The sequence below is a fragment of the Nuphar pumila genome, chromosome 9, assembly GCF_984573655.1.
Source record: "Nuphar pumila chromosome 9, dmNupPumi1.hap1.1, whole genome shotgun sequence".
Lineage (NCBI taxonomy): Eukaryota > Viridiplantae > Streptophyta > Magnoliopsida > Nymphaeales > Nymphaeaceae > Nuphar > Nuphar pumila.
Window position 1 is genome coordinate 36,496,671 of NC_143257.1, and position 72,089 is coordinate 36,568,759.

At 36.2% G+C, this 72,089-nt stretch overlaps 1 protein-coding gene across 2 annotated transcripts; it reads left to right on the plus strand.

The window, feature by feature from the left end:
- Nucleotides 1-6,076: 6,076 nt before the first annotated feature.
- On the plus strand, nt 6,077-46,329 carry LOC149828562 (uncharacterized). Of its 2 annotated transcripts, XM_090016882.1 has the most exons (10): nt 6,077-6,160; nt 24,468-24,548; nt 25,371-25,420; nt 25,744-25,821; nt 26,522-26,579; nt 26,651-26,700; nt 44,479-44,587; nt 44,661-44,722; nt 45,551-45,607; nt 46,091-46,329. In XM_090016882.1, the coding sequence occupies exons 1-9, from the start codon at nt 6,077-6,079 to the stop codon at nt 45,588-45,590; spliced, it is 612 nt and encodes a 203-aa protein (XP_089873008.1). In that variant the 3' UTR covers nt 45,591-45,607; nt 46,091-46,329. The 2 variants fall into 2 exon arrangements, with proteins under 2 accessions (XP_089873008.1, XP_089873009.1); XM_090016883.1 differs by lacking the exons at nt 45,551-45,607; nt 46,091-46,329 and having other exon boundaries at nt 44,661-44,726.
- The last annotated feature ends 25,760 nt before the right edge of the window (nt 46,330-72,089 follow it).

Consider the following 72,089-nt stretch of genomic DNA (forward strand, 5'->3'; position numbering starts at 1 on the left):
CATGTTTATGCTTGGTCATATGATTTGACCTGTTGTTACAAGCCAAGGGCTTGGGTGATGCACGTGAGGTGCTTGTGTGTGTGAGGCACATGAGAAGGGTCAAGATAGGACCTATTCTATTATGATATCTGAATTACAAAGTGCATAAATATTTTGATAAATGACATGTGAATATGTATTTGAAATAATACATACTTTAGTTATAAGTTGGATATGAGCATTTTTCTCTTAAGTATAAAAAAAATGAATGATGCCATTACATGATAGATTGCATTTTTGTTTCACTTTGGAGTATGCTATAAACTGTTAGTTTCATTCATTTATGCAAAGAATTATCATATATGAGATTGAATGTCATGAAATGAATGATAATTTATATGATTGAATATCATGTTTTTACTATGACATGGATTCCCTTGACTCTCATTTCTAAAACGATGGGAATTCCACTTGATTGCATCATTTCAACTTGAATTGCATTCTTCAAGTTTAATTTTGGTTTCCTATGGGCATGTGGTTGATGCCTTATAATATTTATAGATAACCTTGTGGAGGATTGAAGTGAAACGTGAGTTGCTGCATGGCTGAAGACTCCACTCTTACCTAGTACGATTCTTGGAGGGATTAGGCAAAAGTTTGAGTTGGTTAAAAACTTGTGTAAATTTTACTTTTTGTCTGAATCCTTCCATTTAAAGAAGTGTAATATTTTGGAATGAGAACATTTTTAAATTCTGTCATTTCATTCATATTATGTTCTTGCATATGGTTTAGAACTTTGAATTTTTATGTAACTTCTCAATTATTTTAAATCTTGATATATTTTGTCTTTTGTATTTTCTTTTTCACATGTGAGAATCCCTTAGAATAATAGTCCCAATCAAGTTGTGTCTATGGATGATTCCGTACTGGATCTGATACTGAGAGGCTAATATACACTCGTGCTTGCGCTCAGGTGGGCCGACTAGTATTTGTAACGGTTGGAATGTGGCAATAGTTTAACTTGTTGGCATATTACTTTCGGGAACCATGTGAATTGTTTATATAAATAAAAGGTTTTAAAATTTTCTCAAAATTTAGGGTTTGGGAAAGTTTTAAAAGGTTGGACTTTTGAGGGACATTACAGTTGGGGATTCCCTAAGAAACAAAGTGTATTTCCATATCAGTTTGAAGACAAGATCTGGCTTCATTTTTGTGTGATCACTTCCCAAATGTTCTTAAGGGAAACTTGATGATACGTTCCCACTAACAATTTATCTTCAACTTCAAGGTTCCAGGTATGATATCAGATGCTCCTTTCTACTATATTAGAGAGACAAAGGCCAGTGTTGCTGAATCGACATTGAAGCCATACTCTATCATCTACCAACTCATTGAATTAGATATCTCTTCAACTGTCATACATGATATTGAGGGTATTCTCAGGAAAGTGAATCACTATTAGACTCATGGATCTTTTACTTTTACTTTTTTAATGATGTCATAAAATTTACCTCTTTTCTCACAAATAAAAAGAAACCTATTTTTTTCAACTACTTATTTGCTTTTATTCCACCTCTATCATCACCATATAGACACTTCAATTTTGACCAAATTATTTTTGACAAGTGTTGTCTTCTAAAAAATGGTATTTTAGATATTTTATAAAGAAACCCTTAAAATGACATTCTCAAATTTTTTGTAAAAAAGAAAGTTTAAACTAAAGATTTTTAACAATAACGCCCTAAGATTTTTAACCTTTAAAAAATACATAAAATTTATTATTTTTTAAATAAACAACGAAAACAATTTTAAACTTCAATTTAAAACCTCAGGTAAGTTACATTCTAGGAACTACAATATAAATCAGAGCATATTTTCTTATCAATTTGTGTGAGAGAAAAGGTCTTTGTTTCGATATTTACCATCCACTTTAATACGTAAGGGACGACATTCACATTCAGACGAAACTTTCTGGAGGTATATATTCTAGTATATTTTGCCCGTATACCTGATTGAACCGAACCTCAAAGCAAGTGGTCAGTGACCAAGAAGAATCCTTGCTAAGGCCAAATAAGAGAAGGATGCATACACTAGCTGTAGTCTGTAAGGTCTATTACCTAGGACATATCGATAGCCTCAACCTCCAAACCCGAGTGACAAAAGACCCACTAGAAATCTTTTGCTCCTACAACAATATAAAAATGTCACTCATGGTTGTACCATATACCCCTTCCAAGGTAGATACAATTCAGAATGGGCTCAAAGGGTTATATTTATAGGATTTAACATTTTTTGAGGCTTGTATCTGTAGGCAAAGCCAGGGCTCAATAACTCAAATACTCATTCAGGGTAAACAGTAAGGTCATATATACCCAACCCATTCAGTGTTACTCTACAAAAATGAGCACTTGCATGTGACGACGTACTATATAAGTTTGTGTATAAATAAGACTCATTAAGTAATTGGTGCCTTATTTGCACCTCTTGGGTTTAGAAAAACCCGAGTAAATTTTTTTTGCAAGAAATAACATACTACACAATAATTGCTTTGTTTAACAACATTGAAGGTCGTTTGAACCTTGGCCATAGCTTGGATATAATATTTTATTGTATAAAAGTTTTGGACATTTTAATTCAAGGCCCATAAGGTTTAACTAACCCTTAATCTTATCATTTTAACAAGCATTCATTTATGCATGCAGATGCAAGAATTGATGTATATGAGGATAGTTTAGAGTATGTAAACACGAATAAAATTTTAATCAATTCTGCATGCATCAGGATCATGTTTAATATAAAAATTACAAGTCTTTGACAATAAAACTTACTTTGATTTTTATGTAGTAACCAGTGTATTGAGGTAGGGCAAAACGACCACCATTGGTAGTATTTCAATTTATTGTGGTAGGAATTTTTATTATATTAGATTATATTTTTCTATAAAATTTTGGGCAGTAGTTGCTCTATAATAACTCGAATATTCAAAAAGGGTCCCGAACTCGATCTCAAGTTATTTTGACATGACTTTTTGTTATAAAAATTTTAATAAAGGATTTTCTAAAAAATAGATCGAATGTCTGAAAAGGGTTTTAAACATTTTTAACAAAATCCTCTTTATAGAAATTCAATTTTTTTGAAATATTTATAAAATTTACAATATTACTATTAAAATAGTTCAAAATTTCTGAAATGTTTATAAATTTTTTGCTAGAACTCTGGTTATAATAATTCAAAATTTCAAAAATATTTATAATTTTTTTCCAGAACTACTGCTATAATAGTTTAAAATTAAAAAAATGTTTATCAAAATTTTGTGAGAACTATTGCTATAATAGTTCTTAATGTTTAAAAATATTTATAACAATTTTAATAGAACCTCACTTGTGCAGAGGAGAAATTGGATTAAATTTTGGCAAAATTTTCGCAAATTAAATACAGAAAGAAATCCTAAGGGTTTAGGGAAGAATTAAATGGTTCTAAAAAATATAACTTTTTGTCATAAAATTTTTAACAAAGGTTTTTTTGAAATATTGCTTGAATGTCTGAAAAGGGTTTTCAAAATTTTTGACAGAAATTTTCTTTATAGAAATTTGAATTTTTATAAAATATTTACAATTTTTTTGACATAGGTACTACTAAAATAGTTCAAAATTTCTGAATTGTTTATAAATTTTTTGCCGAAACTCTAGTTATAATAGTTTAAAATTTTAAAAATATTTATAAAAAATTTTGCCAGAACTACTCCTATAATAGTTCTAAATTTAAAAAATGTTCATAAAATTTTTGTCAGAACTACTGCTATAATAGTTATGAATGTTTAAAAATGTTTATAATTTTTTTTACAGAACCTCCCTTGTGTAAAGGAGAAATTGGATTAATTTTTGGCAAAATTGCAGCAATTTAAATCCAAAAAGAAATCTTAAGGGTTTAGGAGAGAATAGGTAGTTCCAAAAATATAAATTAGGGTTTAAAGGTTTTTACCTAATTTTAGGAGGATTTCAGCAGCGCTTCCACAGTGGTAACTCGAATCTACCACTGAATTGGGCATAAGACTTGTTGGTGATGCTTTAGGGGCCAAATTTGTTTGGGTTGTATTTTTCCCAAAAAAATCGAAGCTATCAAACAATAGAGGCAAGGGGCTAGGAGTGTTTTGGCAGAAGAAACTAGAAAATCGATAGAGGTTTGGGTTAAAATTTTTAGAGAGAATGGGCCAAAGTTATAGAGAGAAGGAGGGAATTCAGGAGAGATAAAGCTAGAGAGAGACAATGGTCGAGGGATTTGGTTTAGAGAGAAGGGGGTGGGGGATATTTATAAGCCTCAGAGGAGGCGACCATCGAATTTGATGGTTTTGGATTATTTTAATATTATTTGTTTTTATTTTATTTATTAAATCTATTTAATCATATTTATTTTGATTAAATTAGCCCCAGTCTGATTGCACCTAATTAGATTGCCCCTTGGGTTCTGAAAAATACCTTTTTACCCTTTTATGGTTTAAGAATTTACCTAAACATGTCATTAGGGTGGCAAATCACCATTTTACCCCTAATAATTTAATTAATTTTTTGAAAATACTCCTAATAAGAAAATTACCTTTTTACCCCTTTATAGTTAGAGAATTTACATGAATATGCCACTAGAGTGAAAATTATTATTTTGCCCTTGAAAATTTAATTAATTACTAATATGTCCCTAAAGTATGTACTTTGAAAACTCTTTGTTTTGATAATATCCGGATCTAATTAACATTGAAAATTTCAAATATTATATCATGGTTGGGGAGGAGCAACCTTCTGTGCTAAAAAACAATATCCATGAAGTCAATATATACCACTTACCTTCTCCTTATAAGCATCAATAGTTTAGTGCCACATGGTTAACCTTTTTAATTCATTAAGTCCATACAACTCACTATACAAATCTAATTAAATATTCAGCCCCCCCTTCCGAGCTCATGGATGCACAATTGTAAATGCCAATCAATGGCCATCTAATAGTACATTCTAATATTTCAAATTTAAACATTAATTCATTAATATGCATTGTCCATATACAAGTAGATGTATTCATACATATTCGCATGCAATGCATGTTTCATTCAATTCAATCATAACTTGCATTAATCTGACAATGCCATTTTCCCATCTACATGGGATAATAGATCACATGTTTGACTTGTTATTAGGGTTGTCAATGGGTCGGGTTTGGTTCAGACCCAGGTGAAACCAGACTTGGCCCTAATTTTTGGGTATGGTATTGGGTCCAGACTCGGGTATAATCAGACCCACCATAAGAGAAACCATACTCGAACATAATAAGAACTACATGAACTCGGCTGGATAAAATAATATTTTTTATCATTTTTAAATTAAAAAATTGTGGGTCTCAATTGGAACTCGGGTTGGGCCCGGGTCTGGTATAAAATTTCACAAACTATAACCGATTCCATGTATTATTAATTACACCTTCGGGTCCAGATCCAAGTGTTATTGTTTAGCACCATACCCGGACCCTATAGGGTTTAGTATGTGTTGGGTCCGGGTAAACCCACCGGTTGACAACCCTATTTGTTGCTATATTATCCATTTTCAATTTCATATAAAAATGAATCGGCTTCCCACTATCCAACGGCCTTATGACTTCCAGATTCTAGAGTAGCCTGCTTATGAAGCGACCCCAGAGTAGGAGTGTCAATGGGTCAGGTTTGGTTCGGATTACTTGGACTAGATTTTTGAGTACGGTATCGGGTCCAAACTTGGGATTAATTGGGTCTACTGTAAGAAAAAACATACTTGGATACATGAACCAAACCTGATAAAACCATATCTTTTATCATTAAAAAGTTGTGGCTCTTAATCGGAACTCGGGTGGGTCTGGTATAAAATTTCACAAACTGTAATGGGTCCATCTATTAATCGGACCTTCCGGTCCGGACCTGAGTCTTAATCGGGTCTTCTTATTCATCACCATACCCGGACCCTAAAGGGTTTGGTTCGGTTCGGTTCGGGTCCGGGTAAACCAGGCCCGTTGACACCCCTACCCCAGAGGGCTCTCTAAGGTTTTGGCCTCTCGTTCTCTTGCCGAAATCCGACGGAGAATGGCATGCCTTCACGACCATAGCTGCGAAGAGCACGACTGCGGATCGGAATGGTCTCTCTACAAGCATATCGACTTGCCCAAGGTGCCTCCCTCCTCGAATTTTCTGCATATTCTATTTTTTCTTGGAAAATTCTCCTTCTATGTGAACGCCATGCTTCGTTTTTCTTGTTCCGTTATGTGGGTGCGCACTTAATCGGACAAAACCGATGATTAGTTTCGATTTCTGACGCACCCTTCTCGATTTTTTATGTGTAATACATCTTCAAGTTTTTTCTGTGTTCTTTTCCCCACTTGGGTGTTCGCAAGTGGTGATGAATGCTATTTGTTAATTTTCTTGCTTTCGTATTCAGACGCGGTTAATCTAGCTGAATGTATTTCTTTCTTTGAATTTCTTTGGTACCCACATCGTTTCTTTTTTTGAATGATTCGTCTGCTCGTTTTCCTTTTTATTTTTATTGTCGGAATGTATCTGTCATTTTCCTTTTCGTCCCATGTTTCCACAAATGCTACTAAAATGTATTGATGTAGAATTTCTTCTTGTGCACACCTTAAAACTCGCTTAATCAAGGAAGATTTGTGATTAAAGTTGTTTTATTAGGTACCCATTTCATCTTCTTTCGAACCTATTCGGGGAATTTGACTCTGTTCTTGTAACGCTCCCCCCATCGTGGGGGTCGGGGGGGGGGGTTACGGAAGGAGAAGGGGGTGACGCCCCTTCCTCTCCCACGAATCAGATCGTGGGAGAGGAAGCGGGCTGCCCCCATTTAATTCAGAAGGTGGGAGGGGGTAACCGAGCAACCCCCATGGCTATAAAAGCCATGGGGGGGGCTCCTCTCATTTCCCCATTCGATCACCAGAGGAGCAGAGAAGGAGCGTGTAGGGAGAATCAGGAAGAGGTGGAAGAGGTGCTGCAGCCATCGCCGGTCGCCGTCAGGTGAGTCTCCTTCTCTCGTGGTTTGTCTGAATGCAGGGGGGTCACCGGCAACCTCTCAGTTGCCGGTGAGTTGCAGCAAAATAGGGACAGAGAGCCCTGTCGCTGCCTTGCGATAGAAGAGAACGACAGAGGAGATTCCCCTATGTTGTTGCTCTTGTTCGTTGTCTAAACACGGGGGTCGCCGACAACCTCACAGTTGCCAGCGAGTTACAACAAAACAGGGACAGGGAGAACCCTGTCCCTGCATTTCAATAGAAGAAAGAGAGTAATCGATGGATTTTCCCTCTGCTGCTGTCACCACTGAGGACGAAAATGGGGAAGGGAGGACCGCCTGCTGCAAGGAGGCAGGAGGTCTGGCCGCTGCCCTCATCATCGCAGGCATCGAACCATCGGCAGAGGTTGCAACAGTTCGACAACAATGATGTTGTCAGAACTGTTGCAGAGAAAAAAAAAATGATGAAGTGGATAGGTGCATTGTGACAGCAGACCGTATTAATATATAACGGACCGAGTCGGGTCCGAAGTAGTTAGCAGACCGAGTCAGGTTTGTAATGGTGGACCGTTTCGGCCCAGACCGAAGGTGGACCCAATATGGGTCAGACCGACTAAGTCTAGACCGAGACAAACCGGATGCGGGTGCGATTGATTTATCGAGTGCGATGGAAAAATCGAAGTAGCAAAGACTCGATTTTTCCATTACAAATTAGATTCGGGTTTGGATCTTAGTTTGGACCCAAAACTCAAGTTGGATTCAATTAGACGACCTGATTTAGATCCAGACAAACCCTTTTCAAGCAGGTTTGGATCAAGAATACCGAATCCATGATCCAAATCATAGTTGAGTTGATGACGTAAGTGGTCAAATTCTATTATGAGTGTGGATCTTAAAGTAACATGAAGTAAAGATGACATAGAGATCATTGAAAGAGCAAAAAGACAATTTTGCCCTTGATATGCCTACAAAATATACAAGGCATAACTAAGTGCCCGAAGTCAGATCTATGTGATTCTTGAATCCATGGATTCTACTGCTTGGGTAGAATCTATTAGTAGGGGATTTGTGAACAAAATGGAGTCAGAGTCTGACAATTAAGTTTAAGGGTGTTTTGGTAATTTTGATAATATGAGGTATTCATTGTTTTCAGATCAAGGGTTACAATTGGAATTTAAGCATTCTAGGTAAGTGAACATTTGCAAATTCCTCTTTAGTTGATTAAAACACATGCTAATTAGTTTAGGCATCTTTATATATGATTCCATGTGCTTCAAATATGTTAGTTTTGTTTATTATAAAGAGACACTTTTTTGCATGCCTAGGAATCTATAAAGTTCAAGCGTGATGCTTAAACCTGATCATGTATAATTTCTGAATTATGAAATAAAAGTGGCATGACATGATTGCATGTATGAGATTGATGCGTTATGTGAAAATTGAGGGCAGAGTTCCAGAGTCTCAAGGTAGGTATTACCTTGGGAAATGTTACGCTTATGCCTTAGGAGAGGCATTGTAAGTGTCGTGAATAAATCTGTGGTGGGTTGCCATCCTTAACAGCTCAGACATGTAAACACGTGTTAAAAGTAATTAGTGGATATACATTAAGGATTGTATAACGCATTAAATTCAAGATGAGAATGTTGAGTAAAAAAAAAATTGTCTATAGGATGACCACCCAGTGTGTGATGGGAACTCTACTAGGAGGCATGGTCTAGGGTAATGTTGAGGTGTGTACCTCATGAGTAACCTGGGAATATCTCAGACGTTTCTAGGTGACCCTTAGGGGTTAAAACATTGCCCACTAGACACATGTAGGACGTAGCATGAACCACAAAACCTTGGGGGCAGGTATAGCTCCTTGAGACACCTTGGGGGCAGGTATAGCCACCCTGGCTCTTCGGCTAGCTACCGTTTGAGTCCCTTTGCTTCCGGCTTACAACCGGCGAGCTGCTGTAGCACCTGTGTCCGTAGTCTGGGCCGGTTTGGACTACGTTGTTTGTGAGTGGTTCATAAGTCTGGCCAACATTGTAGACTCAGAGTTGTCTACATGGGTTGCTACGCCCGAGGTGGCTATGTCCGGAATAACCGATTAGAGTAGAAGAGTTGTTTGAAATGATAATAGAGATGCGGTAAAGGGGGTAAAACTCATAACTAACATGTGTGCATAAGTAGCAAACTAAACTAAGACTAGGAGCTTAGAGCTCACTACAGTTGCAATGGTCGTGTCTATTTGTAAATGGAATCTTACTGGGTTGTAGACTCACCCCCTTCTTTTGGTTGCAACTGTAGGTGCAGAGACTGCTGCCACCACTCACAGGACTTAGTACGACTCAACCACATCAGAAGTATGATTTTCCTTTACTTTTTATTCTGCTTTTGTCTTTGGATGGTTATGATATTGTAAATGGATGTATGGACCTTCAAGTATTGAATAAAAGAAAAAAAAAATTCTGGCACGATTTTGAGCTGTTTTTGAGATTATTGAGAAATTTCCCTCTGGGAACTAACGTCCACGAACCTGGGCTCGAGAGGCCCCGGATCGGGTCGTTACAAGTGGTATCAGAGCCAGGTTTTCAATAAGAAAAAAAATTGGATTGTAGATGAAGAATTTTGTTAGAATTTGAATTAAGTTGAAGGTCCTAAGAGAACGATAATTACAACAATCCAAAGAAATATGTGGCAAAAGAGTCATAGGAAGGTCCTGAACTTATGAGTGCCTCTTGTTAGCAGGAATGAATACTAACAACGATAGTGCCAACGAGAGCGACCGTAGATGCAGTATGAACTCTGGGAGGCAGAGGCATCCTGAAGTGATCCAAACGGATCAGATGGTTGCCGTTCTTTCGCTCTTCGTGACAGCCATGATGGACGTCACCAGGGCAATGGGGAGTATGACACCTCCCGTTCTTTCTCCAGCCCCAGTTTCAGTCATAATCAACAACTGGGGGTTCAATGATCGAGAGGAAGAGGTAGCACCACCCCAACCATCCGTTGGAGAATCGCCAGGGTCACGAGGACGTCCTCCATATAGGCACGTCCGGAGAGGTTCACTGGCAAATCGAGGTGGTAGGGGAGCTGCAGCATGTTGCTCGGGCTGCGACAGGTCTCGTTTTGGCCAATATAGGGCAGGACCGAGCAATACTACCAGTAGCGGGAGAAGTCAGGAGCAACCCGGTGCATCCGGTCATGAGGGTGTTTAAGGGTCGATGGCGCAACAAGGTAGGGGCACTAATGTCATGGAGAATGAACAAATAAGAGAATCAGTGCAACATCTTCGAGGAATGGCCTTACTGAGAAGAGGCAGGGGACATATGAATAGGTACACATACTTACATGCTCTTAGCAACATGGCAGTGCCAGCACCAGTTAGGGTTCCTTCAGACTCCGAGGAAGAAGAAGAACCTACTTACACCCCTCGTACCCCGACACTTTAGTGTTTGTTTTGTTTAAATCATGTAATAAGGGCCTATGGTTGCCTAGTGAGTGTAGTAAGTAACGGGTTGTATTACGGAAGAACCCGTGAAAAGTTGTAAAAACGTTGTTTTTATTAATAAATAGTAAGTTCTTATGTCAAATGTGCAAACCTGTGTGAAAGCAAACGTAAATTTTAGTAATCACTTTATCCATATTGCAGTATGAGGACTCGTCAGGGAACATCGTACTAGTCAAGAGGTTCTCAAGTAAGCAAGAGACAAACAGGCCCTTCTCAAGCAAGGCATGTGAGTGAGGGCTCTGCAAGGAGAAGTGTGGCAAGCCCCATTGGTCCTGTGTCTCCACACGCATCCGATAGTCTACCTCTAAGGAGCATGGGAGCAGAAGGTGGAGGTGCTTCACCAGTTTCACCTCGGCACGAACGTGCTACAGTTGATAGTGGTGTGCATCCCGGCTATACCACAGAAAGAATTTTGTATGAGCTATTACAAAATTCACTGCATCAAAGTTAAAATCAAGTAGCGTCAGGAAGCAATTCTTGGGCCGAGAAGTTCAAGAATATGAGAGTGCCCATATTCGACGGAACTCCTGGAGGAGTAGCAACAGAGAAATGGATGATGCAAGCGGAGAAAGCACTGGATGCGATACAGTGCCCAGAGGACCAGAAAGCATGGGTCGCAGCATCAAACTTAATTGGGGATGCTGAGTACTGGTGGCGATCCATCAGAGATGTCCTGGGAAGTGGAGAGTTTGTTTCCTGGATTACCTTTAGGAACAAGTTCTACAAACAATTCTTTCCCAGGATCGAGAGGATGGAGAAAGAAGAAGAATTTAGAAAGCTCAAACAGGGAAGTATGAGTGTAGCAGCCTACATTGCAAAGTTCAATTCATTATCCAGATTTGCAAAGGCTTTAGTATCTACTGAGAAGCAAAAATGCAAGCTATATGAGCGCGGATTAAAACCTGAAGTTCTGAGGATGGTGGGACCTCTGCAAATTCGGAGGTTCGACAGGTTGGTGGAGATGGCATCTCGGTACGAGTTTTGGGATGCTCGAACAACAAAATCGGAGATACAAGAGAAACCAAAGCAAGTACAACAAGGACAAACTAGTTCGTCGTCCCAAAGGTTTTTCAAGAAGAGGCAAGGCAACGACAGATCTTCGAAGCCACAGGAGGGAAGCAATGCAGAAAACAACAATAAGCAGCAGAGAAAGAAGCCTGAACAACCAGAAGCTAAGAAACCTCGATACCGATGAGCGCCTTCCAAGGGCAACAACTGTAGGACTTGCGGCTTCAAGCATGAAGGTCGTTGTGAAGAAAAGAATATTAAATGCTACAATTGCGGTCAAATGAGACACATTGCAAGGAAATGTCCCCAGCCCGGACAGGGAGAAGGAGCAAAACTTAGGGAGAAACCAGTTGCTCTAGGACGAGTTTATGCAGCAACTCTGTAGGAAGCTTTGACTAGCCCTGACGTGGTGGAAGGTACACTCCAAATTTCTGGTGTTAGTGCACATGTTCTAATTGATTCAGGTGCTACACATAGTTTCATCACCCCTATTTTTGCTACACTATTACCTGTTTCACTAGTACCTCTAAAAATAAAGTATCAAGTGGAGACATCAGTAGGAAAGTCAGTGTATATAGATGAAGTCATCCAAGGATGCATGGTACAAGTCGAAGAACGTCTATTGTCGGTAGACCTTCTAATACTGGACTTTAAGGGAGTGGACGTTATCTTGGGCATGAATTGGTTATCTAACCATCATGCAACAATCAATTGTCGAGGAAAAAGTGTCAGTTTTCAACACCCTGGAACTTCAACTATCACCTTTCAAGGCGTTAGAAAACTTGCAAAACCGACAATCATATCATGTCTTCAAGCCAACCGGTATCTACAGAAGGGCTGGATTGGATACTTGGCTTATATGAAGACTGAGGATGATGATAAACTTTCAGTCACAGAAGTAGAGATTGTACGAGAATTCGTGGATGTTTTTCCGGAAGAACTTCCAGGACTTCCACCGGATAAGGAAGTCGAATTCCAGATAGATCTAGCTCCAGGTACAACGCCCATTTCTATTCCTCCATATAGGATGGGACCTGCTGAACTCAAAGAACTCAAGGATCAATTGCAGGAGTTGTTGGATATCGGATTTATCCGACCATCGGTATCACCTTGGGGCGCACCGATCTTGTTCGTGAAAAAGAAAGATGGGTCATTGCGTATGTGTATCGACTACAGGAAATTAAATGCGGTGACAATAAAGAACAAGTATCCTCTGCCAAGGATAGATGATCTATTTGATCAACTTCAAGGTGCAGCCTGTTTTTCTAAGTTGGATCTACGTTCTGGATATCATCAGCTAAAGATTCGGGAAGAAGATGTTGCCAAGACAACGTTCCGTTCAAGATATGGTCATTATGAATTCCTAGTCATGCCTTTTGGACCGACGAATGCACCAGCTGCATTCATGGATTTAATGAACCGAGTATTCAAACCATTCTTGGATAAGTTCGTGGTGGTGTTCGTGGATGACATCCTCATATATTCGGCCAGTAAGGAACAACACACAGAACATTTGAGAATCGTTTTGCAAATACTTAGAGATCAGAAGTTATATGCTAAGTTCTCTAAGTGTGCGTTCTGGCTTGATCAAGTGTCATTTTTGGGACATATTATCAGTAAAGAGGGAGTGATGGTGGACCCAACAAAAGTTGAAGCGGTAACCAACTGGCCTACACCCAAGAATGCCACAGAAATTCGAAGTTTTCTTGGGTTAGCTGGTTACTACAGACGCTTTGTAGAAGGATTTTCTATATTGGCAGCTCCCATGACTAAGCTGACAAAGAAAAAAATGAAGTTCGAGTGGAATGAGAAGTGCGAGAAAAGCTTTCAAGAAATCAAGAAGCGATTGACCACTGCACCAGTGTTAGTTTTGCCTTCTGGCACTGGAGGTTTTACCGTTTATAGCGATGCATCACATAAAGGATTGAGTTGCGTTCTGATGCAACATGGCAGGGTTATCGCATATGCTTCAAGACAACTAAAGGTGCATGAGATAAATTATCCAACTCATGACCTAGAATTGACTACAATAGTATTCACACTCAAAATATGGCGACATTACTTATATGGAGAACAATTTGAGGTATTCACTGATTATCAAAGTTTAAAATATTTGTTCTTTCAAAAGGAACTGAATATGAGGCAACGACGATGGCTAGAATTATTAAAAGATTATGATTTTGAGTTGAAGTATCACCCAGGGAAAGCTAATGTAGTAGCCGACGCACTCAGTCGAAAAGCAGAATCAGTCACAAGACTATCCATATCAAGTCTGCTGGTGAGCATTGTTGAACAAAAAACAGAAGTACAATGTCTTCCGGGTCGACTGATGTTTGTCCAGACAACCTTAGGGTCAGAAATTTGGGACAAAATCAAAGAAAATCAACTCCTAGATCAAGAGTTAGAAAGAATCAGGTCAACAACAAACGATGGTGAAAATCCAAATTTCAAAGTAGACGACCAAGATATGCTAAGATTTCGGGATCGGATATGTATTCCTAAGGATGAGAAACTTAGGAAACAATTGCTTGCAGAGGCACATCATTCAAAGTATTCCATTCACCCTGGAAGTACAAAGATGTACAGGGATTTGAAGAATAATTTCTGGTGGAATGGAATGAAGAGAGATATTGCTGAGTATGTTAGTAAGTGTCTAATATGTCAACAAGTAAAGATTGAACATCAGAGGCCGGGTGGCCTATTGCAACCACTACCTATTCCTGTATGGAAGTGGGCAGATATAACAATGGATTTTGTTATAGGATTTCCTAAGACCAGAGAGGGAATGAATGCGATTTGGGTAATTGTTGATAGACTGACAAAGTCTGCACATTTTCTCGCATGTAAGACAACATGTTCCTTTGAAAAATTAGCTCGTCTTTTCCTAAAAGAGATAGTGAGATTGCACGGAGTGCCAGACTCCATTGTTTCTGATAGAGATTCGAAATTTACCTCCAAGTTTTGGCAAAGCTTTCAAGAAGCAATGGGAACTCAGTTGAAAATGAACACAGCTTTCCACCCGCCGACGGATGGGCAGTCAGAAAGAACCATCCAAACGCTGGAGGATATGTTGAGAGCCTGTACACTAGAGTATCACAACTCATGGCACGATATTCTGTCGCTAATTGAATTTGCCTATAATAATAGCTTCCAAGCTAGTATTGGGATGACTCCCTATGAAGCCTTATATGGGAGACGTTGTAGGACGCCGCTATGCTGGGACCAAGTTGGTGAAAGAAAAACCTTAGGACCGAAATTGGTTCAGCAAATGGAAGAGCAAATCAGATTCATTCGTGAAAGACTTCATGCAGCCCAAAGTCGTCAGAAAAGTTATGCAGATAAAAGGCGACGAGAATTGGAGTTCGAGATAGGTGATCATGTCTTTTTGAGGATATCACCATTTAAAGGGGTAATGAGGTTCGGGAAGAAAGGCAAATTAAGTCCTAGATTTATCGGGCCGTTTGAAATTTTGAAAAGGATAGGATTTACAACCTATCAATTGGCACTACCTCCATCGCTTTCCAGAATACATAACGTATTTCATGTATCCATGTTAAGAAAGTACGTGCCAGATCCTTCACATATACTGGATACACTAGAGTCGGTGTTAGACATCCAAAAAGATTTAAGCATTCGGGAAGAACCAATTGAGGTAATTGAATTTAAGAAGTACAAGCTCAGAAACAAGGTTGTCCCAATGGTCCTAGTGAGATGAAAGCATCATAGTAAAGATGAAGCTACATGGGAGAATGAGGCAGATATGCACGCACAATTTCCCCAATTATTTTCGAGAAAGATTCGGGACGAATCTTTTTGTAAGGAGGGTGGAATTGTAACGCTCCCCCCATCGTGGGGGGTTACGGAAGGAGAAGGGGGTGACGCCCCTTCCTATCCCACGAATCAGATCGTGGGAGAGGAAGGGGGCTGCCCCCATTTAATTCAGAAGGTGGGAGGGGGTAACCGAGCAACCCCCATGGCTATAAAAGCCATGGGGGGGCCTCCTCTCATTTCCCCATTCGATCACCAGAGGAGCAGAGAAGAAGCGTGTAGGGAGAATCAGGAAGAGGTGCTGCAGCCATCGCCGGTCGCCGTCAGGTGAGTCTCCCTCTCTCGTGGTTTGTCTGAATGCAGGGGGGGGGCACCGGCAACCTCTCAGTTGCCGGTGAGTTGCAGCAAAATAGGGATAGGGAGAACCCTGTCCCTGCCTTGCGATAGAAGAGAACGACAAAGGGGATTCCCCTATGTTGTTGCTCTTGTTCGTTGTCTAAACACGAGGGTCGCCGGCAATTGTTAAAACATATGTATTAATATACATCTATATATATATATATAAATATAGATGTATATTCACCATAATACCCGATAGGGGTATTATGGTCATTTCACAAGTACCCAATAGGGGTACTTGTTTTATTTCTTTTATTTTGCTGTTTTTTATTTTTTATTTTTTTATTTTTTAAAATACTTTTTGGATACCGAAAAGGGGCCCCACAATGGAGTCGTTGGGGCCCCCAACGGTCACAATTGTGACCGTTGGGTGCTCCCAACGACTCTATTGGGAGCCCCTTTGGTCTCCTTTTCTTATAAATAGGGGGAACCTTCCTTGTATGTTGCATTGCTCTTGAGAGCTCCTCTTCAATAATAGTGATATTATTTTTCATGTGTGTAGCCTTTTTATAAGGCCTTTCGTATATCCCTTAGTGGATTTCCTCTCTTATGCTTGTTGCATTTGTCCGTGTGGGACATAGTGAATGCTTTAGCATTCTTGGATTCTTCCGCATATTTCATTACATGGTATCAAAGCCATACGATCTTCTAAGGTAAAATCGTGTATCTCTCTACTTCTTTTTTTTTCTTTTCTCTCTCACCTCCATTTTGTAGCAATGGAAGTCAAGATCGATCTATCATTCAAGCTCAATGGGAAAAATTACATGATGTGGGCATCCGCAATGGAGAATAATCTCAAAGGGAAGAAGCTTTGGGGTTATGTAATGGGGACCATTCTGGAACCCCAACTTAAGCTCACAAAGATGGAAGAAGATCAAGAGAAAGCACTTGAAGGCGATGCTCGTCTCAAGGCTATTGAAGATTATCATCATCAAATGGAAGATTGGGAGAGTAACCATGCAAAAATCCTAGCATGGTTTATGAATAATGTTGAACTTAAGGTATGTGCAAATATTGCAAAATTCCGCCGGGCAAATGAAGCTTGGTTTTTTATGAAGGGTATGTTTACCCAAAAGGATCTTGCAAGAGCTTATTTTTTGCAAGAAAAAGTGAGAACCACAAAACAAGGTGACATGAGCATACAAGACTATTATAGTGCTCTAAATCCTTTGTGGGATGAATTGGCTCTTTTAGAGCCTAAATGGGTGTCTATGGAGGATGTGGTACTAAGACAAAAACAAATGGAACAAGATAGATTGTTTCAATTTTTATTTGGGCTTCGTCCCGAATTTGAACAAGTTAGATCCTCACTTCTCCATAGATCCACGTTTCCTCCCTTAGAAGAGGCTATTACCGAGATTACTCAAGAAGAGACTAGGCATAATATGGGTAAAAGCATTGATGAAGTTCTTGCCGTATCTAAACCCGGCAATCATGTCAAAACATACAAACCACCTCATTTTGGTAAGCAAGGGAGTGGTGGAAGAAAAATGATTATATGTCATCATTGTTATGAGCTGGGACATATTAAAATCGTTTGCCCAAAGCTAAATGGAGCATTCAAGCCAAAGGTGGCTTCCGTTGAAGAATCATCCACTAAAGAAGATGATGGCAAGAACGGGGATCTCAAAGATACTCTTGGACAAATTTTCTTGGCTCTCCAACAAATTCTAAAGGCTACTTCTTCTACCTCCGGTGCCGCAATTGCCTCATCATCACCTCCCGGTACGTACTCTTGGATTTTAGATTCCGGAGCTTCTTTTCACATGACCCCTCATGAAAATGCATTAACCAATGTGCACACCAATTCAAAAATGTCTTGTGTCTCTACGGTCGATGAAACTTTTCTCAAAATAAATGGTGTTGGAACTCTTGATTCTAAAAATGTTCAAAATTTCCTTGTTCCAAAAGTTAGAATAGTTCCAAAATTAAATCTTAACCTCTTTTCCGTTTCTCAAATAGCCGACCATGGATGTGAAATATCTTTCTCATCTCAAGGGTGCTTTGTGCAGAATCTCCGGTCCGGGAAGCGGATTGGGCAAGGCCATAGGAAGGGAGACCTTTATTTTATGGATAATTTAATGCTTCCAAATACCTCATTTTGTACTTATGTCCAAGACAAAAATATTGAAACTTGGCATAAAAGGCTTGGACATCCAAGTTACTCTAAAATGTATCTTTTTCCTTTTGGACACAAGTTTTGTAAAGAAAAAGATATCAATTGCAAAGATTGTATTTTTGGCAAAATGAAGTCTACTCCTTTTCCTATTAGATCCTTTGTGACAACAAGACCTTTTGAATTGGTGCATTCCGATGTTTGGGGGCCATCTCCGGTTCTATCTAAAGGTGGTTATTCATATTATGTTACTTTTATTGATGATTATACTAGATATGTATGGATTTATTTTCTTAACTTTAAATCGGAAGTTTTTAACTTCTTTAAAGAATTCCATGCAAAAGTTCAAAATCAATTTCAAAGTCAAATATCCATTCTTAGATCCGATTCGGGTGGAGAGTACTTATCAAATGATTTTCAATCATATCTAAAACAACATGGCATTTGTCATAAAAAATCTTGCCCAAGAACTCCTCAACAAAACGGTTTAGCGGAAAGAAAACATAGGCATATTTTGGAAACCACTAGATCCTTACTCATTTCTAAAAATATTCCTAAAAATTTTTGGGCCGAAGCCGTGTTAACATCCACCTATTTAATCAATAGGATGCCATCTTCAAAATTGAACAATATCTCTCCTTATGAAAAACTTTTTAATATGACACCCGACTACAATCGTCTTCGAATTTTTGGGTGTAAATGCTTTGTTCTTTTACATAAAAGAGATAAATTGTCACCTAAAGCAATAGAATGTGTATTTTTAGGATATGGTGAAAATAAAAAAGGCTATAGATGCTTTGATCATAAAAACAATAAGTTATTTGTCTCCAAAGATGTAACCTTTTTAGAAGATGAAAATGGATTTGACATATTGGAAAAATCAAATGAAATTGATTATTTGTTTATCAATGATCTTTTAGAAGATTCAAATGATGACTCTTTGAGTCATCCGGAAGTTTTAGAAAATACTCATGATTCTCATGATAATGATGTATCACCAACTAATGGTGACAATCTCCAAGTATACACTCGGCGTGAGGAAGCCCAACCTATTAGTGCTTTAGAAAAATTCTTGCGGCTTAATGAACCCCTAGAAGAGACCTCCCTTAGGCGTTCTTCTAGATAATCAATTCCACCTAATAGGTTTGTCTCATATGAAACTCTCTCACCTAAATATAGAGCTTGTCTAATAGCCTTGCATTCTTACTATGAACCCTCCCATTATAATCAAGCAAAAAGTATACCTCATTGGGTTGAAGCAATGAAAGTTGAACTAGATGCTTTAAATAAAGCTAAAACTTGGGAAATAGTTCACCTTCCTCCAACTAAGAAAGCTATAGGATGTCGATGGGTCTACAAAGTCAAAACAAAAAGTGATGGTTCCTTAGAGCGTTATAAAGCTAGATTAGTTGCTAAGGGATACTCACAAGAATATGGCATCGATTATGAGGAGACTTTTGCTCCCGTGGCTCGCATGACAAGCGTTAGAACTTTAATTGCGGTAGCATCATCTAAGAAATGACCTATATTCCAATTAGATGTTAAAAATGCCTTTCTTAATGGTCAGTTGAATGAAGAAGTATATATGGACCCTCCGCCGGGAATCAGTGTTAACCAAGGTCAAACCCTTCGGTTATTAAAAGCTTTATATGGTCTTAAACAAGCCCCTAAGGCTTGGTATGATAGATTTAGTGCTATCATGTTACAATTGGGATTTCGCTCATGTTATACTGACACTGCTCTTTTTGTTAAACGTGCAGGTAATAGTATCATCATCCTTCTGCTTTATGTTGATGATATGATCATCACTGACAATGATGAAAGTGGTATTCTTAAAGTTAAAAATATGTTAAAACATAATTTTGATATGTCTGATCTGGGTTTTCTCAGGTACTTTCTTGGTATAGAAGTTGCATACTCTCCTCGATGGTATATATTGTCACAGATGAAGCTTGCTGCAGACATATGTTCCAAATCTGGGATTTTAGATGATAAAAAGGTGGAGACTCCCGAGGTTATCAATGCTAAACTACGACTGGAGGATGGAGTTCTGCTGGATGATCCTACGCCCTACAGGCAACTCATAGGCTCCCTCACCTATCTGACTATCACTAGGCCGGATATTACTCATGCTGTGCACTCTGCAAGCCAATTTCAGCATGCTCCTACATCTGTGCATATGAGTGCTGTGCTCCGGATCATTCGATATATTAAAAATACTTTGACTAAAGGGCTATTCCTATCCTCAATCTCTTCCTTAGATTTACTAGCTTATACTGATGCTTACTGGGGAGGAAACCCAAATGATCGAATCTCAACTACTGGCTTTTGTGTTTTCCTAGGAGATTCGCTAATTGCTTGGAGGTGCAAGAAACAGCAGAAAGTCTCATTGTCTTCTACTGAAGCAGAATACAGGGCTATGGCAACTACTACAATGGAGCTGGTGTGGCTTCGAAGTCTTCTTCAAGATATGGGAGTCGAAATTACCGGGACTTCGAAGCTTTGTTGCGACAACAAAAGTGCCATTTACATTGCCAGCAACCACACTTTCCATGAGAGGACTAAACATATTGAAATGGACTGTCATTATGTACGTGATGAATATCTTCGTGGGACAGTTACACTGCCATATGTCACTTCAGAATATCAACTTGCAGATTTCTTCACCAAAGCCCTGCCTGCTCCTCGCTTCTTGTTCCTCTTTGGCAAACTTTCGGTCATTCCCCCGTAAAGTTTGAGGGGGGTGTTAAAACATATGTATTAATATACATCTATATATATATATATAAATATATATGTATATTCACCATAATACCCGATAGGGGTATTATGGTCATTTCACAAGTACCCAATAGGGGTACTTGTTTTATTTCTTTTATTTTGCTGTTTTTTATTTTTTATTTTTTTATTTTTTAAAATACTTTTTGGATACCGAAAAGGGGCCCCACAATGGAGTTGTTGGGGCCCCAACGGTCACAATTGTGACCGTTGGGGGCTCCCAACGACTCTATTGGGAGCCCCTTTGGTCTCCTTTTCTTATAAATAGGGGGAACCCCCCTTGTATGTTGCATTGCTCTTGAGAGCTCCTCTTCAATAATAGTGATATTATTTTTCATGTGAGTAGCCTTTTTATAAGGCCTTTCGTATATCCCTTAGTGGATTTCCTCTCTTATGCTTGTTGCATTTGTCCGTGTGGGACATAGTGAATGCTTTATCATTCTTGGATTCTTCCGCATATTTCATTACAGCAACCTCACAGTTGCCGGCGAGTTACAGCAAAACAGGGACAGGGAGAACCCTGTCCCTGCATTTCAATAGAAGAAAGAGAGTAATCGAAGGATTTCCCTCTGCTGCTGTCACCACTGAGGACGAAAATGGGGAAGGGAGGACCGCCTGCTGCAAGAAGGCAGGAGGTCTGGCCGCTGCCCTCATCATCGCAGGCATCGAACCATCGGCAGAGGTTGCAACAGTTCGACAACAATGATGTTGTCGGAACTGTTGCAGAGAAGAAAAATGATGAAGTGGATAGGTGCGTTGTGACAGCAGACCGTATTAATATATAACGGACTGAGTCGGGTCCGAAGTAGTTAGCAGACCGAGTCGGGTTTGTAATGGTGGACCGTTTCGGCCCAGACCGAAGGTGGACCCAATATGGGTCAGACCGACTAAGTCTAGACCGAGACAAACCGGATGCGGGTGCGATTGATTTATCGAGTGCGATGGAAAAATCGAAGTAGCAAAGACTCGATTTTTCCATTACAAATTGGATTCGGGTTTGGATCTTAGTTTGAACCCAAAACTCAAGTTGGATTCAATTAGACGACCTGATTTAGATCCAGACAAACCCTTTTCAAGCAGGTTTGGATCAAGAATACCGAATCCATGATCCAAATCATAGTTGAGTTGATGACCTAAGTGGTCAAATTCTATTATGAGTGTGGATCTTTAAGTAACATGAAGTAAAGATGACATAGAGATCATTGAAAGAGCAAAAAAACAATTTTGCCCTTGATATGCCTACAAAATATACAAGGCATAGCTAAGTTCTCGAAGTCAGATCTATGTGATTCTTGAATCCATGGATTCTACTGCTTGGGTAGAATCTATTAGTAGGAGATTTGTGAACAAAATGGAGTCAGAGTCTGACAATTAAGTTTAAGGGTGTTTTGGTAATTTTGATAATATAAGGTATTCGTTGTTTTCAGATCAAGGGTTACAATTGGAATTTAAGCATTCTAGGTAAGTGAACATTTGCAAATTCCTCTTTAGTTGATTAAAACACATGCTAATTAGTTTAGGCATCTTTATATATGATTCCATGTGCTTCAAATATGTTAGTTTTGTTTATTATAAAGAGACACTGTTTTGCATGCCTAGGAATCTATAAAGTTCAAGTGTGATGCTTAAACCTGATCATGTATAATTTCTGAATTATGAAATAAAAGTGGCATGACATGATTGCATGTATGAGATTGATGCGTTATGTGAAAATTGAGGGGAGAGTTCCAGAGTCTCAAGGTAGGTATTACCTTGGGAAATGTCACGCTTATGCCTTATGAGGGGCATTGTAAGTGTCGTGAATAAATCTGTGGTGGGTTGCCATCCTTAACAGCTCAGACATGTAAACACGTGTTAAAAGTAATTAGTGGATATACATTGAGGATTGTATAACGCATTAAATTCAAGATGAGAATGTTGAGTAAAAAAAAAATTGTCTATAGGATGACCACCCAGTGTGTGATGGGAACTCTACTAGGAGGCATGGTCTAGGGTAATGTTGAGGTGTGTACCTCATAAGTAACCTGGGAATATCTCAGACGTTTCTAGGTGACCCTTAGGGGTTAAAACATTGCCCACTAGACACATGTAGGACGTAGCATGAACCACAAAACCTTGGGGGCAGGTATAGCTCCTTGAAACATCTTGGGGGCAGGTATAGCCACCCTGGCTGTTCGGCTAGCTACCGTTTGAGTCCCTTTGCTCCCAGCTTACAACCGGCGAGCTGCTGTAGCACCTGTGTCCGTAGTCTGGGCCGGTTTGGACTACGTTGTTTGTGAGTGGTTCATAAGTCTGGCCAACATTGTAGACTCTGAGTTGTCTACATGGGTTGCTACGCCCGAGGTGGCTATGTCCGGAATAGCCGATTAGAGTAGAAGAGTTGTTTGAAATGATAATAGAGATGCGGTAAAGGGGGTAAAACTCATAACTAACATGTGTGCATAAGTAGCAAACTAAACTAAGACTAGGAGCTTAAAGCTCACTACAGTTGCAACAGTCGTGTCTATTTGTAAATGAAATCTTACTGGGTTGTAGACTCACCCCCTTCTTTTGGTTGCAACTGTAGGTGCAGAGACTGCTGCCACCACTCACAGGACTTAGTACGACTCAGCCACATCAGAAGTATGATTTTCCTTTACTTTTTATTTTGCTTTTGTCTTTGAATGGTTATGATATTGTAAATGGCTGTATGAACCTTCAAGTTAGTTATGAGTTTATTATGGATGTATAAATCTTACTTTTTATTTTGTTTTTGAGATTATTGAGAAATTTCCCTCTGAAAACTAACGTCCACGAACCTGGGCTCGAGAGGCCCCGGATCGGGTCGTTACAGTTCTACCTTATCACTTTTGCATTTTCACTGATGTTGATAAATGCTACGGGTTAGCATTTTCATTAATGATGATAAAAGCTAATGTCTAGAGTTCTTCGTGCTTGGCAACAAATCGTAATGTGAATATATCTGAATATATGATTAATATCTATTTTTTTTGTTTTTGTTTTGAAAGGAAAAATCCTGTGCATTGCTTTGTTCTTCCATTTCTCATGTTTTCAGTCATGGTGCTAAGTGATTATTTCTTGCACTATTTGATACTTGATATGCAGTACGGTTTGCCGAATCTGTGTGCTCTGGACAGATCTAGATTAGTAATTCCCTTCAATCTTTTGAGTGCCCTTAGTGTTTGCAGGATCTATTTTGGTTTTCTTGTTCTTTTCTCCTTGTTGTCTACTCAGAATCCAAAATAGTAATAGTTATCATTTGCTTTCTTGTTGCTGAATTACCATCACCGCTAGAGTGTCCACCATTGATTTAACGTGATTTTGCAATTTCATTGTGAAATTTTGTTCTTCTTTGTATTGCACAGTGTAGAAGAAAATTCAGTCACTATAGGCACATATTATTAACTTTCTCGCTTAGCATGAGAAATAATTTGGAAGAAAATATAAATCTCTTCAATAGTTGATTAAGTATTACAGGAAGATATAAGCTCCAAAAATGCTGATTTGGCTTTTAAAGTTGGACTTCATCACCTGTTTCTTTTATTTAGATATATTGAAAGCAAGTCTCATCATCATCATCGTCTTCTTTTTTTTATATTTTTTCTCAGTTCTCATCATTTTTGTTGCATGAAATATATGATAATTTGACATTGGATAGAAATGATTGGAGGAGAAGGATTCATGTGGAGGACCCAAAATGATTTTCTTTTTGGTTCATATCGCCGACCCCAATTGTTTGGGATGAAGGCGTTGTTGTTGTTGTTGAAATATATGATAATTCACTGTAGGAAACTTTCAGAAAGATGTGGCTTTTCGTGGTTATGTTACCTTTCTTGTTTTCTAACCACATGATTATATTCGTGATGATTGTGACACAGTTTAATTTTGGGTTTACAAGGTGTCAGCATTAAATGAAGCAGTTGCAGGAAGTGTAAAGTCTGTATTTAAAGCTTGGGAATCCCGTTTGGATTCATCAGCGGTATTACATCTTTAGTACGAAATTCCATTTTTTCTGTATTCTTAGCATAAGACTGTAGCAACACATGAATTTAATGCAGCATGAAAATAGTTGATAAAGTTCATGAAATGTGATCTTGTTTGTTTCACATGCTCTTATTTTGTCTTCACAACATATGTTTATGTTTGCATACATCTGTTATCATACTTGAGGAAAACAAATTTTATACTTAAATTTCTCTACATCTTCTCTGTTTCTATAATCCATGATGCAATGGGGGAGAGGAGGAAGGGGCTTGGGAGGGTGGGAGCAGTGAGGTAGTGGGAGAGTGCAGGGGATCAGATGGACCACAACCGTGTACACACATTCACATGGGTGATGGGTTCGCATCGCGCAGACCCATTGCCCCCACCCATGTACCCATCTTTTTAAAAATCTTTGTGTCATCCACTGTACCTGTGATGTGACATAGTTATTATATTTGTAGCTAACCATTTTTCTTTGTTCATCTATTTCTTTTGATGAAATATGTATATAAGTTTATAATTTTGCTAGTTTTTTAAAGAAATGAAACAAGTGATAAGAACTTTGCTATTTTTGTACATCGTGCTCAATGTGAGTTTGCATTTGATCATTCATCATAACTTGTGCACTTTGGACTCCATTAATGGGCTAATTGTGTCTTTCCATTATCTAGTTAGCTTAATTGGCAAAGAATTGTTATACAGGTCTAAATACTTATATTTCATTTGCTGTAAGGTTTTTAGATAGTTTACACGTTGAGTGGTGTCATCTTCTGATTTTATTCTATTTGAAAACATCCTAATTGTTTCATTCAAGCAGGTTTTTTTGGAAAGCAATGAGGGTGATCCAGAGTTACTTGTGTTCATCCCGTAAGTGCTCCTTATGAATTTATCATGTGAATTTTGTACTTAAGTAGATTGGATTTGTAATAATAAGATTGGACTCTTTTTTATAGTAAATACATTTATGTCTTAAACTCAAGATTCACAATGTGGCAATTTTCCTTTTTCATGTATTGTTCTGCTCTCTCTTTCTTTCTTCCTCACTATGCATCTTCTGTCTCGTTATCTGATATTACCTCTTTTATTTTGTTTCAAATGTGGATAGATTGTTTACTGTTATCTTACTGTGCCATAAAAGTATTGTTATTTATTTGCTTACTCTTATACTTTTACTGCTTGTTACATTGTAGATTTACGTCTGATGTTAAAATAAAGAGCATCTCAGTTGTTGGTGGCGCCAATGGAACAATCCCTTCAAAAATGAGAGCGTATGTCAAAATCTACTGTGCTTATCATATGTTTATTTTTCCACTTTTGCAAAAGATTTTATATATATATATATATATATATATATATATGTATGCATCTATGCTTGTATATTTTTTAGAAATGGTGAAAAGGACAGTTTCTTTTATGCATAAAATTATGACATATCACAACCTAGAAATCCATAGATGCGGTTTTTAATTTTTGTCAACCTAGGTTGATCAGTTATCTGGTCATGGTAAAAGTGTCTTGTTTTTATCTCGACAACTTGGTTCTCTTTTTTTTTTTCACAAGCTAAATCTTCATCCTCCATCTGACTGGATGTGGAAATATGGAGAAAATGCTGGAGGCATGGGACAGATTTATAACAAGTCTTACACTCTTACTCTGTATCCATGCGATCCTGACCTATAATGAGGGGAAAACTTCCTTGTCTTCCCTTAAATGACAAAGAGTTGTAAAGTAATACATCAAAGAATAGGACCATTAATATTTTCTAGATCATTATAATTGCACAAATACACTTGAATACTGCCATGGGTATATTTGAACTTTTTCCTTTTTTCAAGGAAAACACATTCTAGTCATCGATGTAGATAAAAAGTTTGCAGATTTTGTTTTATCCGTTCTTGTGCATTAATTTTCTCTTCCTACTGTTTATTCCTAATTTTCTGAATTCTTACATCTCACGTTCACCTTTAGGTTCATAAATCGAGATGGCATTGATTTTTCTGATGCACAGACTATGCAATCAGTTCAGGTGATCGTGCTTCCCAGTGAACACTATTGTTACTGTTGTAGCTCTGTTTGTAACTTTATTTACTTGTGAAGGAGTGGGAGTTGGCGGAAAATGTGCACGGAGTGCTGGAATACCAGACTAGGTTATATGGAGACTCTCCTATATTTGACTTCCTAATTGGCTGTTCATGTCATTTTCTTTTCTAGTGGGGTTATAATTAAGATCGTAACAATATTCTCTTTGTGAAATTTGATATTCTTTGTTTAATCGCAAATGTGATATGATGATTTTTGAGGGTCTTATTGTTTAATATTGTTTTTAAAGGTACTTATGTCTTCCATCTCTTTTTGCATTTTTGTTATGATGTAATTCTATATCAAGATGATAAAATCAGTGTTACCCTAGAACCCCATTATTAGGGTGATGGCAAATCCATTTTAGACAATTGTCATTTACATTATTACTAGTAATGTGCACGTGCGATGCATGAGCGTGTGCACAAGTGCAAACAGGAATGGCTAACATTTTAAATTAAAAAGGGCAAGGTGTGGTGAAAATCTGTAGAATTCTAAAATTATTAATTGAAGGATGTGCTTCATAAATATTCCCTCATAATGAAATTGTGAGGGCAAAACATGTTCTACACATTTAACTAAAATTACAGAAATATAAAGAAATAAATAAAACCTTTTGTTTAAAGCAAGCTTAGTACCTATCAGGTATCTTAATGTGCAATGCTTCATAAACTATGTTTTGCAGGGATTTGCAAAAATCATGGAACTGTATGCAAAGGTTTTATACACTCATGAACCTATTAATTTGGCTATTAAGTTAACTTGCTCAAAGTTAGTTGCTAATGGATTTATCAATTTGACATTAGGAAGTTCTTTCACTAAGGATTCTAAGACATTTTTGCATATTTTGTGTTTTACAATGAATTTGAGGCTTGTAGTTCCTCCTAAAAATCTCATTTTCCGTATTCAGGATTACTAAAACATGCCTTCCAGATCAATGAGAAGGCTCGTTCTCAATCCAAATTTTTTGCCAAATAACTCAAAGCCAGCCAAAATCCATAAGATAAATGCAAGAACAGAGGTTAGTCAAGCGGGCAGAGCAAATTGAAGAACCAACAAAATTTGACTCGACTATTCAAGAATTGCCAGAGTTTGCTCACATTCAGAAACAGGATGAACCATCATCTTTGGTATAGGATTCAACCAAGAATGCTAATATTGGCTCAGAAGATGATCCAAAAATCCTTAGAATTGGTTCTAGCCTGAATGAAGATGAGAAGGCCAGACTCATCCATTTTCTCAGAAAGCATCAAGAAGTCTTTGCATGGACTTATGAGGATATGTCAGGCTTGGATCAAAAACTGGTTGAACATCGTCTCATGTTAAATCCAGATTCTAAACCAATCAAGCAGAAGTTGAGGAAATTGGATCTCTGAATTGAGCAGCAAGTCAAGGAAGGACTGGAAGATTTATTAAAAGCAGGGTTCATTTGAACCATTGATTATTCAGACTGGTTGGCAAACATTGTGACGATTTCTAAAAAGAATGGCAAAGTTCTGATCTGCATTGATTTCAGAGACCTTAATAAGGCTACTCCAAAAGATGATTATCTACTTCCCAACATTGATCTTCTGATCGACAGTACGACAAGTTATGCCATGTTTTCTTTTATGGATGGATACTCTGATTGCAATCAGATCAAGCTAGCAGCTCGTGATCAAGCGAAAACTTCTTTCACCACACCGTGGGGCACCTTTTGTTACACAATCATGCCCTTTGGGCTTAAAAATGCTCGGACAACTTATCAAAGGGCAATGATAGCCATTTTTCATGACAAGATGCACAAGATCATAGATGCTTATGTTGATGACATCCTGATTAAACCCAAAGAAAAAGAGGATCATATTGATATTCTTGATCAAGTTTTCAAGCGACTCATCCTCTACAAGTTAAGACTCAATCCTCAGAAATGTGTCTTCGGAGTAGAGTCAGGCAAACTGTTTGGTTTTATAATCAGCAAGAGAGGAATAGAGGTGGATCCTGCCAAGGCAAAAGTCATTATTGATATGCCACCACCGACCAATCTTAAACAATTGCGCAACCTTCAAGGACGTATTCAGTCTATTGGTCGGTTCATCTCTAATTTGGCAATGAGATGCGAACCATTTAATCATCTACTAAGGAAAATAGTGAAATTTGAATGGGGGCCAGAATGTCAACAGTCATTCGAGAGCATCAAGAAATATCTCCTTAATCCACCCGTTTTAAAGCCACCAGAACTTGGAAAACCGCTCCTCTTATACATTTCTGTCAATCAAAATGCCTATGGTGGATTCTTGGCGCAATACAAAGAAGACAGCCTGATAGAGCACGCCATCTACTATGTGAGCAAAACCTTCGTGGATTATGAAAAGAAATACTCTCAGATGGAGAAGACATGTCTGACTCTAGTATGAATGTGCTAAAAATTAAGACACTACCTATTGGCATCTGAAGTCAAGCTTCTATCTAAGCTCAATCCCCTCAAGTACATTCTTGAAAAACCATTTCTTAATGGGCGAATTACTAAGTGACAAGTTCTTCTAATGTAATACGATTTAGAGTCTGTTTCACAGAAGTCGATCAAAGGCCAGACCATCGCATATCAGTTGGCAGATTTCCCCCTGACAGAAGAGATTAAAGCAGAAGATGATTTTCCTGATGAGCGCATCTACAATATCCAACAATTTTCAGTTTAAAATTTATTTTTTGATGGCTCTAAAAACATGGATGGCATAGGGATCAAAATCTTACTGGTCACTCCTGAGAAGGAAATGATCCCTTACTCTCTCAAGCTCAACTTTCAATGTACTCATAACATGGCCGAGTATGAAGCTCTAATACAAGGCCTAAGAATTTTGCAAAATTTCAATGTCAAAAGAGTGCATGCTTTTGACGACTCGTTGTCAGTCATGTCAAGGCTGAGATGCGAGTAAAGGATCAGAAATTAATTCTCTATCAAAAAATTGCTTCAGCCCTTATTAATAACTTTGAAGAATTTCAACTCATTCATATCAAAAGGGAATACAACCAAATAGCCGACGACTTGGCCAGTCTGGGCTCTATCATGTCTTTCAAAGGAGGTGAATCCTGTCATTCGTTTGAGGTCGACAGACTTGATCAACCTGCCTTCATTTCAGTCATTCAGATAAATCAGGCCGAGTAAAGGAAGAAACCTTGGTATCAAGACATCAAAGATTTCATTGAGATTGGTGATTTTCCACCAGAGATGCCAAAAAGGGAGAAACAAGCAATCCAACGCATGTCTGCCCGATATTTCATACTCGCCAATGTCCTTTACCGTCGTGGATTCAACTCTGAGTATGCCAGATGCTTAGACAAAGTTGAAGCTATGGAAGTTGTCCAAGAGGCACATAAAGGTATTTGCGGTGGTCACGTTGGTTACCAAACTCTCGTCAAGCAGATCATTCGAGCACGGTATTACTGGAAGACCATGCAACAAGACTGCTATCACTTTGTGAAGAAGTGCGTCAAATGTCAGATGCACGCACCTTCCATTCATGCGCCAGCCACATATTTGCAGTCTGTTGTTTCTCCATGGCCATTTTCTATGTGGGCTTTTGATGTCGTGGCCCGATCACTCCTTCTGCCAATGGTCATAAATATTTTCTTGCCGTAATAGAGTATTTTACCAAATGGGTTGAAGCTGTTACCTTGCGTACAATGGAAGGGTGCCATGTAGTCTCTTTCATTCACAAAAACATTCTTTATCGTTTCGGCATACCGCATGACATTGTTTCAGACAATGGTAGCCACTTCAAGAATGAGATGATGAAGATTTTCTGTCCAAAGTTCAGAATTCATCATCATTTTTCAGCTCCCTATTATCCTCAAGGGAATGGTCAGGCAGATGCCACTAATAAAATCTTGATCTGCATTTTGGAAAGAACCGTAGAAACAGGTCGTGATTGGCACGATGCACTTTGGGCATACCGAACCACCATTCAGACTCCAACCAAGGCTACTTCTTCAAAACTTGTTTATGGGACTGATGTAGTGTTGCCTCTCCACGTTCAGAAGCCTGCTCTCAAATTTGCGCCGCTCTTGGAATTGTCGCTTGATCAGTATCAGCAACAGAGGTTGATACTCTGCTAGATGAAAGAAGGCTCAAGGCAGCTGAACATGCTCAATCTTATCGTCAGAGAATAGCCCGACATTATGCTAAATCTGTAATCGAGAGAAGATTTCGAGTTAATGATCTGATCCTCAGGTCGACGGCTCATCTCAAGCACCGTCTGCGCGACAACTGGTCGCCAAATTGGGAAGACCCTTACGTGGTTAAGGAAGCGTTACCCCGCAATTCATATCGTCTGATAAACGCAGATGGAGTGGAGTTGTCAGATCCTATCAATGCCTTACATTTAAAGAAATTTTACACCTAAGATGTTCATTCTATTCTTTATATCCTTCAAAGAGTGTTCTTCAATAAACAATGCTCTTTTATTTTCAACCTTCTTCTCTTCTATACTGGGGCATCTTTCATGGAAGTTCATTTCTTTCTTCAAAATTTCTATATGCATGAAATTCTTCATCAATTTCCTCTTCTACCCCATTCAGGATAAGGGAGAATCCTGAAACATTGCTTTCGCCCATAATATCCTGTGGTGATACGGGATTGAGAGGGCTTTTCACCATTAATTTTCTTCATCTCTTGATTAGTTTCTTCTACCCCTTCAGGATAAGGAGTAATCCTGAGACCATATCACCATGAACAATACTACTTTGCTCGAATCATAAACTATCTTGGGTCAAGAATCTCAGTAAATGTCCCATCACCAAGAATCCTCATAAGATTCGTAATCTCTAAATTCAGTTTATAATACCAATTTTCCTTAAAGTTTTCGATCTCAGATTGAATCCTCTTCTAAAGACCAACCATCGCACTGGTTATTTTTAAAATCTTTGATCTTAAGATCGGACCATTTTCAAGACTTAGTCCTCAAACTGGTCATTTTTAAAAATTTTGAACTTAGATCGAACCATTTTTCAAGACCTAGTCCTCGTACTGGTTGTTTTTAAAATTTCCGATCTTAGATCGAACCATTTCCAAAGACCTAGTCCTTGTACTGGTCACTTTAAAAAAATTTCGGTCTTAAGATCAAACCATTTTCAAGACCTAGTCCTCGAACTGGTCATTTTTACAATTTTTGATCTTAGATCAAACCATTTTTCAAGACATAGTCCTCGTACTGGTCATTTTTAAAATTTTCGATCTTAGATCGAACCATTTTCAAAGACCTAGTCCTCGTACTGGTCACTTTAAAAAATTTTCGGTCTTAAGATCAAACCATTTTCAAGACCTAGTCCTCGTACTGGTTATTTTCAAAAATTTTGATCCCAGATCGAGCCATTTTCAAAGTATTCGATCCTAGATCGAACCAATTTCGAAACCTAGTCCTTGAACTGGTCATTTTCAAAATTTTCGATCATGGATTGAATCATTTTCTAAACCCAGTCCCAACATTGGTCATTTTCAAAATTTCCGATCTTAGATCAAACCCCATTTTTCTAAAAACCCAGTCCCCACACTGGCAAATTTTGAGGATTCGATCATCAGATGAAACACTTTTTTTAAAAAATCCAGCCTTCGAGTTGGTCGATCTCCCAAATTCCATTTCATGCTTCACAATCAGACCTTCGGGACATCAATTCTATCATTTTCTATCATTTTTCCAACCTTCGGTTTGCAATTTCTCAATTCTATCATTTCCTAACCTTCGGGTTGCAGTTTCTCAAATTCTAGCATTTCCTAACCTTCGGGTTGCAATTTCTCAAAATATATCATTTTCTCAATCTGCGTGTTGCAAATTCTCAATTTCAATCATTTCCTTCCAACCTCCAGGTTACGATCCTGCCAATGATGATCTTTCAACCTTTCGAGTTGAAACCATTTTCAAGTTGGCCCAATATCTCAATCAACCAATTTCGCTTCAGAGGACCCTTTCTGACAAGGAGAGTTCGAGGGAGTTCGTTCATCTCAAGCAACCCATTTCTTTCTTTCGTTCGCAAGAATCCTGTTCTCCAGGGAGAGTTTGAAGGGACTCGTTTCTTTGTGAACTGTTTGCAAAACAACAATTTCTTACTGTATACAAAGAAACCCTTTCTTGCAGGAAGAGCTTCGATGGAAGCTCGTTTTCTTTTGTAGCCCCCCCATTTTTTCATTTTGGCTTCCCCATCATAGAGGATCCTTTTCCAAGAAGAGTGTGATGAACTCGCTCCTCTATGATATATTTTCTGACTCGTTTTTGATCGCCTTTACATAAGAGAAGCCTAAGATTATGAAGTTTTGACGAAAACTTAATTTCTCTTCGAAAGTTCTGTTTTGCAAACACCTTCTCTTTAGGGAAAAAAAAGTATTTTCTTGCCGCCCCATTCAGGTCAAGGGTTAAACCTAAACTTCTTTTGGGAAAAAAAGTAATTTCCAGCCATGGATTTATCAATTTGGCATCAAGCAGTTCTTTCACTAAGGATTCTAAGACATGTATGCAGCTAAAGGTTTTATACACTCATGAACCTATTAATTTGGCTATTAAGTTCAACTTGCTCAAAGTTAGTTGCTAATCAAATATTTGCTTGTAAAACCCATAATTTTTAAGGATTATTAATAAATAAATAACTCATTTTTTATCTCCAAATTAGAAATGTGTTTCTAGCTTTTGAATTTCATTTATTGATATATTACATATTCATTTGTTCATTTCTGGCCAATCAAGACATAATTTGTATTTATAGAACTATTTTGGGCTAATAATCATTATATAAGCAACAACAACAACTATGCAATATGAACCAAAAAAAGAAAATCATTCTGGGTCTTCTACATGAATCCTTCTCCTCTAATCATTTCCATCCAATGCCATGTCCTCGGTGAGGTTCAAAACATTCATATCCTTTCCTATCATCTCCATCCAAGTCTTCTTAGGCCTACTCCGACCTCTTTTAACTAATATATTTTCCCATTTCTCCATCCTTCTAACTGGAGCATCATTAGGCCTTCGCCGAACATGTCCAAACCACTGTAAACGATTCTCTCTCATCTTATTTTCAATGGATGCAACGCCTACTTTCTTACGTATCTCCTCGTTTCAAATCATTATATATATTATATTTAAATATATTTTTGATGGAGTTTGTAAATTATTGAAGTGTATTTGTGTGTTATGTGGCTCTTGGTAATGGTTTATAGGGTAATTTGCCATTTTTGGTTAATCTTGGTATAATTGACATTTTGGAGTTTTTGGCATTTGCGATCACACACAAAGAGTTTGTTGTATTGCTTGGGTAAGCGGTCTTTGCGGACTTCAAAACCCCTCGATCTTTTGGGTTTCTATTAATTGTTCTTCACATTATTAAGGTAAGATACCTTAACAGAACTTGTAGAGAGCATGTTTAGGCACTAATTATGTAAGCATGATGTTGTTACGATGAATATTTAAATGAATTGCAAATGCAAGTTATACACATATACCGTACTTAGTTGTGGATATCTAGGGTTGTTATGTATGCCTAAGTTGCCCTATATGTTTAACTCATTTGAGCGCAGGATATACAAAAAATGTGATACTTATGCTAAGTATCAAAATGGCTATAAGCCAGTGAACATTGAACGCAATGCAATGCGAAATGCAAATCGGGTAAATGCCCGTGGTATGTACGTAGTGCAAATGCATCTTACAATAATTTATTTTATTGTATGCAACACCTTCATGCTCACACACTTCACTTAGCTGTGGATATCTAGGACTCTTGTGATTGTAGTTCGGAGATCATGCTTGCCATAATTGTAGTTAGTGGAATATGGAGTGTGTTTGCTGATGGTACACTTGTGTGTGGGTTTGACTTCCCGTGCACTTATGAATATATAATATATACGTAATGTGTGTCATCGTACTTTGGTTTGCGCATACTATGTTGTTTTGTGTGATTATATGAATTTGATACATGGTACACATATAACTACTATGAATACATGTAAGTCGTGTTCGATGCATACTATGAATGTTATATATTGTCTTGTCATATGTTGGACTCGTTTATTCTTGTATGGAAGAATGCATGCACATGTTATAGATTGTTTTGAACATATATTGTCTTGTTTGCTGGAGGAACATGTGTGCATGATGTACGGTGGTGGTCAATGAGATTTTGACCTACCCTTACGCAATTATATCTAAGGTGATATTTTGATTCATGTGATAAAAAATGCATATGACTTTAATCTTGTGTGCAAATCTCGAACTACGTAGGAGTTATGTGTGTTGATGTTTAATTGCTTCGTATTATGAAATATGCATGTTCACATATTCATGCATTGAACTCATGTTTGTTTACGGATGCTTTGAGGTTCAATTTATGAAATGTAATGTTCCTTATGGCGATGATACGATACATAGGATAATATTCTTCTATATGCTATGATTTAAATGCTACGCGATGTGAAATTCTGAATGCATGCGATAAATGTTTAAGTTCAATAGTGAACTATGGTTCATGGAACCTTATTTGGTTAAGAATGTGATTTTATGATTTAAGTACCATATGAAGTGATGTATGATATGATGCATATTGATTTTATACATGCTTGTGCCTGTGTTTGTGGCTATCGACCTTGAGAGTAGTTAATTGTATTGATGCATGTATCACAATAGTTTTCATTGGATATGAGACCCATTGAGGAACTGTTCTCAAAGGATTCTCTATGAGGGTGTGTACGACCAGATCAGGTAATCCTTTTAGAGCGGTAAGTCTCTGTGAGGAAGTGCATTGTCGAAGAACGGATAGCCTGCGAAGACGGTATATTCCTGTGAGGAAGTGCATTGTCCAAGACTAGGTTGGCCGTTCGTCTAGGGTGGTAACTTTTTGTGAGGTTGTACATATCTCAGACCAGGTGATTCAACATAGATCTTGTAAATACTCATATGATTTAATGAAATGTTGTGATGAATGGTGATGATCTTATGAGTTGATTGAGATAACCACTTATGAATCTATAGATTTTGCTTTTCTATTTTAGCATGATTATATATTGAAGTCATATCTGAGAATCAGATCCTTCTTGATTTTAGATCTTGATATGAGGTTATGATTGTGATGCTAATGTTAGCGTATAGGTGAATGACACATCACACCTACAAATGACTAGGTCGACTTATTAGGTAAATGACACTTCACGCCTACATAGTTTCATTGCAAATGATTGCATTATGTTTGTCTGAGTGAATATATCACACCTATGTATCATGATTGATGTATATTATGAATATCTTACTAAATTACTTAGAAAGTATGTGCGTGTGTTTCACGCTGGATGGTCAAATATGATTTGACTTATTGTTTATAAGAATTATGAATGCATATGAAAATGATGCAATGACTTGAATAACTTATGCGATGTTGTTCTCTTGTCTATTACTTGATGATTAATGAATAATCTATCATGTCTTTACCTTTGAATGCTTGATATATTTTCTTTAAGTTTGAGTTTGAGTTGCTTTACTAGACTTTAGCGAGTCTGACCCTATTTTATGGGGGACAGGTAATGCAGGTAAACTATGATGGGTAGTTGAAGCAAAGGACTGGTCAAGCTGCATCCTCGATAGTCTACTCTTACCTTACGATCTTGGTAGACATGATTTTTTTGTTTTAAGTACTTGATCACGTAGAGATTGAACTATTGTTTTTATACTCTGATTTGAAATAAAATTAACAACAACAATAACAACAACTACGCCTTCATCCCAAAACAATTAGGGTCGGCGATATGAACCAAAAAAGAAAAGCATTCTGTGTCTTCCACATGAATCCTTCTCCTCATCATTTCTATCCAATGCCATGTCCTCGGTGAGGTTCAAAGCATTCATATCCTTTCCTATCATCTCCATCCAAGTCTTCTTAGGCCTACCCGACCTCTTTTAACTAATATATTTTTTCATTTCTCCATCCTTCTAACTAGAGCATCATTAGGCCTTCGCCGAATATGTCCAAACCACCGTAAACGATTCTCTCTCATCTTATTTTCAATGGATGCAACGCCTACCTTCTTACGTCTCTCCTCGTTTCGAATCTTATCTTTTATTGTATTTTCACACATCCATCTAAGCATACACATCTCAGCTACACTCATTTTTTGAATATGATGTCTCTTGGCAGCCCAACATTCCGTACCATATAGTAAAGCGGACCTAATTGTCGTCCTATAAAATTTTCCCTTCAACTGCAATAGCATTCTACGATCGCACAACACTCTAGTTGCACTTTTCCATTTCATCCACCCAACCTTTATCCTATGATTTACATCTCCATCAATTTCTCTATACTTTTGAATGATAGATCCCAAATATTTGAAACAGTCATCCACCGGTATTTCTTACTCACCAAGCTTCACTACACTCCCATAACTACTTCGTTGCTTACTAAACCGACATTCCATATATTCTGTCTTACTCTTACTCAACTTACAACCTCTTACTTCTAATGTCTGTCATAATTCTAACTTAGCATTAACCCCAGCTCTAGACTCATCAATCAAAACAATATCATCAGCAAACAACATACACCACGACACATTTTCTTGAATTGATCTCGTAAGCTCATCCATCACTATAGCAAATAGGAAAGGGTTTAATGCAGATCCTTGATGTAACCCAACCGTTATAGGAAAATTGGTTGTCACCCCTCCACAAGTGCGGACATTGGTTACTACTCCTTCGTACATATCTTTAATTATACTAATGTACTTGAGAGAAACACTTTTCTTCATCATTGTCCACCAGAGAACATCCCTAGGTACTCTATTGTATGCCTTCTCCAAATCAATAAAAATCATATGCAAATCTTTGTTCCTCTCTCTATATCTCTCAATAAGTTGTCTAAGAAGATGTATAGCTTCCATAGTTGATCTTCCTGGCATAAAACCAAATTGATTCTCCGATATCATGACAACCTTCTTCAACCTATACTCAATCACCCTCTCCCAAAATTTCATAGTATGACTCATGAATTTTATACCACAATAGTTTGTGCAATCTTGTATATCACCCTTATTCTTATATAGAGGCACCAAAGTACTCTTCCTCCACTCATTAGGCATCTTATTTGTTCGTCAAATCTTGTTAAAAAGATTTGTCAACCGTTCTAAACCTTTCTCACCCAAGCATTTTCAAGCTTCGATAGGTATACCATCTGGGCCAACTGCCCTTCTTGATTTCATTTTCTTCAAAGCCTCTGCAATTTCTTTCTTTTGAATCTTGCGCATGAAGTCACGATTCATCTCATGAAAAGGAATGGAGAAGTCTCCAAGATCCTGAGCATGACTTTCATTAAATAGATTATCAAAATAATTTTTCCATCTCTCCTTAATCTCCTCATCTTTGACTAAAACCCTTTGCGTTTCATCTTTGATACATCTAACCATACCCAGATCCCTCGATTTTCTATCTCTCATCTTTGCAGGCCTATAAATATCCTTCTCGCCCTCTTTGGTATCCAACTTGTTATAAACCTTCTTATATACCTTATCCCTCGCATTTCAAACTACTTTTTTAGCTTCCTTCTTTGCTATCATATACTTCTCCAAATTCTCATTATCACGACTCTTACTTAGATTTCTATAACATTCTCTTTTAACCTTAATAGCTAATTTGATATCCTCGTTCCACCATGATGTATCCTTACCTAGCGGTGCACCGCCTTTAGACTCACCCAATACCTCCTTAGCCACCTTTCTCATGCTACCCGCTATCTTATTCCATATTGATTCTGAATCCTCCTCGAGACACCAATCAACTTCCTTAACTACCTACTCTACAAACATTCCTTATTTAGCTCCTTTCACTGCCCACCACTTAATTCTAGGATCTATCATATGTCTATCCCTTTTGCGGCATTTTCTAATTCTAAGATCTAAAATTAAGACTCTATGTTGTGTAGCTACATTTTCTCCCGATATAACTTTACAATCGATGCAACAACCCCTATCTCTCTTTCTAAGTAGGAAACAATCTATCTGACTCGTATTAACCCCATTTTTAAATGTTACTAGGTGAGACTCCCTCTTCCTAAACCAAGTGGTAGCTAAGATCATATCATAGGACAAACCAAAATCTAAAATCCTTTCTCCACTTTTGTTTCTTTCTTTTATACCATTAGCCTCCATGGATACTCTCAAATCCATCCCTACTAATGCCTACATGTCCATTAAGGTTATCGCCGATGAAAAACTTTTCTCCATAAGATATCCCTTGTACTACTCCATCTAAATCTTCTCAAAATTGACGCTTAATGGAATTATCTAAACCTACTTGAGGTGCATAAACACTAATAATATTAATAATATCCGTACCTAATACTAATTTAATAAGTAAAATCCTATCACCCTTCCTACGGACCTCAACTACATTATCTATAAACTCACGACTAATAACAATCCCTACTCTATTTCTATTCCTATTTATTCCTGTATACCAAAGCTTATATCCCCAAGGTTCTATCACTTTTGCTTTCTCACCTACCCATTTGGTCTCTTGTAGACTTAAAATATCCATCTTTCTCCTACACATAACATCTAGTAACTCTACCAACTTACTAGTTAAAGACCCTATGTTCCAAGTGACTAACCTAATTTTATGGTTTTGAACCATCTTCTTTACCCCCACCCGTCCAACAAAGTGAGGGAACCCTTGCCTATTTGACACCACACCCGGGCGCCGGTGTAACGTGTCACTTCTGGGCGAGGACCCAACAACCCTTGCCCATTTATCACTGCCTCTGGGCCTAAAGAGTCGCGTCGCTCAGTAAAGAACGCCCCAACAAAATTCTCATATTGGTTCATATTCATAGGTTGTGACTAAGTTTTTATGCTGGCTGTCACTGGCCTACCGCAACCCTCCTCTGATTTTAAATAAAATTAAAACTCTTTATATTTCAGTCTTATATATTGTACATGGTTTGAAATGTGTATATCCCGTACATTTTGATTTGATTGTTATCTTTAGTGTAACCCCACCCAAAGTCTTAACCGTTTTTTAAAATTGTTTCCACATTATAAGATCTGATTTACTTATACTTATAAAAAAAAAAAATTGGTCTGAAAATTTCAATATTTGAATAATAATTAAGGTTAAAATTTTGGAGGCATTACAAATGGTATAAGAGCAACTTTGTAACAGTCACCATGAGATGCGAGTAAGATGACTGTCACAGGTAATGTGATATCATGTATTTTATACTTAGTCAAATTTAGAGGCTCTTGAAAAATTGTCTAAGTGTTGAAGAAAAATCGACAAACTTTCGATATTAGGAATGTGATATTTGAGTCTGAGCTTGACCCAGGTCTCATCAACAAGACCTAAACGAGCCAATTAAAATGTAATAAAAAGTTTTATTTTCAACATTTAAATTCAAGCGAAATTCGAGCAAAAATAAGGTTAAATTCAGGCAAATTTCGGAGGCGAAATTCAAATGATATATCGTTAGATGCGCTTTGGAATTCTGAGCTCAATGATATTTTATTTTTCTGAATTTGGGCTACGGTTGACCTGTAAATAGCAATTTTTCAAAAAAGGCCTGCCTCAACGGGTCGGGTTCGGATTTGGATCTGACTGGATTCAATCCATATGATCCGAATTAATATGGATCTGGACTCAGTCCAAGACCCATATTAATTAGGAATTGATCCAGCTTAGGATCCAAATAGATTTTAGATATGGATTTGGATCTTAGATCCAGATCCAAATCCAAAATCTAGATCTAACTAAAACACAACTTTAAATTTAAAATAAAAGGTTAAATTAAAGAATTTTAAAGTTAAAAAGACTCTCAGAAGGATAAGGTACCCTCTGGATATTTATTTATTTATTAGTAAGTATTTAATAATTAATTAAATTATTATTAGATAATAATTAATTCCGAATTTCAAAAGTTGCTAAATAGTGGGTCTCTAGAAGAGTCACACTTTGCCAAAAGACAAGAATAAAAGAAGCAAAAAAAAAAGGGAAAAGGAAAGGTTTGAAAAAAAAATCAATAAGGAATTTTTAGTAATAAGAAAGTGTGTTAGAGATGGACTCCCACATGGGAAGTCCCATCTACAACACACAATAGAAAGGGCAGGAAAAGGGGGGCGGGGGCATCACCCCCTATAGAGTCTATTATATAAACCAAAAAAAAAAGAAAGAAAGGGAAAGAAAGAAAGAAAGGGAGGAAAAGAGAGAGAGAGAAGAAGGGTTCACCTTCTTCTCCATAGGTACGCCGTTTACGAGCTCCGACCGTCTTTCGCCTGACAGGAAGGTAAAGTCAGGGAAGTTTCTTAATCTCCGTAGCTCGAATCGTGCTGCAATATCTTTTTTAGACTAGAAGATCTGTTTTATCGTTTAAGCTTCTTTTTGTCTGTTAGCGCTCCACGTATATACAAGTGCTCTCCAATGATGTCAGATCAACATACCGGCAATGATTGGGTAGACGTGTTCTTGCAGGGCCATCACATAGGTATCTAGTCTCTAGATTTGTTAATAATTTCTAGATTATTTCCGGATGTTCAAGGTATAGGGGTGAACCCCTATTTATAGAGTTTTAGGAGAGTTTTCCCTCGGAAGGAATATTCGATCATGAGTCCTCCCGCCATAGAAGATGTACAAAGTGATTGGATGAGATAGGGATAAGCAACGACTTATCCACGCGTTCGGTGCAGCAGACAACGTTCTGCTTTGCCATCCTATAGCGGACAACACTTTGCTCTACCGTCCTGTAGCAAACAACATTACGTTCTGTCGTCCAGTAGTGGACGACATTACGTTCCGTCGTCCAGTAATGAATGGCAGTCCATTTTGCCGTCCAAGTGTGAGTGGTGTCCAATTCTTGTTGGGTACGTGTAAACACTTGTCTTCAAAAGATATTAGTAATTGTGCATTATAAAATTTTGGTGTCTACGATACCACTAAGTCCATTCTTTCGAAACTTAGTCATGTGTTGAATATAATCAAGCAAGATGTGTCATAACCTGAGGTGTTGGAAGGTCAAACTTTGATTTTCTAGGTAATCGGGTTCACCATAACCAATGAAGAAGCATACACGACAAACAAATACTTAATTTCCAAAAAACAAACCAGTACCCAACTTTGACATTCACTCATTTAAACAAACAATCAAATGGTCAGTATGCATCAAAATAGAAGTCGGACAGGATGACCATCACGGCAGCCTTATGTGACCATCCGAACACCCCTATCATCTTCAATTTGATGGAGAAGAATACACAACCTCTGTAGTAGGTCTTCTGCAGTCAACAGCCAACAGGGTAGAGTACCAACATGTGTTACATGTAGGACCTTCAATGTTCATGGTCATAGTTATTGGAATCTCTTCTTTCGCCATGGCCCCTAATCTGCAACCATTGGACTTGGAAAATGTGATCATGATTCATTTTGTATATAGGTATTAACTAAATCTGATTTCATCAGGGTTCAAATCAAATCCACAGAACATTAACCATATCAGAATCTGGTTAGCTGCCTGCCCTTGGATCTAAATTTACTTGGTTTTTTGATCCAACTAAACAGTATTTAATGAATCTAATTTTGGGATCCAAACCATCTCCACTATCCCTGCTATATGTCTGTGCACATGCATGCATGGTTCTATGTATGCATTGTTGGATGAATTTTGTGACCCAATTCAAAAACTGACCAGTCATATCCAGCTTGATTTATAGATGAACCTGTTAGTCTCTGTTTGGGAGCCGGTATTGGAGAGATGAGAGGAGTGATGGGAGAGGAGAAGAAAATGGATTATGAGGCTGGAATTGACAACTACATCCTTGTGAGGATGTAGTTAAAAATCACCCATCTCCACTCTCTTCTCCACTGTCACCATTCTCATCTCCCGAATTGGGGTTCCCGAACACCAGTGAGGGTAGGTGGTATTAATTAAACCCTCAATAAATCTTCCTCTCTCCTCCCATCTCTGGCTCCCAAAGTGCCTTAACTGCATCATGATCTGATAATAAATGTGTATATTTATTATTTTTTTCTCTTGCCTAGTATCATTATATTTCAATATTAAAATTTTATTTTTTACAGTTGTATATTTAAAGTTTCTTATTAGCACCCATCACTTGGATGAACCGTCTTACTAGTCAATCATGAAAGCATATGTCTGTGACATAACCTATGTCACATGGGTGCGGGTGCGGGTGCGGGTGCGTGCGCGGGTGCGGGGATTCGGCACTTCCAAAAAACCCGGGTGCGGGGGTGCGGCAGAGGCAAAAATGTAAATATATATATATATATATATATATATATATATATATATATATATATATATATATATATATATATATATATATATATATATATATATAAAGGGGTCGGGGGGCGAGTTTTTTCAAATTTCATTTTATATACATCTACACGATTGCACAAGCAAGGCTACCACCATCATTGCAGGAGCTGACAGCAGCTGTCAGCAAATTTTTTTTTTATATATAACTGCACGATAGCACAAGCAAGGCTACCACCATCATTGAAAAGTCAGGAGCTGACAGCTGCTGTCAGCAGATTTTTTTTTTTATATACAGCTGCACGATAGCACAAGCAAGGCTACCACCATCATTGAAAAGTCAGGAGCTGACAGCTGCTGTCAGCAGATTTTTTTTTTATATACAACTGCACGATAGCGCAAGCAAGGCTACCACCATCATTGAAAAGTCAGGAGCTGACAGCAGATTTTTTTTTAAAAAAAATTTCGCAGCCCATTTCATAGGGCAATTTTTTTTTAATAAAAAAAATCCAAAAAAAGGACATAAATGATCCTGGGTGTGGTCAACGCACCCAGGATCGGGTTAACCGCACCCGGTGCCGCACCCGCACCCGCGTCGACGCGGGTGCGACACCCTGCTAGCCGAATCCCTGTGACATAGGACATAACACTTCACTAGCTTGTCACAGTTTCATCTAACCAGCACAAATTCTACTAGTGATCTGTTGTTAGAAGTGACCATCTTATCATATAGTAGAGCTTAATTATCAAAACTTTTAGCATTGTTGTATTACAAGGTTTTGTATGTTTCCTCAATAACAAGTGTCAACCCCATGGTTGCCAGTTGAGGAAGCGGGAAGCGATACGGGAAGCGGAAGCGGGAAGCGAGGTACTTTCAAAATTTTAGGAAGCGGGAAGCGTGGGACGACTTAGGAGCGAATCAGGAATCGTCTCGGAAGCAACCTAGAAAGCGAGGGGGAAACGATGGGGAAGCAAAAAAAGAGAAAAAAAATAAAAAATTGAAAAAATGGGGGAAGCGAGGAGGAAGCGCCGGGGAAGTGTGATTCCCCAAAAAAATGGCGATTCCCTCGCTGCATCCGAAGCGTGCTTCCCCACTTACCTAGGCGTTTCTCGTAACTCTGGTCAACCCCATATATGTCATAATAAGCTTGCATATCTTGGTAGAAGACTTGACCTCTCCAGAGTACATGGTCCCTTCATATAGAAGAAAATGAGATGAGGCTGCTTGTTAAGTACCAAGTAGGAAAAGTTGATGCATTCTATGATTTTGTTTGTCTGTAGTTTCTTTGATAGACTACAAAATGCAGATGGGTCTCATTCATTGATCTGAAAGAGATTAGAGTGCTCTTTTTCAAATAGCTCTCATAGGAGGGTTCACATGAATGCTAATTTTCATTTATTTCTTGATAATAGACAAATGATGCTACTACAACTGTTTATAATCATTTTAGGCATGGTAGTTTTAACTACATATTTTTTCGTTCATTTTTATTTGAATCATGCTTTACAATATGTACCTGACCCTTGTGAGTCATGTAATCTAGCAATGCATCTCATACTTTTTTATTATGGCTCAGGTATTCTAGATTCCAAAGTGTGGGAAATCTCACTTTACATTTTCCTGAAAACTTTGGAGGTGAAACAACTCAAATATTTTATATTGGTTTACGAGGTGAAGCCACCCAGGTGCTGCATGGTTTGAAGATTCTTAGTACAAGCAAAGTTTCTATCTTCATTTTTTTCCTTGTCCAATATGCAGTTGAAAAGAGATGCTGTTGCAAAAGTTGTTTATGAATTGGTGCCTAATCCATCTGATCACAAGTAAGTTTTGTATTCAGATCAGTCATTTCATATGATATAATTGTTCCTATAACTGAAATGCTTGTTCAATGTCATTAAATTTCTTTCTATCTCTCTCTCTCTCTTGTCAGTAGCAAGGGAAAGATTCGACCTTACCTTAGGAGCCTTCATTTGATGTAGCGTTTCTAATCCTGGCCCCATTATGCTCTTTCATCCTTAGAAGTTCATAGTTGTGCCATATGGATACCTTATTGCTAATTCATTCATTACTAACTCTTTTTTTTTTCACTTTGTTAATCCATCCCGAGTTAGTATTTCACCTCTCTTGGTTGTTGGTTGGCTAGAAGGCTCTCAAAATCTTGGAGCACATCCCATCCTTCACAAGATGACCAAAATTTTCTAATTCCATCCATCCCAACTTCACTACTTTGGGATTCATCAGTCATTTGATGAAGCCTTTTGAGTGCTGAATGGCCCTTGTGGTTAGAAAACTCTTATATCTTTATACTTTAGTTACAGTTGGAACCCAAGTTGTATAATCATATATAATTTTCAAGAAAAGTTTTAAACACCTCTGTTTATGATTTTTTTTTTGGGTTTGGCCAAAATGATAAGCCGTCGGTTACCTTTGTTGCCTAGGTTCCCTCCACGTTATGTTGTCTTAGGGGACTGGTAGCTGTATGTTTTTTTTATGCAACAACTTTATTTACCCCATCTCTTGCTATTTAAAGGACACTCGTAGTTCACTTCTTTATTTTTATCTGGTTTGACAAAGGTTCAAAAAATACTAGTAATAAGTGGGCAGTACTATTATGCTAGTTTCCATCTCATTTTTTATGTTATTTGCAGAGTAAAAAATGAGGCAGGTGGTGGTATTTCAAAAGTTTAATGATCAATCTGAAAGAGGTAATTGTGCTCTCTCTCTCTCTCATATATATATATATATATATATATATATAGTAATGGGTACGTGCTAAATGAAACATGCTAAATGGATTTTTCTGCTCTTCTGATGTTTTTTTCGCAGTTGTGACCCCATAAATGTGTTGGGCATGGTCGATTTACGAGGAATCTACACCTGGATCATGTGTTTTCGATGAAAAAAATGATATTTGGAGCCTAAAAAATTTACAAATATTTTAGACCGTTGATTTTTCGAACGTTATAAAAACCCACCCATGTGTCGGAATCAAACACTTCAAGAGCTGATCCCCATAAAATCAAGTACATAGATCACATCTGCACGGTCAGAATTAAAAAAAAAACAAAAAAAAACCCTGAAAAACTCACTTAGCATATTTCATTTAGCATGTACCCATTACTCTCTCCCTGTATATATGTGTGTGTGTGTGTCAATGAATTCATCCTACAACTAATTGTTTGTAGCAGGATTCTTGATACAACATGGAACTATCACTTCGCTTGCGGGTTCTTCCTGTAGAGTTTCCAAGTGATGGTTGTATTCCAGGATTCTAATCATTTATCGTCTCACTAAACAATGCTATTCTCTGCGTAAGGATTTTGTTTTTCTTTTGTTTTTGTTTGGTCCTGAGAAGTACCAAAGCATCAAGCACACAGCTGTTTGTAAATTCTACTGATCCAATAAATGTTCATCACGATTACCCTTCTATTGTTTGATTACTCTCCAGGCATTTTGATTACCACATGACCTAATTATTTTATGTGCAGTCCATGAGTTGTTTTATCAAGTATCCAGAATCAGGTCGCATTTTCTTAGCGCTGTCAATGGGTTGGGTTTGTCTTGGGTGCCCGACCCAACTCAAACCCAGATATCTACATATGGGCAAAACTGCTGACCTGAATGTTATTCCAATTGATGCAAACCCGTCCCTAGTAACATGTTTATCAGGTTTTCCGCTACCATTTTCGCTGGATATGGCTGACCGTAACATTTTCTTTTATATTTTTTGTGCGTAAAAAAGTATATTCTAAACACCCTCTAAATTACGTGGGTTGTTTGACAGTTCCATTACATGCCCAACATGGTGATGTGTACATGCTCAGACGGGACATGGTGGGTTTGTTTTTGCTCTTGCTAGCTGCAACATTTCCTTCCAAGTATTTCTGCCTATGATCCGAACTTTAAAGGCAATTTTTCCATCTTCGATCATTTAAGCAATGACTAAGGCAATTTTTGATAAATTTATTCCCTCGCAGAGTCATGAAATGTGAATGCAAGTCAACATGCATGTTCATTTTTATTGACCCTTGTTGTATAAGGCTTCCCAGCACATAAAAATTAAGCTGTATGGGCATCCTTTGGATAGTAACCAAGTTTGGAGCATGTCCAACTTTAGTGAATTCCTTCATGAACTTGTTCACAAGGTGTAACTAACAGCCTACACGCAAGGAATATCTCCATATGGGAACTATCAGCCTGAGGGACCGATTGTGCTGGTGCATCAAATGAAGGTGTCAAATGAGAGTGGATGGATGAAAAACAGTAGCTAGTCAAGAAAGGACCTGTCCAAAAAATGGCCTAGAAATTCATTTTTCCCCAACATGCTAGCTCCTCCCTTGGTTTCGAAGGCTCAAAAGCAATCGGGCTTACACTTAGCCATCTTGCTATTTGCGTGTTTTTTCATAATCTTATAAAGGCTGGGAAGGTTATGTACTGTATACAAAGTACCGGATTGGCTACCTATAGAAGGATATCGTAGTAACTTGTTTTGGAAGGGAAACATAATCCTCCAGCATTTCTTATCAAAAGTGAAAAAGCAAAGTTGTGCTCCATTATTTATCCAACTGATGTAAGCGTAGGTGATGCATAATCACTTTCCATTGGATGGACTGTTAAAAAACAAGAACATTTTTTTGTTAACCATTGTTGAACTACTTTGTTATGACTTCACTCCGATCACTAGCCCTACATACGACATCTCCATTTTTGTGGCTAAGGTAGTGACTTCAGGCATGACCAGCTCCCATAGTGTGACAGGGTGTGTGTACAAGGGCTGCTAACAAATTTAGCGTTGTATGACTCATTGGCTCTTACTAACAATTTCAGGTTCATGCATGAGAGTTGCAACCTGCAATCTTAACGATGGACAAGTTAAAGGAATTTGACTCACCCTCACAAGATTATGACATATAGACGATCCCAGGATGTACCATACCACCTTATTTTTCTTAGTTATAAGCCTTATTTTTATTCTAAATATAGCGAATTATATACGAGTCAAATCTAGGTATGCCTACAATAAGAAAATATTTTTAATGACTGAATTATGAAAGAATTTCTCCGCACTTTTAACACAAAGTAATATGTAAAGATAGAATTTTTAAAAATATAAGACCAAAGAAATACTAAAGATAGAATTTTTAAAAATATAAGACCAAAGAAATACTAAAGATTTTAAAAGGCACAATTTTTGACCCAACTACAAAATTCTAAAATTTGTATTAGAACAATGAAGTTGACTTTTTATTCTTTCGGAATTTGAATTTTTAAATATTTTTAATGGATTCAAATAAAAGGTATTTGCTTATTTACATGTAATATCTCCAGTAAGTGGAGACTTAAATAATATTACATGTAAATAAAAAAGGGCAGGGGCTTACATGTAAATAAAAAAGAAGATTAAGAGTGAAATGGTCATTTCATCTCCCTTAGAAACTGGCCTACGTACTCCTTTGATGCCATAGCCTTTATATAAATATCCCTGGGGGTTCTGAAAAAGAAGAAAATAAGGGTGAAGGATGGGGCTAAGGAGCAGAGGCATGAGGATGCTAGGATCACTTGGGAAGCTCGTGATTTTTAAGTAAGTGATTAATTATGATTTTATAATTAGTTTTTTATTAAATTAATTTTGTAACTAATTAGAATTTTGAAAATTAGGTTAGGTTGCTTTAAGTTAATTTTATGCATCGTTAGTTATAGCTTTTACCTTTAAAGTCAATTAAGTAAACAATTAGTTATATATATATATATATATATATTTGTAATTAAATTTTGACTTTTTGAATTAGTTTCTTGATAATGAGATTATAGTTTTGTTGAATTAGTTATTGTGAGCAATTGAATTAAGTAGTTTATGATTTTTGTTTGAAATATTCAAAAGTTAATTTTTTCTTTTAATTACGTAATTTGAAAATAAAATCTCATAAACCAAATACTTGATTACAACTTTTGTGTGTTTTCTAAAGTTATTGATTTTTCAAAAGTTACAAGGTTTTATAACCTCTTTCAAGTTAAACTAGTTTCTTAAATCATTTTTTGAAAAACCATCAGATTTCTTAAATTGCTTGAAAAGTGATTAGCTATATATTTATGAATTTAATTATTGTTTTAAGTATTACTTTTTGTTGTATGTCATCTTTGAGTTGATTCAAAACCGTAATATTTAGAAAATCAGATCGGCATTGAAAATCAAATGAAAGTTCAATTTCAAATGCTTTTAAAGTCCTCTATTAAGAAAACCTATTATTCTTATTGATTTTAAGTGTTGGATTTAAACGTCTGTTCACATAATTGTAAGTGGACTGCTGACTGGATAGTATGTGGATGCCTGACAACCTTATCAGGGTTACACACATATTTTTGAATAAGGCTATTCGGCACATTTGGTTTATTATTAGGATTTTTCGGCCTAGTCGACTTAGTCATGGAAAATGAAGTGGCCCTTCGGCGTAGCCAATGAGAAAGATGGAATCCCCCACCAGTCGTCTGACTCATTGGAGTTTATGAGAGGGATTGAGATATTTGGCCCAATTGGATATCCAATGTGTGGTGAAACCCTCCACCACTTGTTTTATCGGCCCATTTGAAGTATGAAATATTTTATTGGTCAATTAAAAATTGATATTTATTGGCCCTTTAGACCTTTGATGGGATTGTGAATAAGATATTTTAAAAGTATTTTCTAAAATTTTAACAAAATGAGAAATGCTGACTTTTTGAGAAAAAAGTTTCATGAGTTTGCAAAGTAGTTTACAAAGTGTTTTAAAATCAGTTTTGTGGCCTATATATATCTACCACATTTTGAAAAATGGTTTTGCTATTTGATAATGAAAATACACCTCTGAAATAATATACCATACACATATCCATGCTTGGTGCATGTACAAAGCATAAACTATACTCACTGGAATTGTCATTCTTTGGATCCCCAAATTTTAAAAGAAAAATAAAAATAAATTTGAAAACATGTTTCAATTTAAAAAAAACTGAGTTTGATCTTAAACACAAAGAGTATGGGGTTCACTCTTCAAGGCACACATTTTTCTTCCTCTGATGAACAGGAGTCAATCACTCCAAAAACTTTAGGATCTTTGACTTCGGATTTTAGCTTGCAATGGTCATATATTTCAAACATAAAATCCTATAAAAAATGAGGTTGATAGTATAAGGCACCACCAACACTTGAAAACATGAGACAAAAAAGGATATGAAAATTAAAAATAAACACACTCTAATTTTCTTTGATAAGCGCTCAACTGGAAGCACCTTTACAAAGCACATGCTTAGGGTGGTTTGGATCCAACAAATTGGATCCTAGGACTAGACCTAGAACTAGGCTAGATGGGCTAGTGGGTTCAACAAATTGATGACGCTCAGGTTGGGTTAGGTTCTCAATGTTCTAAAGCTCTATTACTATAATTCTAAATGTTGAAATAAGGGAGCCCCTATTTATAGATTTTCTACTCGATTCTGGATATAATCTTATTGGTTTGGATTTGACTATCCAGATTTGGCTACTGCAAAACAATCAACATCTGATTTGTTAAATTGTCCGCATGGCTTCTTCTTTGTTCTTGTTTAAGGTTGAATCCTAATGGTTGGAGTTTCTTAGCTTAAAAACCAAGAAATTTAAGATTATTTAAGTTTATAGAATGACTTCTAGGATAGGAATGGCAAGTTGATATGAGGCTTTATCTTAGTTTACCATGTTCATGGACCAATTGGCTGCAAAACCATGATAATGACAATTGGTTGATTATAATGACAAGTGGATTCCTCCAAAAGTTGTTTCTTGCAACCCTCCCCCTACCATCTGATTCTTCCATTCATTTGTTGATTGTTCTCTAATGACAAGTGTACTTTGGGTTAAAATGTTAATGACAAGCAGAACGAAAAGTGTACCTCTGTGATCAGGTGATAATAACAATTAGGTTCGGTATAACAACAATAGAATTTTTAACAACAAAAATATTTTGTCGTTAGAAACAAACCTCGACTCTAAAAACAAGTTGACTTATCATGGTCATATATTCTTAACTGGATGACATATCGAGATGTATTTTGGTGCGTTGAAAAGCTATCCCCAACTTTAATTTATTTTTAAGTAAAAACAAAATTCAATGTATATAAATTTCAAAATCTTACATAAAATGAATCCTACTTAAAAAACAAGTTTTTTATTAAACAAGTCTCCTTATTTTGGTCATAACTTTGAATCCCATGTTTTATATGAAATTCCACTAGAGGGGGGGGGGGGGGGGGTGAATAGTGAAATTTGATATAGATCGAAAAAATTAAAGACAATGAGGCACAACACAATAAACACATGATTTATACTAGTTCAGTCGAGTTACTGACCTACATCTAGTCCCCAAGTAAAACACTTAAGCCTTTCACTATAAAATCCGTGTTACGTGATAAATAATACAACACCCTCTTCCTTAGAGGTCTACTTCTCTCAACAAAGAAGGAAAACACCTTCTTTCCCAGAGGTCTACTTCTCTCAACAGAGAAGGAAAACACCCTCTTTTATAGAGGTCTACTTCTCTCAACAAAGAAGGGATACAGTGGATAACAGAAAGTTACAACACTTTCCTAAAGAACCTTCAGAATGATATGCAGAGTATGAATGCACGTATGAAGATTCTGAGAATGTTCTCTCTTTGAAAAATGGATAGAATAATCTCATAGAGGAACAAAATGTTCTTTTCTTTTCACACACAGTTGATTCTTTTGTCACAAAGCTTTTCTTGTCTTTTTCTCTTTCATTTCTTTTTCTTTTTCTAAGCTCTTTTTTCAGAATATCGAATAAGAGTTTTTCTCTTTGAAAGCTCACATGTGTCTTGTGAAATACTATTTTGTTTGTATATATATAGTCTTAAGAAAATAGTCGTTGCTTTTTGAAATAATTGTCCTTTTAAGATATGAGGTGTCAGGTCATTTCAAAAACAACTTTGTGTGAAATGATATGTGTACTATATTGCTTTTTCAAAAAGTCGTCATTCATAAATTAATTATTTGAGGTACACTATACGTTGTTGTAATGTAAAAATGATATTTAATTTGTAATGAGTCTTTTCTCAAAATAAATGCTTTGTAGTACATTGAACGTTAAAGTGTAATTTTGTCTTTACTCAATTTAATGATTTGTAGTATCTTAATAGTTTTCTTACAAATCGTCACTTCTTTGGTTAAATGTATGTAAGTACAATAAATGCTTGTTAAGTACTTTATTTATAAATGATCATTTCTTAAATGCTTTTTGAGATGACATTTAATGTTTACAGAAAGAATGATGGCTTTAAATATAAGTCGACATTCTTGAGTGTGGATTTTATTATTAAATAAATAAATGGTCATTTCTCAAATGCTTTTTGAGGTGGCATTTAATGTTTACAGAAAGAATGACAACTTTAAATATAAGTCGACATTCTTGAGTGTGGATTTTATTATTAAATAAATAAATGGTCATTTCTTAAATGCTTTTTGAGGTGACATTTAATGTTTACAGAAAGAATGATGGCTTTAAATATAAGTCGACATTCTTGAGTGTGGATTTTATTATTAAATAAATAAATGGTCTTTTCCAAACTTAATTGTCTTATTTAAACAATAAGTAGTTTTGTATATAAAATAATATTTGTCAATTCAAGATAAACGATTGTGTATTATGAGTTAATTCATTTTGTCTTTTTCTTTCATATTTGAAATCATTAGCTTTTATATCTTTTCAAGTTGTCTTTTTCATAAATGCTTGTTAGAAGGTACAATTAATGCTTTTGAAATCATGAGCTATTATATCTTGTCAAAATGTCTTTTTCATAAATGCTTGTAAGAAGGTACAATGATTTGTTTCAAAGAAGGTGTTTTTGAAATTTCGTATCCTTTTATGAAAAGCTTAGCTTTTTGTAAATAGATGACTTGTATGATATTTAAAGCATATGAAATACGAAATATGCATGCTTCTGAAGGTTCTGTTACATTTGACTCTAAAGAAGAAAAAAGTCTTCATCTTGAAGTAGCCGATCTTCTTGGATAAACTTTGTGAATGTATGGCCCATCAATCTTTTTCTTCATAGAAGTATGATAGCATCAAATAGTTATACTTTATCAGGTTGTCTCCATTCTTCTTGTGTGAAATAACCTTGCATCAAATACTCATTAAATGCATGACATATCATATCCAGTGATAATATAACATATTCATGAAGGCATATCATATCGCATGAAAGCATATCATATATTTATCATGTATGATAGCATATCATATTATGTATCATCAAAACATAGTTTCTCAACATTCTCCCCCTTTTTGATGATGACAATATATGCTCCCCCTATCAATAAGCCACATGCATAATGATAATTTAAATATGATATCATAAAAAATGCATTAAAAAATATGAGTAAAAGTCAAGTTCAAGAAATCTCATTTCTCCTACATAGGAGAAGAGATAGGTTTTTCTTCCCTTTTGTCATAGACAAAAAGGAGAGATCAGAGTAGGAAAGTATTATTACAGACCAAAAAAAAATTATAGTTCATTCAGAATCAGACGAGGGATGAAATTTCTGAAGGAGAGCATCTTGGCCAATCTTCAATGATTGAAAGGCTTGGTGCAGAGAGGCTTGATTCTTTAGTAGGAGATCCTGTGTGTTCTGGACATCGACAAGAGCTGAGAATATGTCTAGGTCAGATGTCGGCGCCGGATCTGCCTCACCAGGGCCTTCGTCATCAGAATGTTGTGGGGGTGACCCTTCTTCGGGGAAGTAGGTGTCATCAAATGCATGAGTAGAATAAGAGACGACATCATTGTGAAGTGGCACATTGAAGTACTTAAGAATATGAGTGATAAAATATACAAATGAAAGTGAACGAAATGCACAAAAATTAATCATGTTATTGAATATGATGCTCGACTAGTTGATTGAGAAGGAACAAAAGATTGCATAGATTAAAAGAGAGATTTCATTTGGCACGAATCCCTTGGACGGTTGTTTGGGGAAGACATTGTGGGAGAGGATTTGTGACAAAAGCATAGCATGAGGTTTCAGATTGCTCATATGCCACGGAAAGTGGGTGGATCGTGTGGAGTGAAGTACCTTTTTAAACACAATACGATCAATAGGTACTATGTTTGGTAGTTCAATTCCATAGGATGAAAGGTTCAGAATGCTGCCTAACGAATGAATGTCAAAGGAAATTATTTTACCATGGACCATGGTGGTGAGAGTCGTTTGATCATGGTTTACATGAGAGGTTAATATAAAAAATCTTGATGAGATGGGGAAAATAAGACATAGTGTTAGATGATCCTAAGATTTGAACAAAGTCATGTAGGGAAGTTTCAAGATCAAAGGAGGTAAAGTCTTGAAAGTGGACTAACTTACTTGTTTGGATTGGAAGAGAGCTAACGTAGTGCAAGTTATGAATGAGATCAGGATATCTCAGTTCTGCAGACTCAATCATGTTGACATCATCCGAGAAAGATTTTGAAGAGGAGGCCATGGCAAGTAACTTGAGAGACTAAGAAATGAACTTGGAGAGAATGTAAGTTGATAGAAGTTTTCGAATGGGTGATGAATTCGTGAAGAGTGAATCATTTTATTAAATAGAAGTATGAAATTTATTATAATAACAAGTAAATGACAATTGAAGTGAATGAAGTTTGGATTTTAGTTGAGTGAATTACTCGTGAATATCAATTTGTATCTCAAGGCACATGTGAATGAGAGATCAAATCACTCTTTGGAAGAGTGTGAGGATAAAATTTATTATATTATGTTAGATGACAAAAGGAACATAGTTTCTAAAATTATTTTTCATTATAAGGAAACCTTGATAGAGGAGAGTCCATCGTATTGTGAGAGTAATCATGGTTTGAGTATGGAGTGCTCTTTGGAATTATTATGTGTGATTGAAAACGGATGGACAAAAGAGGAGAGATGAATAGAGACAAGAAAGTGTGTTGGACGATGTAAATAATGACCCACGGATTTTGAAGATTTCCATTAAAGAGGTGATGAGATATGAAGAGCCTTGGAATAAGGGAAAATAAAAGATATTGTGAAAAGGGATGTGTGTAAGAATGTTATAAAGTAATACCATGTGAGATAGAAGATGAATAATGGCTTAATAAGACAAACAACAAGTTGATATAAAAAATGATTTTTACTTAAAGATGATAGATTCAATATTCGTAAGGGATGCATTGAGAAAGAGACAAGAGAGACTTATGAGAGAAGAGTCATGATTGCTTATGTAAAAGTGGTTTTTATGGATAGGCGTGAAAGGAGATAGGTCATTATGTGATGTGTACTTTGAAAGATATGACATTTTGAAAGAAAAGAGTGACATAAAGCATTTGTTTTGTAAAAAAAAACTTGTGGTTTTTGTGAATGTACGTGAATGTGTGAATTACTCTTTTTGACTTTGAAAGGAGGTAAAAGAGATGATGAGACACGAAAAGTAAAAATAAGAATCTATAAGAAGGAATTGGATTCAAACAAAACTTAAAATATATAAATGATACACTAGAAAATCATAAGATGTTGTAAAGTTTTATCTAATTAAAACTACAAATAAGTGTGATTAATTAATTATAAGTCACTTAGTTTACAGATTCCTAATTCTCTTCTAATTCGTATAAAGTCTTCATTTTTTAAAGGTTTAGTGAAAATATCTGCTAATTGTTTATTAGTGGATATAAATTCAAGTTTGATTATGTTGTTTAAGACTTGTTCTCTTAAAAAGTGTCGAATTTGAATGTGCTTTGTACATGAGTGAAGAATAGGATTTTTAGACAAATTTATAGCACTTGTATTATCACACAAAATAGTTGTATTTTCAAATTTTAAACCAAAATCTTTTAATGTCTGTTTCATCCAGATGACTTGTGTACATGCTAGGCTTGCAACTATATATTCAGCTTCAGTAGTTGATAATGATACGCAATTTTGTTTCTTACTGAACCATGAAACTAGTGAGTGCCCTAGCATATGACATGTTCCACTTGTGCTTTTTCTGTCAGATTTACTACCAGTAAAATCATCATCACTGTATGAGATTAAATCAAATGTAGATGATTTTGAATAAAATAACCCAAAATCAACTGTTCCTTTTAGATATCTCATTATTTTTTTTACAACTTTAAGATGTGATTCCTTTGGATTTGATTAATATCTAGCACACAAGCAAACACTGAACATGATATATGGACGGCTAGCAGTTAAATAAAGTAGTGATCCTATCATACCTCTGAATAACTTTGTATCCACAGTCTTACCATCTTCATCTTTGTCCAATACAATAGTTGTACTCATAGGGGTATTCTTTGAAGTAGTTGAGTTCATGTTGAACCTCTTCAGAAGTTTATGAGTATATTTAGACTGATTGATGAAGACTCCATCCTTGGTTTGCTTAATATGCAGTCCAAGAAAGTAGGTGAGTTCTCCCATCATACTCATTTCGAATTCTTTCTGCATGGACTTAGAAAAGTCTTCACAAAGACTATTGTTAGTAGATCCAAAGATGATATCGTCCACATATATTTGAACGATTAAGGTATGATCATCCACTATTTTTACAAATAAAGTTGAATCTGCTTTGCCTACAGAAAATCCAGTTTTTAATAAGAAAGTTTTAAGTCTATCATACCAAGCACGAGGTACTTGTTTTATACCATATAAAACATGTTTTAGTTTAAAGACATGATCCAGAAATTGTTCATTTTCAAAACCTGGAGGTTGTTTTACATAGACTTCTTCATTTATAAAACTATTTAGAAAAGCACTTTTAACATCCATTTGGTATAGTTTGAAATCCATATAGCTTGCATATGCCAAAAACATTCTTATAGATTCAAGTCTAGCAACAAGAGCAAATGTTTCATCAAAATCAATACCTTCCTCCTGATTGTATCCTTGAGCCACTAGCCTTGCCTTGTTTCTTATAACATTACCTGTTTCATCCAGCTTGTTTCTGAAGATCCATCTTGTCCCAATGATTTGATGATCTTTTGGTATTGGTACAAGATCCTACATATCATTTCTTTGGAACTAATTCAGTTCTTCAGTCATGGCTAGCATCCAGAACTCGTCAATAATGGCTTCATCAATCTTCTTTGGTTCAAGTTGAGAAATGAATGCCATATTTGCAATACGTTCCAACTGAGCTCTAGTTTGAACCCCCTTAGTCAGGTCTCCCAAAATCTGCTTTTGAGGATGATCTCTGATTTCAACAAATGTTCTTTGAAGATCATATTCATTTGGTTTAGCTGTGTTATCTAAGAAAAAAATTGTACTTTCAAGATCATCATCGTTAGTCTGCTTATAAACAAATTGATCAATAGATTCACAAAAACTAACATGCATAGATTCTTTAATAGTATTTGTACTCTTATTAAAAACTCTGTATGCTTTACTATGACTTGAATATCCTAAGAATATGCCTTCAACAGATTTAGCATCAAATTTATCAAGGCTATCTTTTGTGCTAAGGATAAAACATTTACACCCAAAGACTTTGAAGTAGTCTATTCTTGGAGTTCTGTCATAGAATAGTTAATAGGGAGTTTTATTCAATAAGGGCCTAATAAGAACTCTATTTGAGATATAACATGCAATGTTAACAACTTCAGCCCAAAAATATTTAGCAAGATTATTATGTTGGAGCATAGTTCTGGCTGATTCTTGAAGGGTTCTATTCTTTCTTTCTACTACACCATTTTGAGGTGCAGCTCTAGGAAAGGCAAAGTTATGAGAGATACCATGCAAGTTACAAAAATTTACAAAAGATCATTATCAAATTCTCCTCCATGGTCACTACGAATTTTGATAATTGTAGAAGATTTTTTATTTTGCAACTTTTTACAAAAAAATTTAAATTCACAAAACGTATCACTTTTATTTTTCAAAAATATTACCCAAGTAAATCTTGAGTAATCATCTACAATGACAAAGACATATCTATTATGATTAAGACTAGCTACCCTAGAAGGACCAAAAAGATCTAGGAGGAGAAGCTCTAAAGGTCTTTTACTTAACACAATATTTTTTTATTTGAAAGATGATTTTGACAATTTTCCTAATTGACAAGCATCACAAAAATAGTCATTTTTAAATGAAATTTTAGGTAACCCACGTACGAAGTTGTTCTTAGCTAATTTAGACATATATTTAGAGTTAACATGTCTCATTCTCATATGCCATAAATTTTGAGAGTCATTATTAGCTATAAGACAATGTTCAGTAATATTCTTTAGGTATAATTCATATATATTATTTTTTCTTATACCTTTTAAAATAATATTTTCGTTGGTGTCTGCTATGAGGCATGCATCATGTTTGAAGCTAACGTTATAACCAATGTTGCCAATCCCAATTATTAATCCTTTGTTGTTATCTCCAAAGGTGACAGTTCCTCTTTCTTTATGATGAAGAACAACAAAAAGATCTGGATGTCTTGTCATATGCTTTGAACATCCACTGTCTAATATCCACCTGTTCTTCTTTTTTAGAGCCTGCAAAAGATCAAGTAAAACTTCTCTTTGGTACCCGATCGGGTCCCTTTTGTTAGACTTTGGAACCCATATCCATTTTGATTTGGGTTTGTCTACAGATTTAGAGGAGTACATGGTATTACAATTGAAGTTGAAATACTCCTGCTTAGGCTCAGTAGAACCTTTGACACATGTAGTCCTTTGATTCATACAAGGTCTATTTAGATGAGAGTAACCAATACCATTCTTGTAAAAAGAGAATTTTTGAGAGGATAGGAGTTTGTCCAGGTTCCCTTTCCCTTTGGTAAACTTGAAAACCGTTTTCATAAGGTTTTCAGTTTTGCTTTTTAATTCTGAAATTTCTACTTGAAGATTTTTAGTCTTGGAACTAGTAGAACTGATTTCAGAAGTAAGAACAAAATTTTTCTTTTTCAACTCAGAATTTTCAATACTGAGTTTTTTATTTTTCTGGGAAAGCTCTAAATTTTCTGATTTTAAAATTTTGTTTTTGAGAATCGTTTTCCTAGATTCTTCAAAGAGTTCTTGAAATGCATTTAGAAGTTCATCAAAAGAGAAATCAGAAGATTCACTTACAGAGCTTTCTTCTGCCATAAAGCACATATTTGCAGTTTCGGCTTCATCATCACTTGACTCTTCACTAGTGGATGGTTCTGAATCATCCCATGGAGCATGTAGAGCCTTTTTCTTGAAGAACCTTTTCTTTGGTTCCTTGATTTTGAACTTTTTTTTCAGAAGAGGACAGTCACGTCTTACGTGACCTGACTTATTGCATTGATAGCACATGGTATCTTCCTTAGAGTCTTTCTTTTCCTTGTGCTTATTTGATAGCATGTTGCACTGAAATTTTCGAGTAAGCAACGCAATTTCAGATTCCTTTTATAAGTCCTCATTCTCAGAAATGGCTGGGAAGGCTAGATTTTTCTTCGTAGGTTGTTCCTCTTCTCTTCTTTCCTTCATATGAACTTCATAGGCCATAAGATTGCCTATTAAGTCATCCAGAGTAAGCTTGGATAAATCTTGAGCTTCTTCAATAGCTGTGATTTTTTTCTCCCAATCAGTTGTAAGATATCTCAAGATCTTCTTCACCTTATCGGTCTAGGAATAGGTTTCTCCCAGAGATTTAAGATCGTTGGTGATGTTGGTGAATCTGATAAACATATCTGTGATGGGCTCATCTTTATTCATTTTGAATAGCTCATATTTTTGAACCAGAGATGAGATCTTAGCTTCTTTTACTCTGTTAGTTTCTTCATGAATAACCTCCAGAGAGTTCCAAATATCATATGCAGATTCACAAACTGATATTCTATTAAATTTATTTTGATCAATGGCACAATACAAAACATTCATAGCCTTTGCATTTAGATTAGTCATCTTCTTTTCTTCATCAGACCATAAGCTATAGTCTGAAGATGGAGATGTGTATGAACATTCAACAATTTTCCATACAACAAAGTCTATGGATTTTAGAAATATGGCCATCCTGCATTTCCAATATCCGTAGTTGGTGCCATTGAAGAAAGGAGGGCGAGATGCATGTTGACCTTCGATGTCACGAGTATAAGATGTTGATGTCATTTGTGCTGGAAGACTTGTTATGTCGAAACCAGCAAAACCTGCTTTGATACCAAATGAAATTCTACTAGAGGGGGGGTGAATAGTAAAATTTGATATAGATCGAAAAAATTAAAGACAATGAGGCACAACACAATAAACACATGATTTATACTGGTTCGGTCGAGTTACTGACCTACATCCAGTCCCCAAGTAAAACACTTGAGCCTTTCACTATAAAATCCGTGTTACGGGATAAATAGTACAACACCCTCTTCCTCAGAGGTCTACTTCTCTCAACAGAGAAGGAAAACACCCTCTTTCCCTGAGGTCTACTTCTCTCAACAGAAAAGGAAAACACCCTCTTTCACAGAGGTCTACTTCTCTCAACAGAGAAGGGATACAGTGAATAACAAAAAGTTACAACACTTTCCTAAAGAACCTTCAGAATGATATGCAGAGTATGAATGCACGTATGAAGATTCTGAGAATGTTCTCTCTTTGAAAAATGGATAGAATAATCTCACAGAGGAACACAAGGTTATTTTCTTTTCACACACAGTTGATTCTTTTGTCACAGAGCTTTTCTTGTCTTTTTCTCTTTTTTTTTCTAAGCACTTTTTCAGAATATCAAGTAAGAGTTTTTCTCTTTGAAAGCTCACATGTGTATTGTGAAATACAATTTTGTTTGTATATATATAGTCTTAAAAAAATAGTCGTTGCTTTTTGAAATAATTTTCCTTTTGAGATATGAGGTGTCAGGTCATTTCAAAAACAACTTTGTGTGAAATGATATGTGTACTATATTGCTTTTTCAAAAAGTCGTCATTCATAAATTAATTATTTGAGGTACACTATACATTGTTGTAATGTAAAAATGATATTTAATTTGTAATGAGTCTTTTCTCAAAATAAATGCTTTGTAGTACATTGAACGTTAAAGTGTAATTTTGTCTTTACTCAATTTAATGATTTGTAGTATATTAATAGTTTTCTTACAAATCGTCACTTCTTTGGTTAAATGTATGTAAGTACAATAAATGCTTGTTAAGTACTTTATTTATAAATGATCATTTCTCAAATGCTTTTTGAGATGACATTTAATGTCTATAGAAAGAATGATGGCTTTAAATATAAGTCGACATTCTTGAGTGTGGATTTTATTATTAAATAAATAAATGGTCATTTCTCAAATGCTTTTTGAGGTGGCATTTAATGTTTACAGAAAGAATGATGGCTTTAAATATAAGTCGACATTCTTGAGTGCGGATTTTATTATTAAATAAATAAATAGTCATTTCTTAAATGCGTTTTGAGGTGACATTTAATGTTTACAGAAAGAATGATGGCTTTAAATATAAGTCGACATTCTTGAGTGTGGATTTTATTATTAAATAAATAAATGGTCTTTTCCAAACTTAATTGTCTTATTTAAACAATAAGTAGTTTTGTATATAAAATAATATTTGTCAATTCAAGATAAACGATTGTGTATTATGAGTTAATTCATTTTGTCTTTTTCTTTCATATTTGAAATCATTAGCTTTTATATCTTTTCAAGTTGTTTTTTTCATAAATGCTTGTTAGAAGGTACAATTAATGCTTTTGAAATCATGAGCTATTATATCTTGTCAAAATGTCTTTTTCATAAATGCTTGTAAGAAGGTATAATGATTTGTTTCAAAGAAGGTGTTTTTGAAATATCGTATCCTTTTATGAAAAGCTTAGCTTTTTGTAAATAGATGACTTGTATGATATTTAAAGCATATGAAATATGAAATATGCATGCTTCTGAAGGTTCTGTTACATATGACTCTAAAGAAGAAAAAAGTCTTCATCTTGAAGTAGCCGATCTTCTTGAATAAACTTTGTGAATGTATGGCCCATCAATCTTTTTCTTCATAGAAGTATGATAGCATCAAATAGTTATACTTCATCAGGTTGTCTCCATCCTTCTTGTGTGAAATAACCTTGCATCAAATACTCATTAAATGCATGACATATCATATCCAGTCATAATATAACATATTCATGAAGGCATATCATATTGCATGAAAGCATATCATATATTTATCATGTATGATAGCATATCATATTATGTATCATCAAAACATAGTTTTTCAACAGTATAGACCTGATTTTTGTCACATTAGAAAGTAAGGCTCTTTAGTTTAAACTTTCTTTTAGACAAAAATTTTGAGAATGTAATTTTAAGGGTTTCCTTATAAAATATCCAAAATACCTTTTTTTAGAAGACAACACTTGTCAAAAATATTTTGGTCAAAATTGAAGTGTTTATATGGTGATGATGGAGGTGAAATAGAAGAAACTAAGTAGTTATAAAAAAACAGTTTTCTTTTTATTTATGAGAAAAGAGGTAAATTTTATGGCATCATTAAAAAGTAAAAGTAAAAGTTCCATGAGGCTGGTAGCGATTCACCTTCCTGAGAATACCCTCAATATCATGTACGATAGTCGAAGAAATATCCGATTCAATAAGGTGGTAGATGATAGAGTATGGCCTCAATGTCGATTCAGCAACACTGGCCTTTATCTCCCTGATACAGTAGAAAGGAGCATCCGCTGTCATACTTGGGACCCTGAAGTAGAAGATAAATTGTTAGTGGGAACATATCATCAAGTTTCCCTTAAGAACATTTGGGAAGTGATCAAAGTAAAAATATAGTCAGATCCTATCTTCAAACTGATGGAAATACACTTCGTTTCCTAGGGAATCCCCAAGCTTCACATTTGTGGTGGAGGATCAGATATTGTCCCAAGACAGGTTGAAGAAAATGGGTATCCAATGCCCAAGTCGATGTGTACTATGTGAGGGAGGAGAAGACATGGGAGCATTTGTTTATTTTTTGTCCATGATCAAAATCTCTTGGGGAAGGACCTCAATGCTGTTTGGGAGAAAGTGGAAGGGCCGAGGAAAAGTTAGGCAAAGTTGGCTGAAATAGAATAAGCAAAATATTTTTGATAAGAAAATTAATGTGTTGTGTAATGCCACTTGTCTGAATTATTATTGGAGAACAAGAAATGGTCAAATTTTCATGAAAGAAGCTAAATCTAATGGTAGGGAAATAATGAAATTGATGAGAGAGCATGTTTCGAAGGATCTACAAAACTCGATGGATGCAATGAGTTTAAGGTGTAGTTGGATGTGTGGTCTTTTTCACTAGCTGGATGGATCAAAATTAACATACAATGGCACTTGGGTTACATGATCCGTGATGACCGATGATGGTTTTGAGAGGTATGTAGCTATTCCTATAAAGGCGGTCTTGAGGAAAGAGAGTGCTGTGTTGGAAAATGATATTTTTCAGTGGAGAAAAAGTGATAGTTGTGTTTAGCAGAGTTCATCTGGTCAAGACCTGAATAACATTTTGGAGGGAAAGGAGATGGGGGCAGAATGCCCCAATCTTTCCATATAACTTTTTATATAGATTTAAAAGGATATAATGTTGGCCTAAACCGGAATGTAAACAAACAAAAACACATACCGGTAGCCGCCATAGTGGAAATGAATGAAAAGAGCATTGATGCAGGTGCTCAGTGTTCTCCTCAGTCTATCAATTCCCATGATGAGCCCAGACCGTCAAGTACTCTGAACCCAATGACAGAAAGAGAACCCCTTAGTTGCACTAATCAAACAACCATGCCTCAATTTATAATGGGAAGAGAGTGGGGGGTTACATGCATGGCATTCATGTATGTGAACCCTTCACATGCCATATTAAATGTGAACCCTTCACATTCACGTAACCCCCTCCCCACTAATGCCTTCATTAAGAGTGCATTGTGTCAAACTGGGTCACTCACAATTGTGTCCAATCCAAAATGTCCAACATTCTCACACTTGACACAGTAAGTCACATAATCAAGATTCTTTGCTGTTATCTCGGTTCAATTTTCATGTGGATTCACATGCTATCTAGTATCACAAGAATGAATGATATGAGTCATGAAGATAAACACCTTTGTATGAAATGTCATATTTCAATGCACTACAATATTATTCATTTTCAGTGCTTTAGCATGTTAAGATTACCTTTATGATTAGGTTGGTCTCTAACCCATTCTATTGGTTCTTTAATATTGTTATTCTGTTATTTTCTTTACCTCAATAAAAGTTTCTTTATATAGAATCAATAATATATAAAACTATAAAGAATCAATTTAGCTCCATAAATGTGATCACATATAACCATAATGTATTGTCATACATCAAAAGGAATCAAACAGACCCATCCTTCTTATATATTGAAAATATAATCCCGGTGCTAGCTCTTTGGTAAGGAGATCTATAGTCATTTTCTTTGTGCTGATTGTATTAATATACACTAAATGATTCTTAGTCCTTTATTTAACAATAAAATACTTTAACTCTATGTGTCGACACATAGTTTAACTTTTGTTGTTATTCGAAAAGGACACAATAGCTTCATTATCACAAAAGATCTTTAGTGGTCTCTCAATAGAGTCCACAATCCCAAGACCCATAATGAAGTTTCTTATCTAAATAGCCTAAGATGAAGTCGCGTATAGAGCAATAAATTTCTCCTCCATAGTATGAGCTGTAATTGTAGATTGCTTTCCGCTTCTTCATAAGATGACACTACCTGCCAGTAGTATCAAGTAGTAGACTTTCTACTATCGAGACATCTTCCTAAGTCCGCATCAGATTATCCAATGATCGATAGATGGGCAACCATTTTGTAGGTCAACATATAGTCCTTCATTCCTTGTAAATAGCACATGGCCTTCTTTGTTGCCTTTCAGTGCACAATGCCAAGATTAGACTGATATCTACCAAGCATTCCCACAACAAATACAATATTTAGTCGTATGCAGGTTTGCACATATTGCAAACTACCAACCGCTGAAGCATACAAGATAATTGCCATCTGAACCTTTTCGTTATCATCCTGAGGACCGTCCTTTAGGCTTAATTTATCCCCTTTCATTATGATCTGCTGATCCAGGAGAACAATTTTTCATTCCATATCTTTTAAGAACCTTAAGGATATAGGATTTCTTAGAGAGGCCAAGGACACCCTTAGTTCTGTCACAACGGATCTCAATTCCAAGAACATATGCGGCCTCACCTATGTCCTTCATGTCAAAACAAGAGGAAAAAAATCTTTTGTCTCATATAGCATGCTCAAAGCATTAGTTGCAAGAAGAATATTATCAACATATAAAACCAAAATTATGAACTTACTCCCACTAGCCTTAAGATATATGCACTGATCAACAATGTTTTTAGTGAATCCAAAGTTCAAAATTACTTGATTGAACTTTTTATACCATTAGAGCGAGGCTTGTTTAAGTTTATAGATTGATTTTTGTAATTTGCAAACTGAATTATTCAAGTCATCTACACTAAAACCAAGAGGTTCTTGCATATATACCTCCTCTTCTAGATCTCCATTTAGGAAAATAGTTTTGACATCAATTTGATGTAGCTTTAAATCAAAATAAGCTACGAAAGCCATGATTATCCTCAACGATTTCTTAGTTGACACAATAGAAAAATTTCCATTATAATCAATGCCCTCTATTTGTGTAAAACTCTTTGACACGGGCCTAACCTTGTACCTCTTCACTTGCCCTTTGGAGTCTATTTTGGTCTTAAAGACTCACTTACAACCAATGGGCCTTACTCTATCAAGTTGAGGTACAAGATCTCATAGTTGGTTCTTTGTCAGAGTCAAACTCGTCTTTCATGACATTGATCTAATGTATCGATCTTTTACTTTCAATCACTTCTGCAAAGGTAAATGGATCATCATTAATGTCTATAAAATCATTGGGCTTTTGCAAATACACCACATAGTCTAGATGGATAGCAGATTTCCTGGTCCTCACAGACCTCCATACAGGTGCTATATGTGGTTCAAAATGAACCTACACCTCATGTTGTTGTATATCCTTATCAACAACTTGTTCGACTTGAGATTGATGTTCATTGAGCAGATTTTTCCTAGCATTATTCAAAGGGACAGTGATCAGAAAAACTGGACCCTTATCCTTTGTAGGTATGGAACATGAATCCTACAATTCCTCAAATTTGAAACTTTGAGATGTATCTATCCCAATAGAACTATTTTCAAGAAATCTTGCTTTATCTGTTTTCATTATCTATGGTGTATGAGACAAACAATATAACCTAAAACCCTTTGATCTTTCTGAATAACCAATAAAAAATCCACTGATTGTCCTAAGATTAAAGGATTTTATATGTGGGTTATTCATTTTAGCTTTAGTTGGACATCTTCATATGTGCATATATGACAAAGAAAGTTTTCTACCAGTCCATAGCTCATAAGAAGTCTTTTGGACAACCTTTATAGGAACCTTATTTAATATGTGCATTGATGTCCTAAGAGCTTCACCTTACAAGGTCAAGGAAAAGTTTAAGTAATTCAACACCGCTCAAATCATTTCCTTAAGCGTACAGTTTCTTCTTTCAGCTACACCATTCTAGTAAGCACTACCAGGCTTGGTGTATTGAGGTACAATTTTTTTTTTAGAAACCATGCTAATGACCCTTCATTTTGTCTCATCTCAGTGAAACAATCATTATTTTTGCCACCTCTATCAGACCTAACCACTTTAATAACTTCACTGATTTGTTTCTCTACTTTTTTAATGTCCTTAAAAACCTGAAAGACTTCATATTTTTTAAATAATAAGTAGAGATACATATGTTGTGAGTAATCTATAAAGGTGACAAAATATTTTTCACCCATGTAACACGGGAAAAAAGACCCACAAACATCTATATGCATAATCTTTAATTTTTTAATATTGTGTTTGACAACTTTCTTATATGTGTTGGACTGCTTAGCCTTTATGTAGTCAACACATGGTTTAATATTCATGAAATCAAGGGATCCAAGAATCTCTTCTTTCATAAGTGTTTAGACTCTCTCTTTCGAGATGTGTCCTAACCTTCAATGCCAAAGCAAACAGGATTGACCATCTTTAGGCCACATTTATTGCCAATAATTGTATTCTCAACATAGTGAGATTCCTGAATTTGGAGTTTGGTTTTCAAACGATATAAACCATCACACACATATGCAGAACCTATAAGAATAAATCTTTTAACAATAATAAGCTTAAAGTTTTTAAATTTAAAAGCAAAACCAAACTTATCAAGTTTTGAAATATAAATAAGACTCTAACTATAGGATGAAACATAAAACATATCAACCAAATCCAAAATAAATCCTGACTCTAACACAACTCTGCAGGTCCCAACGTTCTTGACATGCAAACACATCTTATTTTCTGAGAAGATACTTTTTTCATGCTCTATTGCTTCCCTTTTATTTAGAAATGCCTACAAAGAGTTGACAATGTGCACCGTGGTACCAAAATCAATCCACCAACTATATAATAGAACATGGATTAAATTACATTCACAACAAATAAATGACTCATTACCTCTATTCTTGAATCATTTCTTATGCTTTAAGCAGTCCACCTTCTTATATCCCTTCTTGTTGCATAAGAAATACTTTATAGAAGAACCTTTTGCCTGATATTTGGCTTTCGCCTGAGAGTTTGAACTCTCCTCAAAGTTTTTTTTTTGTTCTTCTTCTTAAAGGAACCCTTCTTTGCCCCCAACCTATATTTTTTCTAATGAGAGGTCATATCTTCAACACACTTAGTCAAGAGGTCATTAAAGGACCACTCATCATTATGTGTATTATAAGAGATCTTGAAAGGTTCATATTCAATAGACAATGATGTCAAAATCAGTAGAAAGGAGTCTAAAATAACGAACTTCATGTCATTCAATTGAGATACAATGTTTCTCATTTTCAAGATGTGCTGTCGGATGTGACTATCACCATAATATTTTACAGATACCAACTTAGACAACAGTGTACGAGCCCTAACCTTATTAAAATTGATGAAATGAGCCTCAATGGTTCCAAGGAATTTCTTTATTGTTCTGCAGTGTGGGATATTGCCTCAAATGTTCGTAGCTACTTTTGATTGCAAAGGCAACATACTAAGTTTATTTGAGCGCCCCCACTTCTCAGAGGTATCCTTTTGTTCAGCTGTACTCTGCTCTATAAGAGTAGGAGGTTCATCAATTCTAAGAGCCAAATCTAGGTTCATGTAACCTAGAGTGAATAATGCTATTTCTTTTTAATCCAAAAAATTTGATTAGTCTAAGATGGGGATGTTACTAGAACCATCAACGATTAAAGAACCTGGTACTGCAAAAAATGAAAGGAAAAGACTTTATGATTGCTTAAATGAAACTCATGTTAAAAAGCTAAAAATTGAGACCATTTATTGTTCATATTTTCTGAGACAAGCATAATTGGGCCATTATTGTTTCACTTTAGTGGAAACGAGAATACTCATAGTTGTTTTGTCTTCTTAATTCACAAGGAATTGATTTCAATTGGTGAAACTAGCAAATCATGTAACTAGGGACAATTCAACACAGTACCTTTGGGTACAAACATGTTTCATGGGCTGGTATACAAATCTACTATTACACTCTCTGTGAATTTGGAAGACAATGACCTACCTTTGGTTAAAATCATTGTTTCACAAAGTCACACACAATTATAATACTGAATCTTAATACGATCCAAAGAATCCTCAATCAACACAACTTAGATCATTTTAGTGATTGCATGAGTCAGTTAATCAATGTCTTTTACCATAAATATATTTGTATTATGGAGCATGCCCATGCACACATGATAATGCATGTATATTCATGATAAAATATATATTATATCATAAAAAACACAAATTCATGCTTTAATATATGCATAAATAAAATTTCGATGAAAACACATCATATATGTTATGAATTTAGTCATAATTCATGCTTCAATATCATGCATAACTTAAATAACATAAAATGTATGCATAAGATATACAAAAGTCATGCTTTCATGATAATAAATACCTATAAAGCATGAGAAAATGATAAAAATGCTCTTACTGGTAATACCCAAGGTCCTCATGCTGAAACCAATCAAAAAGTACTCTCAACTGGTCTAAAATGGCCCTGAACCAGTCAACCAAGGCCCAAAACCGGTCTTGAAACAGTTGAATCGGTTCAAAACATGTATAAAATCCTACAAACCCCTAAAACTAAATGAGAAAATCTATATTTCTTCACAGATTTATGAAAACAGGGTCTCTACATTCAAGAACCGGTGAAAAACTGATAGAAACTAGTCAAAAAGGGCTTTGAACTAGTCTTGAAATACTCTGTATGGGCCATATAACTGATTTAGTCCTTTAAAGGGTTTAAATAGTACATAGACTGGTCTAGTACAGATCCAAATCCTGTTCCAATATATCGCAACATTGGCATAAACCAAAATGTAAAAAAAAACAAAAACACATACCAGTAGCCGCCATAGTAGAAATGGATGAAAGGAGCATTAACGTGGGTGCTCGACGTTCTCCTCAGCCTATCGATGCTCATGATGAGCTTAGGCTGTCAAGTTGATGGTGAGCAGGACCCTGAACCCAATGAGAGAAAGAGAGCACCTTGATTGCACTCATCAAGCAACCATGCCTCAATTTATAGTGGGAGGAGAGTGGGGGGTTACATGCATGACATTCATGTATGTGAACCTTTCACATGCCATATTGAATGTGAACCCTTCACATTCACATAGCCTTCTCCCTACTAATTCCTTCAATAAGAGTGCCTTATGTCAAATCAAGTCACTCACAGTTGGACCCAATCTGAAATGTCCAACATATAAATCTATAAAGCTTCTAAACATTCTTGTCTTTGTTTATTAAACATTGGCTAGATTGGCAAGGGGACCCCTTATCCCGTTATCTATTTTTCATTGACATAGAGAGATTGTCAAGAAGATTGCATCTTGATGAGACTACAGAAAGGGTGATTCTGTATAACATTCAAAGGCTTCAATTTGAATCACTCTTTCTATGTAGATGATGCTCTATTCTTCTTAAGAGACTTAAGAAGGTCGGTGGAGAATTTGTTGGAAGTGCTCAAAGATTTTGAATCATAATTGGGCCTCTTAGTTAGTGCAAGAAAATCTTTCATGGTTTCTTTTAAAGTAAACCCATCTGAATCAACCTAGTGAACCAAATATGCCATTGACATTGTGAGAAGTTATCCATAAAATATCTTGGCTTACCTATTTTTATTGGAAGGCTTAATATAGATCATTGCTAACCATTAATCTCAAACTTTCAGAATCAATTAGAGAGTAGGAATGGCCACATGCTCTCCAAGGCTAGCAAAATTGTCCTTGTCAAAGCAGTGCTTCCATCCTTTCCATCCTATTGGATGATGTGCTTCCAATTACCTAAACCTGTCATTTATAAAATGGAACACATAATGTGGAATTTTATATGGTCTATCTATGTTCCTTACAAGCATAACCACCTTATGAATTGACAATCAGTTTGCCTTCCTTATGAAGAAGGGGGTCTGGGAATTCAGAAAAATGGAGGAAGTTAGCATATCATTTTTATCTAAAATTGGGTGGACAGGGCAAAGGACCCAAGTTGTATCTGCATGGCTAAGCTAAGCTCAAGGAGTACTTGCTTAGATTCGTGGGATACTAATATACTAAGTTGTGGAGAGTTGAGCTATGATGTTCCAACTGTGACCCTGAAGAGACTTTCGTATTTATATGCCAAGTCGTGGAGACTTGAGCTACGTTGTTTCCAACTACAGCCTAAAGAGGCTCCTTGTATTTTCAAGCTTTATACTTGTTTAAATTGGAATGCTTTCCTATCAGACCAGCGGTGGTTCTTACCTCATTTTATGGGGAATACAAGTATTGAACCTGCGATATGATATACGGAGCAGGACGACATCAAGTTTCAGGGTTTCTCCAGACTATAATGAACATTTTATTTATAAAACCAATTTTTATATAATACAGTCAAGGAGCCATAACTCTCTCCCTGAACAAAATTAGGAGATTTCAACCAGCCAATCAGCTTCCACTGCAAAAAAAAAAAATCTATGAATTTTTTATAAAGTTTTATTTTAGAATTCTGGGGTGTTACATAATTAGTATCAAAGCCTAAGTCTGGGAAACCTGGTTCAAGATCCGTCATGCTCACGATATCGATGTAAGTATTACTTTCAAGATTCTAACTTTGAATTTTTTTTGTCAAATATAGAAGGCAACTCATGGCCCAAGAATGTAATAATGCAGTACTATAAGAAGTAAAGGCCATTTCATGCATTGTAAATAAATCAAAGTTTATATATCTTTAGAAGTTTAATAAAATATCCCATTAAGATGAGACACTTGATGGCTGGTTTCAAGATCGGGAACGTAGTTAGACTGGTTTGGATCAGGGCTCTGCCACGCATTGAGCTCTCACACTCTATCATTCTTTGTTACCTAAACCCAATAACAATGTGGTCAAACTCTTTTGAGCATGTAAGCAAACTTAAGCATCATGCATTATGATAAAAAATCAAATATTTATCATATTCTTTGATATGCAATATCAATATGACTAACATGCTAGAAATATGAAATGACATGTTCATAAACTTGATAACAACATCAATAGCATGATCATACTAATGAGATATCAATAAGAATCATAATCTTAGAAATAACAACATTATCTCAAATAAATTGCAACTAACTATATCAGTGAGTTAGCAGGGTTAGTATTAAGTTTCGATAGGCTTACTTCTCTAGGTATGCAGAGAAAATCTGTCATCGCGTCAGTTAGAGTATACTACGGTATTCATTATACAATTTGTATATTTGTCATAGTACCTACAGACCGAATCCCAACCCAAGTTGTGGCCTCTAAAGGATTGAGAGATGATCAGTGCATGAGTATATTCAGATTGCAATCCCTATTATTGTAGCAACTAAGGTTTACACTTTGTCTAGTGACCAAGACCTTCCTGACTCTGAGTTACGAGGGTCTAAGAATATCGAGCTCCTCGTTTTTCAAGTTGGTATGACATGTAGTTTAAATCTACATACGATAATTGTCACTCGAGGTTGTACCATCCACCCTCTCTTAGGTGAACTACTTTGTGAATGGGTGAAATGAGTCACCTTATCTTTATTATGGGTAATGTTAGTGGTCATGC

Bases quoted from the DNA above. Each gene is read 5' to 3' on its own strand.
- LOC149828562 (XM_090016882.1), top strand. From the start codon at position 6,077: ATGGCATGCCTTCACGACCATAGCTGCGAAGAGCACGACTGCGGATCG. The intron at 6,161-24,467 runs GTGCCTCCCTCC...TGGGTTTACAAG, and splicing joins AGCATATCGACTTGCCCAAG to GTGTCAGCATTAAATGAAGC. The intron at 25,822-26,521 runs GTATGTCAAAAT...GTTCACCTTTAG, and splicing joins ATCCCTTCAAAAATGAGAGC to GTTCATAAATCGAGATGGCA.